Raw genomic sequence first — 72,089 nt, forward strand, 5'->3', positions numbered from 1 at the left:
GGGAGAGACAAAGGCAACAACTCACTCTGCCATGATGCTGACATCACTCCTAAAAATTTTTTATGCCAATATTTTTCCCCACATAAATAAAAAATAATTGTGCTGAAAACTGTTGAAAACATTTGGCATTAAAGTAAACCACTGTTTGTAATGACTATTACAAGGGGAATATCGATATTACTGTAGTTTTCATTTGCACAAAATTCCTTCATGAGAGCCAAAAATGAAAATACATATTATTTATGCTTACTATTTATAGAAGATTTTGGAACACACATGAATGATTTCGTGATAATAGGTATACATCAGTGTGGGTATTTGAATGTTGAGTTAAAACTAGTTCTCATCACTAGCTTCTAGGTAGAATTAACCCAGGGAGCTTTAAATGATACTAATGCCTTGGTTCCATACCTAATCAAATAATTCAGAACTTCTGGGGTTGAGGTTAAGATCAATATTTTTAAACTTCTTTAGTTGATTCTATACATAGCTAGGGTTAAGAACCCCTGAGTTAAAAATAAAGAAAATACTGATGTGAATTCCATAGTTGGGTGCATACACTGAGACTGCCTAGTCCAAATACTTTCCAAACAAGGATGCCATTTTGGTCTGTAGTATTCAAAGACATTTACAGTGAATTTCTCTTATAGAGCTCTTTTGGACTGTTGTTTTTGATGGCTTGTAAAGAGGTGCAACATCAAGTTATCAAATTAATGATGTGTCATCACCTGCTAACATGAAATAGGTGTTATGTTTCTAACAGCAAATGATAGATTAATATCATTTTAGTCACAAGAAGTTAAAAATCAATTTCAATCAGCGGTTGAAAGAATAGATTAGTAATGCAGTGAATACCATTATCCTTTCAAGCATTTCTTTTATGCAATGCTCCCTGATGAAGTGAATAAGATTGTGAGGCTATGTTACCATAAAGCTATGTATCAGATTAAAAGAAAGAAAAAAGATCCTGGAGAAGAAAAAGTTAAATTAAAAAGTCCTCAATGAATTTATTTTTGCCTACGATACACTATCATTTCATCAATAGAGGGAATATATTACTATTTAAAATAAAATAATTCTTCCATATTAAAAACAGAAGTTGACATAAGAATTTAGAAAATTTTTGTGCTAAATCATTTTAATTTTAATATAAAATTCTTAAACTCAAAATCATTCTCACTGCATGATGTTATTTTAGACTGATATTGCTGTATATGCTCTACTATATTATTAAAGTAATCTAATTGATAGAGAGAAGGCAGCATCACAATAATATTCCTAAGAGAAAATATGATCTTACTGCACTAGTTCAATGGTAATATGTAAAGGATCCAATGCACATTTTCTTTTATTACAGATCTCTTATTTATTTCTAGTGTAGGTTTGAATGATATCCTGTAATTATAGTTACTTTGTATATCCAAAAATATTGTTTATAGAGAGAAATGCAGATCAATATAAGGAGATTTTCAGTTGAAAGAAGTTATTTAAAAACTTGTTCCAGAATGATATCTTTTTCCATGGTATTTCTTTACTGTAGGAAGATTTAGCAGAAAAAAGTAAAAATATTTTTAAATTTTCTCATTTTGCTTAGAATTCTAGTATAAAGTCATGAGTTTTATACAGTAAATTCAAATCTAGATTAGAAATTGAACTGAGAAGCAAAATGATTTGTGTTTCTCAAAGTTAAAATATATTGAGGTTATTAGCTGTGTAGATATGCACAGTAGATGAAATGCAGCACATTCCCTCATATTTGCAATATATCCTTACTTATTTTAAACCAGAGCATATATTGCTAGTGTTAGGTTCTTGAGTCATTTCCTATAATGTTTATTCACTTTTGAGCAATGCCTTCTTAATATGATCATTGTCCAGGAATAAGAGCCAAATAAGAGTATAATTGAAAGGCATCGTCTTAATCCATTTCCAGTTTTAAATGTTGGATCACTTGATGGCCAGGACCTTGTTTTATTCTTTGTAGCAAGGCTAGATTTTATTTCATGGCCAACCTTCTTTACTAAAAAGTTCTCATTTTTATCATTCAATTTTTGACCAAGTATCAGTTGTCTTTTCTATCCTAACGCCTGAATTTATTGACTCTCTCTATTCTCTTTCATTCTTGGTTGCAAAATGGCCAATTCTTTGCTTAGCTACAAGTTTCTTATAATGCCTTGTCAAACATAGCTAACAGCGAAAAACACATGCTACCAACAAGCTGTTTTTAACCTCTTATCACCCACCACCTTAGGGTAAATTAGCTATATTATGTCTTCCAACTTATTGTTGGTGTATTGTATCACATATTTTTCCACTACTGCTATGGATACTGTCCCATACTCTGATAACATTTTTTAAAAAATAATTTTGTATAAATACCTCTAATGGTAGCTATATGTAGTACAAGACTGCACCTAGTAAGTTTTAGTATGTCTCTTGGTTTCAAGATTTTATAAAATTAAAGCAGTAAATAAAATAATGGCAAAAAATATTGTCATACTTTTGAATGCTGTGGTGATTATTCAACAAATAATCATGATGCAAGAGCCAACCACTCTAAGCCAAGAATATATCACCTGGGGCAATTATGGCAAATTAATTACACAGTAGAATATAATTTTACAATGAAGAATAATTGTTGTTTTATTCCTGTGGACTGTGACTCAGGATTAGCTCATAAAGTAGGGCTCTATTAAGTGTAAAATGATGTTTTGTTTTCTTTAATAATAATAATTCATTGTACAGTAATATCTCATGTAAATTAAATAAGAGGTATGAAAATGCTTAACTCAGTATCTGTACCTATAATTGTTTAGTGACACTTTATTAGAACACTTTAACTTTTCATTGAAATACGTTCTTTTTTCCCAGATTTTTATGAAAAGTAAAAGAAAATTATATTTCAATTTAAAAAGATAATTTGTTCATTGAGGAAATACCAAACTAATTTAGTGAAAAAAAAAAATTCCCCTGTGAATACTTTGTAGTGATAATGAATATTTAACACCATTTTGAAAGGTAGAAGAAGCTCTCACAATCTACTCTTTGAGAAGCTAATTTTGATTTCCTGAAATAAGGAAAATCTAAGTGAATAGAGTACTTGTGGTTTATCAGTTACATTATTCTTGTTGTTCTTGCCAAATATATCCAGTGTTTGGAACAGCACTCGAGGCCTGGAAATCCCAGGAAAATGTAATACACACTCTATGCATATGGTTTTGAGTTTCTTGCTTCTTTTATTTAGTGTTTATGGCAAAAGAAATACCATTTTTTCTCCAAACATCTTTTGTTTTCCTCCTGGGCACACAGAAACATTATATTATATTATATACATTTTGTTAATTCACTGAGAATTTTGATTTTTTTGATACAACTGCTAGCATAATGTACCCAAAGCCTATATAACCTCGTTTAATTTACATAAGATTTTATATACAATGTAATAGAATGTAATTCATTCAGTGTGTTTAAGAGATATAATTGAAATTGAACTTTAATATTATATTTTAAGGAAAGTTTAGTGAGTATAAAAACGTCTAGTTTTTGTTAAAACATTTTTATTTGATACAATAACACAAATGTTATCTTACATTACAGTGTTACCTATATTTGTTACATAGACTAGCTGTGCAGACATTATACTCTGATTAATAACTCTTCATATGTATGATAACTCAGGGATAAACACGGATTGAGTTTGCTGATCTATTTATATGTTAACTATACGAGAGGTCATTTTAAGGATCATATAATATAAACAGTAAATATAAAACTTCCTCTTATTCCCATAATTTTAATAAATTAATTGAATCACAATATAAAGCCTTGGAAACGCTTTTGATACATTTTTGAAGCTTAACATCTCCAATAGTGAAGAACTAGAATTATTTTGTATACTTGAATGTTATCTTTAGCCTACAAATTTACTTACCATAGATGAATCTTACTAGCAAATCACATGTAATTTATACCTAAGATACTATTAATAGAGCCTCAATCTAAGAAATTATTTATGATTTAGGGTATTATATAATGTGGGTTTTTACCATGAGAAATAATAAGCTTACCACATATTGAATGTGTAGGAATGATTCAGAGATAGGTGAAAACAATGGTTTTAATAGCAGTAAAACACTGGCCATTTTAGTAGGGATTTTCTTTTCAGTAGAGTTTTTAAATGATTTTCAGTCACAGTAATTCCACATGTGTAGTTGTCCTCAATGGAATAAAATATATTTTCAATGTTATAACATTACTTTCTTCATAGAGAAAACACCAATACAGTTGTGTATCTACTCCAGGCCATAATGCTATGAATATTCATTAAGTTGCAGTGTAATCTACTCAGCTACATATAGCATGTCCAATATATATATAATATTACTCAATATAGATTATCAATTATAAATACCATATATACAATTTTCTTTGTAAAGACTTATTATAAGTAGCTCATGAATATATTTCCACAACCAATTTTGTGGTGAGCAGGCCAAATCATATTTGTGTCTTAATTAGATAAGAAAAAGGACAGAATGTACTTTAATTTCAAAACAACACTCCTCATGGAAAAAATAAAAGGATCTTGCACCAGGCAATTAGGCATATTTCCATCACTGGAATGGCTCTAAAAATTGATCTTGGGCACCAGTAAAATGAAAATTCTTCAACATAAACATCAGCCAAAAAGCTTCTGTTACAAGTAATATTGAGAATGAAAGTTATATAATATTCATATTTATCTTCCAAAAAGCTCTGTAGTTTTTCTATAATTTAGAGACGTTGTGTAAAAAAGCTTTTGCTTTCACACTTTACTATGAGTATGAAGCCTAATTATAATATTGTCTCCTTTTCTATTTGAATGTGTCAGTTTTCATATTTTGACTTTCACACCTGTACTAGCTAAGATTAAACAGCCATGTCATCTGAGACCACCAAGCAACTAAACTGTGAAAATTAATTTCAATTTTGCCTAAGCTCAACCTCTTGCTGTTTTCCTATTACTTCCAAACCAGGATTCTGTGACTTTTGCCAGCAAATGGCTTATTTATTATTATAGGCAATGTTCTAAAGAGTTGTGGTGACAAACTGTATCTCATATTTCCATATAACTGTAATAAACACATTTTGTGTTTGATGGAAGGATATTATAAAATTATTTTTCTTGTTTATCATTGACAACTATGTAACTTAAACCTTTCTAATGATAAATATTAAACTCTCAAAAGTATTTAGGTTAGCTGGCAATTTGTGTGGTAATATATAATAAACATATAAATGTCTTATTTAAGTAGTTAGTATTTTTAGAAAAAGTGTTTAAAAATAAATGAAGTAAAAACTACAAAACTAAAAGAAATAGAAAAATCTACAATCACAGTTGGAGATTTAATAATACTCTCTTCATTATCTGATAGAACAAAACCAGGCAATATTACAAGGAAATTATGGCCCAGTACGAGTATGTATGTCTATGTATATACACACACACAGACATGAGCATATCTATGAAATTTTTCATAAAATGTTAGCATTTAGGGCAGGCCCCATGGCTTAGCAGTTAAGTGTGCACGCTCGGCTACTGGCAGCCTGGGTTCGGATCCCGGGCACGCACCGATGCACCGCTTCTCCGGCCGTGCTGAGGCTGCGTCCCACATACAGCAACTAGAAGGATGTGCAACTATGACACACAACTATCTACTGAGGCTTTCGGGAAAAAAAAAGGAGGATAGACGTTAGCTCAGAGCTGGTCTTCCTCAGCAAAAGAGGAGGATTAGCATGGATGTTAGCTCAGGGCTGATCTTCCGCACACAAAAAAATAAATAAATAAAATATTAGCATTTAGAATCCACCAGTGTATAAAAATTATATTACATCATGATGAAGTAGAGTTTATCCCTGGCATTCAAGACTATTTTAACTTTTAAAACAAATCAATGCAATCCACTATATTAATAAAACAAATCAGAAAAAAAGAAGTGGTCATTTCACTAAATGCAGATAAATTGTCTGACGAAATTCAGCAATATAAGTGAAAAAATTCTCAGAAAACTGGGATAAGAAAGGAATTCCCTCAACTTAAAAAAGTGTAGCTTAAAAAAAATAGAGGTAACGTTATACTTAATGATAAATATGAAATGCTTTCCACTGAAGATCAGGAATAACCCAAGGATGAAACCATTTCTAGTCAATGTTGTACTATGATCCTAGACAGTCCAATAAACCAGCAAGGCAGAGAGGGAGAAAGGGAAAGAGAGAAGAAAACAGGAGGGGGTCAGAGGGGGTCGCCAGGGCGGGTGGGGAGAGGAAGGAAGAGAGAATGGGAAAGAGACAAAGGGAGACAGAGAGAGCATGCAGATTGGAACAAAGCAGTAAACCTATTTTATTTGCAGAGGATATGATTACGTATGTAGAAAATGCTAAGGAATCTACAAAAAAAGTTACTGTATCTAATGAACTCTAATATGAGTTTAGCAAGTCATAAAATGATAGGTCAATATACAAGAAGCAATTACATATATGCAAACAATTAGAAATTTAAATAAGTATCACTTTAGATTTTAATGAGGTGTATTATTTAGGAATAAATTTAACTATATATAAGATCTGTAAACTGAAAACTACAAAATAATGTTGAGATAAAGTAAGAAATACCAAAATAAGCCAAGGGATATACCTCGTTATTGGATTGGGAGACTCAGTATGGTTAAGATTTAAATTATCCTCACATCAATCTATAGATTCCTTGCAATGGCAATCAAAATCTCAGCAAAGTTCTGTAGAAATCTACAAAATTATTCCAAAGTGTATATGGAAATTCACATATACATTGACACAGTATAGTCAAAACAATTTTGAAAACAGAGATAGAGATCTAACACCACCTAATTCACTGGCATACTATAAAACTACAGTAATCAAGATAGTGCAGTATTGGTAAAAGGATAGACATATGGATCAATGGAACGGAACAGAGAGTCCAGAAATAGACCCACACTTATACAGTCAATTGATTTTAAACAAATGTGTGGAAGTAATTCAATGAGGGAAAGGTTACACTTTCTAACAAATTGTGCTGGAAAAACTCTACATTTGTATAGACAAGATAAACCTTGAACCATACATCACATCATACACCAAAATTAGCTTGAAAATAGATCACAGATCTAAATATAAAAGCTAAAATTATAACACTTCTAGAAGAAAACATTGAAGAAAATCTTTGAGATACTAGGTTAAGAAAAGATTATTTTTAACCAGATCACAAAAAGCATGAACTACAAAAACATTGTTAAAATTTCGTCATCAAAATTTAAAGCATCTGCTCTTTGAAAAACAGTTCAAATGTATGCATAAAAGGACTTGTATTCAGAATAATTCTTTTTAATCTTACAACTCATTAATAAGAACACAGCTAACCCGGTTATAAATAGACAAATGTTTTTGAACAGACACTTGACAAAAATAGATATACTAATAGCCAATACATTCATGGAAAGAAACTCAATTTCACTAGTTGTGAGATAAATACAAATTAAAACTACAATTGAAATACCACTATAAACTCATTAGAATGGCAAAAATTAAAGAGATGGGCAATATCAAGGGTTGATGAGGATGTGAAGTACCTGGAATACTTTGGAAAACCGTTTGGAAATTTCTTTTAACATTAAATATACACTTACCAGACAACCTAGTAATTCTACTGCTATTCATTCAGAAGAAATGAAAACACATATCCAGTAAAAGGAGAAAATTCTAGGTGAGTTCACTGATATAAAAGTTTAAAACTGGCAAAACTAATCTGTAGTGATAGAAATGAGATCTCTACTTTCCTGGGCCAACGGATTGATGGGGTTAGGGGAGAGAGCAGGATTGTCTTGAAATAAACCAGAGGGAATTAATTATTTGGGTTAATGGAATTCTTTATATGTTGGTTTTGGTGATGGTTACTTGGGTATGTAAATCTGTCACAGCTAAATGTATATATACTTAAAATGGGTTTACATGACTCAGACAATGTGATACAATATGTATGAAATGCCAAAGTGAGATAGACCTCATTGGAGATTTTCAAATGAACTAGTTTCACAACTCTTAAAATGCAAAATTTTCTCACATCAGAAGAGAATAGACCAAAAGAATGACGAGTAAGAGGATTTTATTTGGAAGATTATTTAAAGAAAATTACTCCCATACTGTAAACCCCCCACTACTACCACATCCACACACTAAGGAGAGAATGGGTGGTGGTGCCTGTCTTCAAATGTAAAGTGAGAAGGACCCCTGGGAGAACTTTGTTAGATGTTGTTATGGGTTGAATTATGTCCTCCAATAAGATATATTGAAGTCCTAACCCCGGGTACTTATGAATGTAAACTTATTTGAAATAGGGTCTTGGTAGATGTAGTCAAATTAAGATGAGGTCAAGATGGGCTCTAATTCAGTATGACTGGTGTCCTTATAAGATGAGGAAAATGGGCATGCAGACACAAGAGGAGAATGCTGTGTGATGATAGAGGCAGAGATTGAAGTGCTGCAGTTGTAAGCCTACGGATGCCAAGGATTCCTGGCAAACCACCGGAAGCTAGGAAGCGGTAAGGAAGGATTCTCCCTAAAGGTTTCAGAGGGAGCATTGCCCAGTCAAACCTTGATTTCAGAATTCTAGCCTCCAGAACAGTGAGACAATAAATTTCCATTGTCCTAAGCCACCCAGTTTATGGTACTTGCCTATAACCAGGCTGATGAATATATTAGCCCTAGGAAGCTAATACAGATGTTTTCATTAACCGAGGGAATGACATTCATAGAGGAAATCTAAGAGGATGAGATATTTTGACTGGCTGTTCCAATGATTGGAGTAAGGGACAAGTTGCTTCTGTGTTGGATTTTAGCCTGTACTTTCATGTTTTATCAAGCCAAAGATTGTGTAAATGCTTCCTATGGACCACATGTAGTCCATTTGGGAGATGGCAAGGATGAAGTTAAGTCGTGCCCAAGTCAAGAGGATTGTCTTCAGGGAAGACATAGAAATTGTGTGGAGTGGATTGCTGGAAAGCCAGACTCTGGAAAAGAGTAGGTAGCTGAAGGAACATCAAGGTCAACATCAAGTCAATGGAGTTTTAGTTGATGGGCCCAGAAAGGGTACGTGAGAGGAGTAAGCTTTTTAAATATTTGCCAAGCACAGAATGTGCTAAGCTCTTTTGTGAGAGTAGCCATCAAGTAGGAATTTTTCTATAGTTCTTACCTTTTTGTCTTATTTTTGCTGTGATCCTAGAGGGGTAAGAAACAGCAGCTAGTAAGTGACAAATGAGGAGAGCAAGAAAGAATGAAGACTCCAACTATTTGCTCTTCTTAGAAGGCGGAGGACCTGTCTCTAACCTGCACTAGTTAGGAGAAGAAAAAGAAAAGGCCTATTGTTTAATTTAGATTGAAGTGTCAAATAATACGGAATGTTTATAAGAATATTTCTAAATCAAGGCTGTGTTTTCTGACATAAGTAATTTAGAATTCCCTATCACTTAAGAGGATTCTGGAAAAGCATGAGATTTGCCTAAATTTTTATCCAGAGGCAGAGGAGTTACCTGCAGAATATTTTTAAAGAATGTAGTAGAATGAAAATAAAATTTCTGCTATGATTACGTTGCATGGGTCCTAATTGTGTACAGTTCTTAGAGACAGAGATCAAAACTTGCATGAAGTCAGGCATTCCTTGTCTAATCCTTACTTCATGATGAGACATCTTGTGAAAATAACATACTGGATGGTGATTTTCAACCCAATCAGATAATTTCTCTGGAGAAATTTAAATAAAAGAGGCAAAGAAGGAAACTCGGTGGTGTGGTGCTATCTCAGAGAGAAATAGATAACGCAGAAGTCAAAAGGTATTGCAGTTAGTATGAAAGGAATCTGTGCAGTAGAGAGAGAAGAGTGTTGGTAACAGCATTTAGCATACCTGAAAATGTGGGAACGGCTGTGTGTCTAGATAGAATACATTGCAACAGGTTTTTTAAAGTTTTGAATACCTGATTTCCTTTTGGGACACAGGAGTTGTTCTTGTATTCTGAATAACAAAGAACAGTAATCACTGTCTAGAGACTCAGGGTGTGTTACCAAGGAGAAGATTTTGTGTTTCCTTTACCATGCTGTGTTTTCTTAATATCAGCTCTCATCTCTAGAGATAATCTCCCAAGTTGGCCCAGTTTTTTTATATTTTACATGCAGAGTTTAACTACTTCGTGATAACCAAATATATAATGAAAGTATTTATATTGGTTATTAAAATAATTTTTTCTATCTCTCTCTACACACACTCATAATGAGATTTATAAACACACACATCTTTAGCAATGATGATGACTGTGTAATAGCAGCAGATTTCGATATATCATTATTTAAATGTTCACCAAAACATAAATTGTTAATTATTTTCAACTCCTTTGTTTTTATCAATAATTGTTCATAAATACTTACATGTAAATATTTGTACCTGTCACTTTTTTTATGATATATATCTAGAAACTGTATTACTCCAGCAAAGATTCACACAGAAATGTGGAAACAATTTACTCACACACTAGTAGATTCTTAATCTCTGAGGACATTTGTTTCTTCAGCCTCACTTGAGTAAGGATTCTCTATCCTTTATTTACTAAAATATATTTAACAGACGCTTAGTACAGTAATATTTTCATCAATGTTTTGCTCTCACGGAAGATATTTTATAGAGTTGAGGATAATTTTAAAAATATAAAATATTTAATAATGGCTTCCAGAGAATCAGAGAGTCTTATGTCTTCCAAGTATAGTTACAGCGATACAGGACCAAGGCGAGATATCTAATATTTGTTACTAAGTCTTACAAGTGATAATGTATTAACATAAGGTATTAAAACTATACATAAACAAACTCAAATAAGTCATGTCATCTAAAACTTTAGATGATCTGAATGAAGTGCTTATGAATAGCAAAAATAAAAAATACATTTCTAATAAAAATATTATAATTAAAAAATTTAAAATAATTTAAATCAGTTGCATCTACAGTACAAAAATTATATCAATGATATTCTATAATCAATGTGATGATATTTTTGGCCTGAAAATTCCAACTCAAATACTCTTTTGAGAAAATAAACTATATTTGTGTAAAATTCTCGGTAACTTTCATATTTCATAATAACATTTTAAAAAACTATATAAATGATTAACTCACCTTTAACACGTTTGACAGAAATAATTTCAAAGTAATTATACAGAGACAGGATTATATACTCCTGGGTAATTTGAATGTAATTTCCTTTACCTTTTAGTTAGAAAAACTAAAAATTAAAAAATTTGATGTTGTATTCTTTAAAAGAGTGCCCTTAAATAGTGTGGTGAGTTGAAGAAATGTCACATATATACTCACAAACTGTGCAAGAAATAACCTTCAAACAAAAAATGAAGTAACACACAGATGCAAAGACAAATCTTTAATTTTACTCTTTAGTAACTAAGAAATATATAATATTTGCACATGGGCATTTTAAATATTAACTTTCTATATTTCTTATACAAGTATTTATTAACTTTCATCTTAGGAAAAATTTTTAGATGAGAAAAAAGATGTTAAAAGACTGATTTGGCACATCTTAAAGTTAACTATTAGTAGAAAAGTATATTCCAATATCATTCATAGACACACAGACAGAAGCACACCCAGACATACAGACATATGTATAAAGTAATCTTTTTCCATTTTTTTTAACTTTCGGGGAAAGATGTAGGGATGGTAACTTAGAGAAGAGTTTAAAAGAAGTTATTTAGCTGCGGTAGATAAAGGTTTAATTGTATGTCAAGATATTGCCTAAATAGAAACCCCTTGCATCTTTCTCTACCTAACATAAATGTAAGTAAAGACTCCAATGGTGGGAACTTTCTCAGGATTGTGGAAGAACATCCTTGAAATACTTTTAAAGGATCTTAATAAAGGAAGATCCAGATATTTTTACAAAACTGTTATAGTACACGTCTCTTCTATGACAATAATTTAAACGATTTTCCTCGTAATATATGGGTCAGAGTAACTGAGAAAACTAAAGCCACTCTCCTGGTTTCCTATTTTCTATGAGATCAGGAACTTGCTTCCCTTTTACTAATTCATACAGACTAGAGTTTGTTTCCTAAACTCTGCCCAGTGATTTGGTCTTCTTTCTCGAAGACACAACTCATGCTCTTCAAGTCTGGATCTCTTCTTGGTATTTGCTCCAGGATTCCCTTTAAAAGTCCCCCATTTCCTGGCCTACCTATTGGAACCCTACCCATTATAAATTTTTGTTTCTTCTGGACACTAAAATCTGCTTTGATATCTCTTAAATTACCTGTAAGCACAGTAACTGGATTCTGGGTTCTATCTTTATAAACTTCTTCCCTAACCTGGTGAAGAATTGTTTATAAGCATCTGCCTCATACTCATCAACATATCCAATTTCTAGTTGACCCATCCTATTGCTCACTGAGCTCTAAGCCCCCGTTCTGACAATACCACTCCATGGGGTTTGCGGGAAACCTCTGAGCACACTGTCACCTAACAGTAACATTTAGCATTTGACTCTTTTTACTCATTATAGTGTTTCTGGGATTCATCCATGTTGCTGCTGCATTCATATTTTGTTCCTTTTTATTGGTGAGGAGTTTTCCATAGTATGAATACATCACAGTTTCTTTATCCATCCTCCAGTGGATGTGGCTATTATAAAATAATGCCCCTGTGAACACTGATATATGTTCATGTGTGGGCATATTTCACTTAGAAAAGTACCTAGAAGTGGGATTGCTAGATCCTATAATAACTGTCTGATTAATCTTATAAGATACTGCCAATCTGTTTTCAGAAGTTGGTTTCTGTATCATTTTGCACTTCCATGGCAAGAATTACTGTTGCTCCCCATTCTTGCAAATATTGGTATCAATCAGTCATTTTGTCTTTATTCCAGTGGGTATGTTGTAATATGTGATTGTGATTTTAATTTGAATTTCTCTGATGAACAGTAATATTGCCCATTATTTCATGTGTTTATTTGCCGATCTTATAGCTTTTATTGTGAAGTGTCTATTCAAATCGCTTGACCTTTTTTAATTAGGTTGTTAACTTTCTTATTAATGAGTTTTGAGATTTCTTTATATATTCTGTATGCAAGTCCTTTATCAGGAATGTATTTTTCAAATATTTTTTTTTTTTTGCAAAAGGATTAGAGAGTACACAATTGGAAACAGAAATACTACTTAAGAGGGAAATGCAGTATTCAAGGTAAAATAACTTCTGTTTGTCTAAGAAAATGGTTGAGGAGATAAAGAAACATGAGTTGGTTTGAAGGATAATAGGTAACATCAATAGGATTTGGTGATTGGGAATGTGGGCAAAGAGAAGTAATTGTTGAGTATACTTTTAATGTAACAATTTGAATGGTAGCTCCAGAACACTGCAGGATGACTGTTTTGGGAGTGGCTGATGGATACAATAATTACGATTTTGGACATAGGGAGTGGATATCTTAGTGGAAATGTGAAATGGGCAATTGGCTGTATATGTCTGCAGCTCAGGTGAGAAGTGGTTTTAACATTTTGAGAATTATTGACATAATAAAGGGTAAATAAAGTTTTGTTGCAAAAAATACACATTATTTTTTTCTTTTGAATCTCTTTTTGCCCTAATTGAGATAATGTTTAAAATTTTTATTCTTTTTATCCCTGCTTTATAGGACACACTTACAAAATGGATTAATTTTGTCCTTAGTGTCACTTGGACCCTCTTCCTGAATTTACTTTCCTCGTTCTTGCTTTTCTTTATCCTTCTGTTCCATTCCCTCACTGACACCCTTAGTGCCTTTATTCTTGTAGTAAAGCAGGATTTCGCAAGCTTTTTGTGTAAAAGGCCAAAGAGTAAATATTTTAGACATTTTGGGCCACAGACCATCTCTGTTCTTTGACTTTTTGACAGCATTTAAAAGTGTAAAAGTCATTCTTAGTTCACGGGCCTATGCAAAAACAAGTCACAGACTGGATTGGGCGTCTGGGCCTTAGTTTGCAAACCCTGCTGTAAAAACATTGTACTGCTTGAGGCTGCCTTCTTGGGGGCATGTTATGCTCTGATAGATTCTTGCCTGTTCTTTACTGATTATTTCCAATAATCAGTCCTGAGTACTATTCCCTTCTGACCATAGGTATTTCCTACCTGAGCATGGTTTCCTCTCCTTTACCTCAAATTTGATTTACTCTTTAAAAGTGACCTTTGAAGACTTTCTTATCTCTACCCTCAAACCACATTAATCACTCCCTTCTCTATGCTTCTGCTGTAATTTTGGCATACTCCTTTTATTTAAAAATGTCTGTGGTAAGTTTTGTAAATATGAAATGAACTGAACTGAATTAAATCTATATGAATCTTTCTATTTGCAACGAACGCTAATACATAGAGCTAATTGATGCCATTGAATTTTGAGAGGCAGCATAACATACATATAGCCTACTGGTGCAGACATGGCCATGTTGAATGAAGCTTTATTTCTTAAGTGTTGTGTAAACTTTGGCCTTTGTTTTCCAGTCTATTAAATGCAGATAGTGATGTTTTCATTTGCAAAGTGCCAGTATAAGATTGGTCAAAAGGGTGTTGTTATTATTAAGCCTAAAGTATCCTCTTACCCAAAAGACATTTTCATTTTAACTAGGGTTTTCAATGGCTTAGGTCAAATGAATTATCAAGTTAAGTAGCATGGTTGGTCATTCGGTACCATATTTTTGGTCAGAACTATCTCCTCCCCCTCCCCAATCTTAAAATCTAAATATCTTTGATTTTCCTAGGTAGGAGACAACTCTTACTGTCACATAGATAGTGAACAAACGACAGCTAAGTTTATTGTCAACTTCATAAGGAATTGATAACTGTACAATGAAATTGTGAAAATGAAATATTGCTTGGACTAAAAATACAAGAGTTATTTAATTCAAGGAGTTTTAAAATTTTTAAGAACTATTCAATCTCTGCTGGCCTACAATACACGTATACCTACTCCTTGGGGAAGGGTGGTGGTGAGGAGCTACAAAAAGCCTAATATCTGCAAGGTTAAATTAGATTTAGGAAAGCTACAGGATTCTCAAGTGTTTGGATGATGCAATTATTCCAGAAACAAACTTGATTGTACCTAATAACATAGAGATTTCTTCATATGATGTTTCTGCCATTAGAGATTTTATATCACTATAAAAATTCTTCTTCAAATTCATTCAAATAAATTATGTTAGAAAAAGATTTAGTAGTTTAATTTAACTCATAAAAAACCCATAAGTAAGTATCAGGTTACTTACTGAGGATAAAATGCCCACAACTAATAATAACATTTAATGCATTATGAAATGTAACCCCACGAAAAATGCAGTGTAATTACATTTAGTGACATGCTGCAATTTAATTAGGGTTAATTAAATTGAACTATTGGCAGTTTTTGCTTATTTGCCTTATTTAAAAAAACACTATGATTTAAAGGTTAATTGCAGTATTTATAAGATAATAAAATTGCTTCTCCATCAACTTTTTTTTCATATAAATACAGATGGATAATTTTGTCACTCTGTAAGTAAATTTGTGGATTTATTATTTAATACCAGACGTTGAACATAACTAAAGATCATGAATAACTTAAAAGACTATAAATATAAAATTTTCTTTTAAACTAATGATTGCTATGTTGGTGTTTCCTTTTATTCAGAGAGATGATTCTTTTTAAAGCCCAGAACAGTTGTCTCCTACGTTTAAGGAGCCTTCCTGTGGGACTGTTTTCTTGCTATCACTCATCTTATGATAGCGTTTCACTTTTGGCTGTTTTTACTCAGCCCTAGTATGCTCTCCAGTTCATTGATTTGTTGTATAACTCTTTACCTCATTTTCAGAGATCTCACCAAAATCCTTAAACTTTATCAAGCTCATTGGCTACAGTTTTAATTGCTTTATAATTTTGCTGCTTCTCTTGTGGGAGTACTTATTCTTTACAAATTGTCAGCTCCATGGCTTGCATCTACCACAAGCATTTCATCATCTTTGAGCAGCATGATCCTTTGTTAAATCACCTATTTTTTCCAAAACGTCAGTAAACAGTGATCTGTTCCAACTACCAGTATAGCATAAGGGTAGAAATTGCACACTAGCTCAGGATGTCTAAGTTTGAATTGGAGCTCTACCATTTACCAACTGTATGACATTGAGCAATATAGTTAACAGTTCTAATCCTCAGTTCCTTCAACTGTCAAGTGGGAATAATAGTAACGATATTTAAAGATTCAATGAGATAATGCAACTAGCCCATGCTCTAACTCATATTAGCTAATATTTGTATTATTGGCTTTGTCTTCTACAGTTAGCTTCTTAGTTAATTCTATGTGATCATTATAAGCATGTTAGTTCTATAAGCAGAAACACAGGTCAATAACTGAAAACTATCATAGTGATGTGTCACTTCAAAATCCACTCTAATTAGTGTGTTAAGTGGAGAAGGAGAAAATGTCTCTTTGGCATGAATGGCAAATTAGATGTTAATGAAATTACCAGTTATAAAGATGTATTTGCTTCTTTGCTTTCTCTATATCCTTCCTCCTAAGTTGTGGCCACTTGCTCCCATGCAGCTGCAGCTCAGCCAAATGGTCAGTTATGGATACAAGTCCACAAGATTAGAGCAGGAATGGAAATCAGGTAGATTTGGCACTCAGACCACTGAGTATTGAAGCAGTGCTCCTCTTCAACAAATCCACAATGAAATCAAGTGATTCTATCTGGAGAGACTCTGAGCAAACCATTGTAATATGAGCTGTCTCTGACCAGACAGGAGACTGAGTACCTCAAGGAATGTGGTTTAATGAAATAGCTAAGGATTTTGGAAATAGAGAACCTGTACCTTGATTATGATCAGTCTTTTTTTTTTCCTTTTTAATATGCACCTGATTCTAGATGTTTATCATGTTTCTGCAAGGACAGTCAGTACATTACATAATCCAGACTCATGTTTTCATTTTTTAGCCTATAAACATGTGTCCGTGAATAGAAAACTTAATACTGAAAAATATAGTGCTAAGTGTTAGAATCCATTTTTCAATAATAAGACAAAATCTCATATTCCTTGTCCTAGGATTTTGTTTTATGGTCCTTATAAATTAGAATGTTTTGGAAATACCTTGGAAAGACTTGCAATGTGAAAAGATAATCACTTCATTTTGTATCATCTTTTAATGATGTACTTAAAATTTCTGGCATTATGATATAACCAGTTCTAATTTATCAGTCATTACTCTATGCTTTACAGATTTGAAAATACTATTGAAATAATCATGAACATGTAAAAGATACTAAAATGGATTTTTTTAAAACCACTTTCATTAGAACATATTAGGGTTCTTGAAAATATATCCTCAAATAATAACTTTAATATTAAACACTGAAATAAGTTGTATCTGTTTAAGATTGTCAGCAATTATATTTTTTCTTGTGCTATTTCATTAGAAGATGTGAATAAATTAACACTGAAAAGCAAACAATTGACAGTATTTGAAATAGAATTTATTTCTTCTTAAAAATCCATTTTTTATTTGGGAAAGGACATTATGATTTAGAATTTTCTCAGTGGCTTGTGCATCTACATAATTATCCTAATAAAATTGCAGATTTTAAAGTACATAATTTTTACAATTGAAATAGATACAAAATACTTCATGGGCACATGTGTGTCTGTATTTAGACAAATTGATTTAGAATGATACAAAGCATATAAAAACATGAACTGTTTTGCAACTTGAGTTTTAAATAATGCAAATGTAGAAAATTACAACCTTCCTTTCTAATGTACCATGGATATTTTAGTGCAGCTCCCAATTTTAAAAATGGCATGAAGTGATTAATATTCATCAAAAGGAAGTGGGAAGAGAGGCATCATTTTATTTTCAATTAATAGAAAACATGGCATTGTCTATTTTTAGTCTCCTAGCTATTTATCCTTTCCCTCTAGAAGTGAAAGGGCTGCCACGCTCCTTGTCTGCTTTCTTGCTGAAAGTGCCTCCCTGTGCTGCCAAGCTCGCCATGCAGTTTCTTTCTGGCATTGACACACTATCTTTTTCCTCCATGCAAGTCTGTGTTTTGTGATAAAGTACAGTTATGGGCAGCCTTGCTGACTCTACTCTGCTGCAGAAAGGACTCTTTCTTGTTACAGTATTCCATTTGAAAACTCTCTTCTGATGCTTGACTTTTTTCCAAAATTATACTTGAAATTCTAATGGTTCTCTAATATTTTAACTCATTTTACTTGTTTAAAATGAACTAGATATTTAATTCTAAATTGAACAGCAAGGAAGTTTCTGACTGCTGCAGAAAGCAAATTTCATGAGGAATAAACCACAATTTATATATTTGATTTAACCCAGGGTATATCGCTTAAGTGTGGAGATTTATAGAGCTTCCAGGCTACTATAGAGATAATCTGATTTGTGATATGTTGGTCTATTCATTTCAAATTCTACAAGATCTATAGTGATAATTTCAGTCTATGTGATGGCATAGTGCTCTATCACTGCAATTCCTTATAGCATGAGAAATGGATGTATTGGTTGTACTATCAGCCTTTCATTTAATGTGTGTATAGCATCACCTTGGAACATCTATTTTGGGTATTTTGTGGGCACGTGGATACTCTCCTGCTTCAAATACCTAGAGATGAAGGATAAAATATCAAAAATAAAATTTTAATATACATAATGTACATCTGAACTCAGAGTAAAGTATCAAAGAATACAGGAACCAAAAATAAATTGCAACTTCTCAGTAAATTATTGAGCAGTATTAAATGAAAAAATAACGTTATCAAATGAAACAATTCCTTAGAAGTCCCAGGGATGTCTGTTTTGAGGGATGGATGAGAGTAAGATTTGTGTTTTTATTTTCTATGTAGAGATAGAAAAAATCTTGACAAAGAGTCTGCATATTATGAGAGAATTAGAAAGGGAATCCTCCATATAGCCAGGTTCTTCTAAAGGTTGTAACCTCAAAGATACAGTGGACTAGAAATAAAATTCAATCACCAAAGGAAAGACATGTCAGGAAAAGTTTTATATGTTAGCCTGTCCTTTGACTAAAAAAATTAAAATAAAAAAGAAATTGAATCCCTCATAACAGTGGTCCACGGTTAAGTGGGTTTAGCAATTAGAATTATATATTACGTGTTTATAAATGCAAGTTGAAATATTAATGTAAAAGTCTTCCCTAGCCAGTGATCTACTGGGTGCCCAGCAGAAAAAAAGGTTAAAATCTGGTTGGATATTTGAATTCTAATCCAACATTATACACCATTTCCAAAGATTAAACATAAACTTCAATGTCACTAGAATTATGCTCAGAATCTAATATTAAAAACTATAGGATTGAAGATTCAACCATTAAGGAGATAGAGCAGGAAAAAGTAGAAGGGAGTGTTTGATCTTCAAGAACTCTAAATAGTAAAATTATCAAATAGAATATATAACATAAGCATGTTGAAAAATTATTAAATATGTTTAACAAAAATAAGTAAATATCTTCCTTTGGTTATGAAAACAAGATATTTTACAATTATCTGATGGTAGTAGACTAAAGTTCCTGATGAGATTATCTAGATAAACAAAACAAAATTCTAAAAAAAATAGGTTTTTAAGACATTGGAGAGCCGCTATGGCAGTCAAGACTTAAGGGGCCAAAACCTGCAGTAAGGGAAACTTATTGAAGTGAAAACTTTTCCTTTCTGGATTTTTCCTGGTTTCCTTTCTCACGGAAAAAGCATCTGTTTGGTTGCAGAAGAATCAGTATAGATAATGAAAATTTCACAGGACTCAGGATACAGGATTTAGAATTTTGATCTTCGAAGGCAGCAGAACTTCAGAGCCCAATATTTGGGAGAGAAGAGAAGCTCCGAGAAATGACATGACACTCAGTAAGTAAATACATACTTATCAAGACACGTGCTGATTAAACTGACCAGGGCAGTAGTTTCACAAAGCACAAAGAAAGCCTCTTAAAGCAGAGGCAAGTTTTTAGCAGTTTCATGGAGCTGATAAGCTAAACTTGAGTTGAGAATTTTCGAAGGGGGTAAAGTACTAGAAAATAGCTCAGGGTCTCAAATTGGATAGCAATGCTATGGTTAATGTGAAATATTGAAAGCTTTACTCCTGAAGTTGAGAGAAGAGGGGTGTGCCAGTTAAAACTATTTCCGTTAAAAATTATACCGAAATCCCAAGTCAGTAGAATAAGGCAAGAAAAAAAAGAATAAAGATTGAAACAGAAGAAATAAAACATCATTATTATAAGACTACTTGATTAGGTTCATATGCAATCACACAGTCCATGTTTAAATGATTAAAATTAATAAGAAAATTAGCTAAAGGTCACAGGATACAAGACCAAATGCATAAATCAATTGTTTTTCTACAAGCTACCAACAAACAAATTTAAATGAAATCGCACATTACTATTTAGAATAACACCAACACTGTTAACTCTTTTGGAATGTATATAGCAAGTGATGTGCAAGATCTCTAAACAAAAAGCCACAAAACATTACTGAGAAAAATTAAAACAGGTCTATATCCAAATAGACGTGTGTGTGTGAAACAAAAAATGAAACACCGATATAGAGTTAACGGTAATTAATGCAGTTGGTACTAATGCAAGTTCAAGCCAAGATCAATGAAAGAGTAGAGAACAGCGGTTTCCAAGCTTTATTGTACATCATAATCACCCAGATGGTGATTCAGCAGAAGCAGAGGAGGAGGTTCTGTTTTCGCTAAGTCATCAAATGATATTGGTGCAGCTGGTGTGTGCAGCACACTTTGAGAAGCACTGGAAGGGAAAGTCCAGAAATAGGCCTATTTAATCTACTTACTTATGACAAACGTAAGTGCAAGAAGAACCATTTTAATAAATTTTACTGGGTTAATGAGATATTTATTTGGAAAAAATAGTGACAAGTCAGTAATAAAATTGGCAAAGAAACATGCCCACATACCTCACAGGAGAGGATAACCAAGTGGTCTTTATAAACCTATGAAAAGTTGCTGAACTTCATTCATCACCAGGGAAATGAAAATGAAACCATAATAAGATAACACTACTCACCTAAAAAAAATTGTATAGAATGATAATATCTGACAATGGCTAGTATTGAGGAGGTTGTGTATAAATCCATACCCAGACACAAGATAGTGAGATTGAAGAAGAGTGAAATCATCCTTGAAGACTGTAGAAGACTTCAGACAGAAAGAGCAATTAATTCGGTAGCAGACTTCTTAACAAGAACTGTGGGAGTACAATATAGTCTAAAAGGCTGAGAGAAAATGAGTCAGCCTAAAATGTATTCCTATCTAAACTATCATTCAGGATTGAAATAAGTATATTCTCAGACAATAACTGCTGAAATTAAAATAATAATGAAAATATTCCAACAGAAGAAAATTTGAAACAAAAAGTGAAATATAAAAGGGAATTTGTATACATAGAAGCAAGTAAATGTGTAGGTCAACATGTAGGTGTAAGCAGAGGTTAAAAATATAAAATGCAAACAATGGTAAGTGCTAATTTTTGATCTATAGAAACAAAGTGGGAGACTTAAGAGGCCAATACCTACAGACTGAAGATGTCCATTAAAGTTTTAGGATTCTAAGCATCTTATATTTCTCATGAATGTGGGTAGAGGTCTTGATTTGTTTTAGATTCTATGTCAAACATTCATTAAAAATGTTAAGGCTAATTATTAAAATAATGTAGACTATATCCAAATCAGTATTGTAAAACAAATAAATAAACAGAAGAGGGAAATAAAGGTACCCAGAAATCTCAATCAAGCCAGTATAAGGCAGAACATAAAAATAGCGGAAAACGGTATTAAAAAACAGGATAAATAGAAAACAGAAAACAAATTATTAGAAAGAAATACATCAGTAATTAATAAATGTAAACATACTAAAGGTAGCAGTAAAAGATATTATCTAAAGGTTCGTATTACATTTTCAGACATTAAAAAGATTTTGAGGCACAGCATTATCAGGGATCAAGAGGGCCACTAATGATAAAAGGAAAAAGTGTCTAAGAAGATATTCTAATGCTAAAATTATATGCACTGAATAACACGGGCATAGTTTTGTATATTCAAATATTCAATGCAAAAGAAAATGCATAAAATTAATCCTGTATATCAATATTTTTTCTAAATTTACTCAATCGTATTTGAATGTTTATGGGAAACTATAACACTGTTTTAAATTTGCATTTAGTTTGTTAATTTACAATTATACTGTTGTATGAATCTTTAAGCTCAACTTATAAAATTTGTTTTACAGTTTTTATATGTAGCAAATAACATATACTTCCAACAAAGCCTTTGAATATACGAATTAACTCAAATTGAACAGAATAAAATACCCTAAAAAAAATTCTACTTACAATTTTAACTAACAAAATCCCTTTAAACTTTTTTAACTGTTTTATAAATTAGATATATTTGATTTTCTTTTTAGGTATCCCACCAGCATGACAGAAAACCGTAACAGAAAAATCTTTCCCAAAACCTCTTAAAGAATTTTCACAAATCCAAATTTATAAACTGGTAAATTCAATTTTCTTAACACTCTAACACTGTTAGCAGAAAACCAAATCTTAGAGATTTTAGCTGAAAATAAAGTATCAAATATATCACATTCCCCTAAATATTACAAGTACTTTCATAAAAAAAAGACACTGATTTTTCTAAACATAATAATCAAGTATTAGTGATTTAGACTTGGCTCCCTTCATTATATCTTAACTTAATTATCTCTTAACTTGCTCACCAATGGGCATGCTGAGGTTACTTGGTGGAAAATTAAAAACCATTGTGCTGTTTGCTATGGTAGATTTGCTGTAATTATTGATATATTTGTTTATCATTCATAACTTTTAAATCACTTCACAAGAACTCGGCGTGTGTTCTTCCCAGGGCACTGATTAGACAGGGGGGACCATTTTTAAAGCTGCCTGGTTTGGTAGACAGAATTTCTCACTCCCTTCTATTTACTGCCTAATTGAATTCTACTTTCTTCCTGTGATCTTCTCTGGCTGCAATTCTAAAGACATTCTAATGTCTTCTCTAGCACTGCCACAATTTTAAATATGCTTTAATGTCATCCACTGGATTTCAAAATTCTTCATATACCATTGTCTTCTATAGCGATACTTCTGATGTCAGGCTAATGACATTTCAAAAACAAAAAAGAAAGAAAATTTATGAATAGCAGAAAAGAAGAAGAATTTCTTTTTCCCTCTATTACAGATTGTTTCTTTCCAAACCAGTGTATGTAAGTTGGCTTTCAAGTCCTGTTCTTATTGGATAATAGCAAGTTCAACATGTTATTCACACAGGACTAGCGTGTCAGCTAGTCTTTCTTACTTTAGTCAATATCAGTGTCCAATTTCAACTGAAACTCAGAAGTTGCAACGTAGACTAGTGGAAAGAACTTGGGTTTCAGTGTTAGATCTGAGGACTAATCTGACTATCCGTCACCACCTGTGTGAATTTGAACATGTTACTTAGTTTTCAATATGGTTTCCATATCTTTATATCTGGGGGAACTAAACATACCACACCAATTTGTTGTGAAAATAAAATTACTTCACATCTCTAAAGTACATTTCAAAGTGCCTGACCCATAGATAGTGGTTATTAAATTGTAGTTGCAATTAGTTAATCTATCAAAATAATCTTCTACGTGGTAGGGTGGAGTAGTTTATTACTGATATTAAATATAGCTTCTAAAATATATTTTACTTTTAAGATCACTAGTGCAAAGAATTTAATTTTGTCTGCTATCTTTCATGGAGATGTCAAGATCTGTGACGGGTTTGAGATTTAATCCTATATGAAAGGTAATAAGTTACCCTGACAAAAGTTCATGTACACCGGCAAAAGACACAAGTCTCCCGTGTCAGAGACCAAGGACAGTTGACTACTCACAGCAACAGCCGTAGTCAGCATTACATCATTTGCCCTAGTTCCCCAAGCCCTAATTCCCACGTGGTGACATGACAAGGTCCAGGTCATGCCTGTACACACAGTGGGTTGTGTTAGAGGAAAAAATACTGAGTTTAGGAAACCTCAATCTTTTATAACAAGGCTATGAGCAAACCTACCCAATCTTTGCCCTGGAGAGAGACATTGTCATTATCAATGTGAACAGCAAACCAATACGTCCTCCGTTCTGGAAAACACTAAGTTTCACGGCTGTTTGCTTTATAAGCAATCTTGAAAGATAATATGGGACAAAAATTGTTAATGCCTCTGCTCAGAAAACAGAGGTAAGAAACTTATGGAGAATTGTCTCCCTACAGCAGAATAATGGAAACTTTGGCCCTTCTGGCATAAAAATCAGGAAAAAGTTTCATAGACACAATTCTAGCTCACAGTCATTGTAAAGTATTCAAAGTGTTGAATTCTACCAAAACAATGTGTTTATAGGCATGGTAAAGGAGGTAAATGTCTTAATAGTGTTTCAGAGAGGGGACAGAAAAAAATTGGGATATTTATGAGATTTAGAGGGTATAGTTTAAGGCAGGTATTTCAGCATGAGGGTTTGATTAGGATTGGTTTGTGATATGATAGCTAAGGATTGGTGGACAGGGCAAGGCTAAGGTTCTAACAAAAAGGTCCCAAAGAGGGGGCCAGACCCGTGGTGTAGCAGTTAGGTGTGCACACTCGCTGTTGGCGACCCCGGTTCAGATCCTGGGCACGCACTGACCCACCGCTTGTCAGGCCATGCTGTGGCGGTGTCCCATATAAAATGGAGGACGAGGGGCACGGATGTTAGCCCAGGGCCAGTCTTCGTCAGCGAAAAAATAAAAAAATAAAAAAGGAAGAGGATTGGCATGGATGTTAGCTCAAGGCTGATCTTGGTCACCAAAAAAAAAAAAAAAGTCCCAAAGAGAATGATATTTATTAAAAGCTAGTAGTCTGTTGTTCAACGTAATGAATTTTTCAGATTTTCCTGAAAGGAACAATCATGTTATTTGCATCTTTTATCTTTCTGGGCAAGAGTAAGTATAAGATTAGTGAAGTTATGATAATACGGAGATTAAGCTATGTGAGTATAGGTGATTTTGGTTCTCTAAAGCCAAATGACCTTCAGCCAAAGCCTGCCATTACTGGTATATGAAATTGGACTGGTGGCAGAGAGGGATCTACTCATTTTTAGTAGATTACTTTTACATCTTGAAGATAATGGTGGGGAAAGGGGGAAAACACGGAATATACCAACTGGGGAAATAAAAAATTGACCGTGGTATGGGGAAAAGATTGATTCAAGATAAATAAATATATGTAGAGAGCAATAAACAGAGAAGAAATGTTAAACACATGGAAAAAAATGCTAGCAGATCATTGAGATCTGCTATAAGGGTGAATATAAGAAGGGAGTCACCTTAATATAAAAAAAGGAATTTTTCTCTCATTCAGGATAATGGAGAAAACAATTTCAATCATAATTCCTGATCTTCTAAGTATATATACATATTTAATCTTATCATATAAAATACCTAATTAATAATATTTTTAAGAAGATGGTTACAAGGATTCACAATTTGCAACCAGCTGAGACTTAATTCATGTCTCTCTAGGTATTCTTATTTTTATTTCTTTCCCTATTTTCTCTTTTAGTATAGAGCCGATTTTTTTCAAAGTCAAAAGTTGCATAAATCCCTGTAGACGAGGGGTGATTTATAAGCAAAGAGGGTCGTCAAGATTCGGATGGAGTTCAAGAGAGGCAATAAGCAAGAAACCACTTGAGAAAAGAAAAGTCTTTTTATATTCCAGTAAGAATTCCCCAAGCCTATCAAAGCAGGCTGTCTAAAAAATAAAACAGTTTCTTAAAAATAAACTTTCATATCTGAAAAATACTTTTTGTTGCATATGACTAGAGATCTGTAACCAATTTTTCAGGGATGATTATCAAAGTATGAGAAAACACAGCAGTAATAATAGGTGTAAATTTAAAACATTATTTAGTTTTTCCTGAACTGAGAATTGGCATCTATTCATATAGTTTGGTGGGCTGCTTTTTCTTACATTCTGGTTTATATGTCAGCTTCTCTATTGAAGATTTGCTTGGGTGCATTAATAGGAAACCTATTATTAAAATACACCAAAGCTGATCCTCCAAACTCACTCATATCTGTAATAAAGATGACATTTCATCTCCATCATTCTGACTCTTTTGTCTATCACACTGGTTGGTTTCTGAATTTGGACATTGTACTGTCCAATTTCTTATAAAAGAGGACGCAAAAGTTTAGAGAGCAAAGTAGAATGATTTCTTCAGAGAAAGCTGAGATCCAGTGTGAAATTGAGATGTGACCTCTTAAAGCACCACACCTAGAGCCTTAACAATGGCAACTGAGAACCAACTATTTAAATATTGTGACAGCTGTATTGAATTGTCACAGAAAATCTGGACAGACTTTAGAGTGGATGACTGGATAGATCAATGTGAAAACTTGAAAAATTATAATGTGAATTTTAAGTGAACACTTGTACTACGTAGAGACACACGTGCTTCCTATTTCCTCATGAAATATGCCTGATAGATTAATGCAATTTAGCTTCTAAGGGAAGACACAGCCAAAATGACACATTAAATGTTCCTTAGTTCAAGGTCCACCCTGAAAACAGAACCTGAGTCAATACTTGTTTGAGGCTACTTTATTTCAGAATGTGATCCCTGGTAGGAGGTGGAATGCAGGACAGGGCGAGTGAAATTGGCAAGGAGGAAAAGCCAATGCAAAGATGCGTTATTGAGTCGGATTCCCTCTGGACAACTGTTCCCCATTCCCACTGGGACCTTCTGAGGAGTCTTTTAAAATGGATCGCAGAATTGTCCACCCAAAGACTAAATGGAAATATTTGTCCAACACTCTTTGTCGGCATTGGTCCAGGGTGGCCATGCTGACATGATTCCTTATACCTCCAGACTACCAAGGCGGTCTGACCAGATGACATTCCACACGTGGGTCTCACAGAAGCTCCAGGGCGGGATTCAAACAGCAAGATCAAGCTTGAGACAAGACTCTGTGAGATTGCACCTGCAAATCTGCTTGAGGTTTGCATGGATCTGGTTGCTGTGACCAGAGGATTTTTGAATAGTATCCAAGTTGTGTCCAATATAAAGCGTAGCTAGTTGGAACAATAACACTATATTGAGTCTAGGCTGGGGTTAGACACTGTCTGATGAGAGACAGTTTGGGGGAGATTTAATGATTTTGGTGATTCAAAAGGCAGCAGCATACTAGTGTATTTGACTCTCTTTTCCTTTATATGATATAATTATTTTCAGGAATAATCATGAAATTAAATAAGTAATGATCAAAGAAAAGAAAGCACACAATAAATTTCTCCTTTTATGGAATTTTGTACTTATAATAATGCCAATAAAATAATATAAATATTAATAATACAAAATAAGTATAACAATACAAAAAAGGAAACAAAGGTGATGATTAAAACATTTTAATTTTTTAAAAAGCTATGTTTTTATAAAGATAAAAACCCCCACAATTTTATATCTACATACTGGTTTATCACAGTAATGAATGATAACATTATTTTTTAGTTTTGAGTCTCAAGTTCTGCCAACTTGTCAATGTCTTGTTAAAAATCCATATTCTTCACATATTAATGTTTAATAAATAACATAGCCAGATTGTTCAATTTTTAATTCATGATCGATAAAAATATTTTAATTTTTTAATTTCCAAAAGGTGGTTTCACTTGTGACAATTATCCAACAGAAAAATTCTTAGATATAATAATTAGTTTAGGATATTCATAAAGATAAATTTCACAATAAAAACCCAGACATTCCCATAATGTCTATGTCTTTATTTCTTCAGGATTGATCTTAGTAGATTTCCAGTATTTCTGTAATCCAAAAATATCTTCACTAGAGAATTCATTATACATTTCTATTACATTTGATAAAAATATGTTTGAAATTTTCTTCAGAGAAAAATCACTAAACGTTAGTATACGTTGACTTCATTTGATACACTGATTTAGAGCAAGAGTCCACTTGTTTATAAAAACAATGGAAGCAATCAAACATTATGTGTTTGATTTTTCTGATGACATAACACCACCCTCCTATACCATTTCTTTTGGCATTTTTCTTCTAAATTTGATTTTCTTTCTACACAAATATTCACTTTCTTATATTTTCTTGTCGTAAAGTTAATAGCCTTCTCCATTTTTTGTGTGAGACAATCTTCAAGGATTAGTTTCAAAGCTTCGTGTTTCACTGTAAATGATTCAAGTCTTATTCTGGCTGTTTGAAATATTTGTGTCTTTAATATTTACATCTCAAATTTCACTTTCAAATGAAAGATAACTCAAAAAAGACACATGCAGCAGAAAGTGACCTTTGAGCTGATCCTCCGGTGCCCACATCTTCCTTTGGATCACTCAGTACTTCATACATTGAATTAGCTTTCAAAATTTGTCTTTCCTGTACACACAACTTCATAATGAGCACTCCACATTATAAGAAAGTCTTTAGTGATTATATCCACATTCTGCAGCATTTTCCATTGATGAAGTGAGACTGGAGAGGATGGATTTATTTTTCACAAATTCCAAAATACATCGCACTGAGGAAATCCTTTTATTTATTTTATTTTTTTAACAGTTTTATTCATTTATTTATTTTTTTGTGAGGAAGATCAGCCCTGAGCTAACATCCATGCTAATCCTCCTCTTTTTGCTGAGGAAGACCGGCTCTGAGCTAACATCTATTGCCAATCCTCCTCCTTTTTTTTTCCCCCCCCAAAACCCCAGTAGAGAGTTGTATGTCATAATTGCACATCCTTCTAGTTGCTATATGTGGGACGTGGCCTCAGCATGACCGGAGAAGCGGTGCGTCGGTGCGCGCCCGGGATCCGAACCCAAGGCCGCCAGTAGCGGAGCGCGTGCACTTAACCGCTAAGCCATGGGGCCAGCCCAGGAAATCCTTTTAAAAGAGTGAATTCTGTTAAGCTTTAGAGAATAATGTGCTCAAGGAACAAATGAAAATTTAGGATTAATTTACGTGACATTTTGCCTCAAAACTATCATGCATATTGGCCACAGTGATAGTGTTGTGATATTCTTGATTATTGTGCAGTTGTTTCAGTCAATTTTCTGGGAAATAGAGTGAGAGCTCAAAATTAATTCCTTTATTTCATCTTGACCATCTTCAAGATTGATGTGTCTGATCAATTTGTATAAATGATCAGAGTGCAAAGCTTTGGGAATGCTGTTAAAAATTTCAAACTACTCTGTATTTTTAATATCTGTAACTATCTCTTTATTGAGGTAATTTCCCAGAAGATGAATGTGATTATTTGGATCATTCTCTCTTCAGAAAAAAATAACATACTAATTCTTACAAAATGTTCTTTTAACTTTGGGTCACAGTTTACGAGTAATTCCTTGAACTTCAACACAATGTCCTTTATTTGCTGATGATAAAAAATTCGTGATCAGGGAAAGGAAAATTTTGTTTTGCTGAAAACATAATTAAGTCTAAATATGAAATAAAAAGTCAATTTTTTTCTTTAACAATTTATATACAAATATATATTAGTTTTCAATTCTGTTGCCCAAATCTTCTATTTTTGTAAGAAGATACATATTGCTCAGATATCTGAAGATCAGGAATTTTAGGGTATGCTTTCCATAGGTTTGTAAGTGATTTTTTTATGCTGGACATTCTAGCTTTTGTCTCATTACTGGCAAACATAAAAGAAACGATTCTTTAGTTTCAAACAACTCACGTAAACTCTCAACACTTTTCCGCCATATGGAAAGTATGTAAAGACAAAAAAACCATGAAGTTGACAAGAGTTGACTTCCTTTCTTGTACTTTTCTCATTCTCATTCAACTGCATAACTATGTTTATTATGATGTGGTTCACTTCTTTTAACCAGCTTAGCTCTCAATCACCTGGAACCATTATTGATCAAGTAGTGACATCATAATACATTAAAATTTCATTTTTCATATCTTCTTCATCAAAGTCTTAGTCTTGATCTTTGCAAATATCTCTTTATTCATTATTATTATCACTGTTAGTGTTGAATCTTGCTAATACTTCCTTTCTCTTAAACATTATTAAGGCTTAGAGAAAACGATCCATTGTCATCTTTCACCTGTATGATTTAAATATTATCTTGTTTCTTGTATGGGTACTTTGGTTCTGCAAGCCTGAATTTCCTACAAATTTTCAAGAACTACATGCAATATTTCATGTATTACACTTTACAAAATAGATTCAGACAATGATTCAATTACCTCCTCTATTGCTTTTTTTTTCTTTGTTGTACTCCACTAGAATGGTATCATTTCATGTTGATAAATGTGTACTCTACTTCAAAAGTCTTTACAAAACTTAGAATAATTATGAACCAGTTACTGATTTCACAATAACATTGCAAATGACTTTAGGTTCCTCCAAATTCCTGCAGGAAAAGGAAAATAAAGCACAACTATGGAATCAACAGTTTTATATTAAGCGAACGTCATGAACTTTGATTCTTTGTTTACAGTCTGACATAATAATAATTTAAATTATTTTTTTGTAAGTTAATAAGTACATTTTATTATAACTAAAATGTTCAATTTGGGCAACTACTGAATTGTTCTACTTGTGTGACATTTTATTTTCATAGTTTGTTTTCTGTTTTAAAACAAAAAAATAACAGTTAAATTAGTACATTCCAATGTTATATATATTATTAAAATCCATAAAGCATGATATATGTGAATTAATTTGAACTTATCAAACAAAAAGTATACACCTCAGGGTTCACATATCATTTCACTCTATTAAATTTTAAGATAAAAATCAAAATTTCCAGTAGTCCCATTCAATGAAAGATTTGAAATAACTCAAGTGCCACTTCTTCATCAATGCAACCATTGCGCTATCACCGTTTATTTGTATCTACCTTTGAAAAATAGTAACATTTAGTACCACATTTGTTGTAGACACACACTATACCCTGGGGGAATTCAAATGATCACAAACCATTAGAAACTTTCTTTAGAAAATGATAACTATCTGAATCCACTTGTGTCAGGTGCTTACTCTATAACTAGGAGTTCTCTGAATTCACTTCATATAGTATACATTATTTAATGAAGGACATATAATAAAATTTGTAAATTGGAAGCACACATATATATTTTTTAAACTTGACTGTAACCACAAAATTTTTTTGAACTTAACCAACCAAAAAGTTTCTCAGGGAAGAGTATTTTATTACTGACATAGTTTAAAATTGTTGGATCATGATGATATTAAAAATATAGAAAAAACTTTTGTTTTGATATTTTATTTTCTTATTTTTTTAAATTATGTACAATCGTGCACCCCCTTACTGCCTGCTCCTCCACAGAATGCTACCTCTACACTGCCCATCATATGATAAAATGGAAATAACACAGAATAGGATTTTCTTTAATAATCCGTGCTTTGGCAAACCTACTACTGATTGACCTCACATATCTCACTATAGGAAGCCTTTTAGACTGACTTTAAAGAAAGTTAGAAAAAACAATTATCTGGGTCAGAAGTAATGAGAAAGTAATGAGAAAGAGAAAAGAAAGATAGTATTCAGATCTAGCTAGCATCACCAATTTAAGGAGCAATTTAAGTAGACTAATTTAAGAAGCATGTTTAAGTGTCATGAAATCAGCTGATCTTTTCCCAGGATCAGGAGGAAGTGAAGAAAGAAATAAAACAGTTGGGGAATGTTTCTTGACAGCAGTAAAAAGATACTTGACAGCAGTAAAAAGATACAGAACAAATACCTGCTATTTTATCCCTAGACATTTAAAAATCTACGGAAAGCCAATGCTTTGAGAAAATATGGCAGAGATACTGGTCACAACTACAGCTTCAGGTAAGAATTCTCTAGTGGGAAACAGTGAGCAGAAAGCTGGCTTGTTAGGCCTAAGAAATTTTGTGGGAAGATGTAATGGTGGTAGTCCCCATTTTGCCTAAATTTGAGTAAGTGATTTTGTTTTTCCTCTTGAAATAAATATGTCAAATGACAGTTACCAAGTAGAATGCCTGGCACCTGATAGGTGTTCTAAAATGGTAGTCATTAGTGCCATAATAATAATTATTACTGTAATTAAATTTCAACAGATTCTACATTCTATCAAGACATCCAGTTGATTTAATCAGCTTAAACTCTGATGCCATATAGATGATGATCTATTTTTACTAACAACTCATTCTTTAGTTGTGTTTCTTGCTCTCTCTCTCTTTTTTTTTTTTGGTGAGGAAGATTGGCCCTGGGCTAACGTCCGTGCCAATCTTCCTCTATTTTATTTGTGGGACGCCGCCACAGCATGGCTTGACAAGCAGTACCTAGGTCCGTGCCCAGGATCTGACCCCGTGAACCCCAGGTTGCCGGAGTGGAGCACGCGAACTTAACCACTACGCCACCGGGCCAGCCCTCTATTTCTCATGTTCAAGTGTGTGGATGATTTGAACAGAAGTATCTGATCAGCTCTTTTCCACATTCCCTTTCTGCATATGTCCAGTCCTCATTGAAATGCAGAGACACATATCTGACGTATGTCTGAGGGGAGCCAGCACATTTTTGACTCTGTTCACCGAGCTTAAACAGCTCTCCTTGAAATTGGGTTGCTTTTTTTTGACTGTTGACTCTGTTCTTAACTACTGCGCTGCTTCAAAGCCATCTTACAATCTGTGGCACTGACACAGAAAATGAAAGTTAAGCTACAAATTTGGGAGTTTGCCACCCTTACTTATAAGAAACACAGAAGGACTTCAGACAGTCATCGCTGGGAAAGAATGGTGTGAAAACAGTATACTTTAATAACCTGCTTCAAGATTACAGCTCCTTTATAGATACTATTCAGAGAACAAAATATTCAGAGGATAAATGAATGTCTATTATTTCACAATTTTGGCAAGAATATTATATTAATAAGCCAAGGAATTCTTTGATTTACTGTTTGAATTATTCTTTACTCTTCCATTTTGTTAGGATTTACTCCTGAATCCTAAGAAAATGGAAACACGAAATTGTCCATGATAAACTTCTTCAATTGTAGTGTAAGACAGCATGCTTCTGAATTGTATGAATCCAGAAGAGTATTTTAATATCTCTAGTTGCCTAGGCATAACAGGGGAAAATTTCAATTTTTAGATAAGCTCACAGCTGAGGTTTTCTACACTGTAGACTTAATAAGCTTTTTTAATTTCATGCGTGAACCATGCTCTTTCTCACTTCCAGACTTCAGCCTTTGTGGTCTCTTCAGTTCTGTAGACCTTCTTCCCCACACTTGAAGTTAAAGAACATTAGAAATTACTTCCCACTGAAATTCTTCCAGAGCTCTTAGATTATTATTTCCCCCTTTTCGTGCTTCCTTTTTACCCTGCATCTTTCTTTATTTGTTCAAATGGGTTTTAAATTGTCTGTTTTACTTCTGAGAACTTATAAGCACCATGAAGTCTGTGGTTTTGCCTCCTTGGATCCTCCCTTTTTTCCCCACTACCAAGAACAGCATCTGATAATAATGTGTTGATATTTGTTGAACAAGTATTTAAATGAATGAATAACAAGGGCACGAACATCTTGATTGTGATGACAAGGGCAGCATCATAGGGTCCAGGTGGGTTACAGAAGGAAACAAACCTCGGGCTGGCCCGGTGGCCTAGCGGTTAAGTGCACGCACTCTGCTGCAGAGGCCTGGGGTTCACAGGTTTGGATCCCGAGCGCGGGCACCGATGCACCACTTGTCAAGCCATGCTGTGGCAACGTCCCATATAAAGTAGAGGAAGATGGGCACGGATGTTAGCCCAGGGCCAGTCTTCCTCAGCAAAAAGAGGAGGATTGGCATCGGATGTTAACTCAGGGCTGGGCATCCTCACACACAAAAAAGCCATGATAAGAAACCAAATTTTCTCAATTTTTAGTCCAATTCTAATTCTACCTCATTACTCTGCCTTAATTACTCACAATCCTCTGATTTTGTAAGTTATGGCAAACTAAGAAGAAAAAGAGTGGATTAATAAACCATTGCTTTACAGTCCACTTTGGGGTTAATATCTATGTTCATTTTTACTGACTTTACTAATTCAGGTGCTTAAAACTCGCTCCAGAATTGTAACTCATTTGTTCTCATTTACATCTCCAAAGAGCAAGAATTCTACTATCAATGAATAATGAATCACAACAGCTGGACTTTTATAGCTGAGCACTATATATAGTGCTATAAATAAATCAATATTTTCATTTGTGGGCTATGGCCAAAGTATTTTTTTCTCTCCTAAATTAAGCTTTGATGAATTTTGTAAGCGATCTTGGACTTCAATGAAAAGTTCATCAGCAAACTGCAAAGATATTCCTTTGTGAGGTATTAAAATAGAAAAATAGCAATGCTAGATGGCCTGCTTTGTAGAAAGAAAAGCACAGAGATTTTAGAGACCTAATTTGATCTCACTCTTTGTTTATGCTTCCAGAAAATTTGTGAGAAAACAGTAGAATAACTCATTGTTATGGTAGAGGGACAGTGATGGGTGTGAGAGGAGTAGAGAAATAACACAGCATCCTTCTAAACAGAAAGAAAAGGAAGCATCTTCTCTTATATCACCTTTTGATCATACTTATGCTGGCTAATAAGTGCTTTCTTTAAATCTCCAATTTCTCTCATAAAGAGGAAATAAAAAATAATACAGATCTGGAGAAACAGGTCAGAAAGGATATTTTTTATTTTTCCTTTTCCAAGTTCTTCCTCGCAAAGGAAATATGTGAAAGAATTTCATAAATATTCTTCTTAAAGGCTACCTAGCACACTATTTAAAGATATTTATTTCAGAAAGAATCACTGTCTAAAAGAGAATCAAATAGTGTTTTTCCTCTTTACTCTCTAGTTGGAATTTAATTTGGAGGTGGCACATGTTATTTTATATTATTAGAATATCAAAAAGGAAATGCCAGTGTGGTACTCTTCTGTACCATTTAAATTTTCTTACAAGTCATTTGATTACATACCTAGGTTATGTTCGTTTGATTACTACAAATGTACTATAGATATGTTTTATTTTACAGACAAAATTAATGAAAACTGGATTAATATCTATACACCATTCCTTATTTCCTTTTACTTAAAAATACAGAAAATTTTGTTAAGAGTATCTAGACAGAAAACAGATGTTATTTACAAAGTATCCAATATTAAGCTCATCTTAAGCATTTTTCTGCAACTATTTCAACAAGAGGCAGTGACACAATTTCCATAGAATTTGTGGGAAAATATTTGTTCCTCAAAACTTATACACCCAGTTCTACTCTCACTTAAAAGAATAGAATGGGGGCTGGCCCAGTGGAATAGTGGTTAAGTTCATGCCCTCCGCTTCAGCGGCCTGGGGTTCCCAGGTTCGGATCCCTGGCATGGACCCACACACTGCTTATCAAGCCATGCTGTGGCAGGCATCCCACATATTAAAAAAAAAAGAAGAAAAGTGGAGGAAGATGGGCACAGACCTTAGCCTAAGGCCAACCTTCCTCAGCAAAAAGAGGAGGATTGGCAACAGATGTTAGCTCAGGGCTAGTCTTTCTCACCGAAAAAAAAAAAAAAAAAAGAATAGAATGGACTTACACTAGTAATGACCACAGAACTGATTAAATAGTAATTAAACACTACATATTTTTCAAGTCATTATAGTATTAATTTGATTTCAATTCATTTTAATGGTGATGAGATTTTTATTGAATCATTCAATGTTTTTTTAAAGAAGAAATTCCATTTTAATAATAAAAACTTGGTTTTAATAGTGAAAGCAAAATGACTGTATTAAAATGATTAATTTTTCTTAAAGATAGCATTTCCAAAAGTCAATTGATCAGTCATCTGTTTTTAAAATTGGCTTTAACCTTTGGAACAAACTAAAGCATGATTGAGTTTATGTCTAAGATCTGAATTGCTTCTTACTAGAACCTGGAGAGTCAAGCTTCAGTTTGACAAAGTAATATGTTCCCTGTGTGTCTTAACCACATCCCCATTAACATGAGTAGAAAGTGTTACCTATATTAGTGTGGAGAAAATGCTGGGCTCTCCACGGTGTGCCATCGATGGTGAGAGCAATGCGAGGGTTCTGCTGGTTGTTTGCTCCTTTTATCACTTACGTTCTTCTGAAGCATCACGAGCTTCCGCCAATGCCTAATCATCTAGAACACTTTACTACTCTCCTATATAATCGTTTATAGGTGAATGGAAATATTAAAATAAATTTATTCATTCCTTCAAAGTATGTTTGTGACTATCTACTCTAAATGAAGCATGTTGAAGTATTAATGAGAACTACTTTGCTTTTTTCTACTCGGGGAATCATAGCCAATAAATAATTACATGGAGCAATTGAAAATTTTAATAAGAGCTATCCTATAAAGCATGTAAGAGGGAAATGGAATTGAAAACAGCAAGGTGAAGGGGAGAAAGAATCCATGGCTCCTGTTAATTAAGTAGATGTTCAAAGTTTAACGTGAAGTAGAGCAGAAAAAAAATAGGAAAATGTTCCTCTACTCTCCATTATCTGACAGGAAAATTGAGGAAAACTATATATAACTCTGCATTTGTATTGGAATATTTTTTTAACATTCAAAAGAAAATGGTTCCCAAATTAACATGGCTTTGGATTTAAAATTGAACTCTGACCTCCTCTTACTATATGGGACTTTTGTTACCCTATGATAATATCCTCTTTTTACACTAAAGTCAGATATGTTGTTTTTGTTAAGATCTCTATGAGTTTATGTCAGAGTTTAACACCCCAAAAGAGATTGTTCATCATATAACATGCATTGGATCTTGACCAAAATAGCCTCAAAAGGCCTTTCTAAGTTTGACAAAACTGTTTCGAGTTAAATTCCTAGGTGCAGTAAGGATGCCCAGTAGTTTGTAATTTTTATTTGTGTTTTAAAAAGAAACTCTGCTCTGTATCTTAGTTTGGTAATTGGATATTTTGTCTTTAACATATAGTATTTGGATTCTGTTACACACACACACACTTCTTCACCAAGTTTGCTATAACTCAGCTGAGATTATTTTGGCCATTATGTTGGATTATCTATGAAGTTGTAGTTAGAATCACCAATTTGAATTTTCTTATTAGTTTCAGCAGCAGCAGCACAACGTCACTGTCTTCCAAGCCAATGCCTTGAAGTCATTTTACTTTATGCCTTCTACCTCAGTCTCTTTTTGACTGAAGTATTTCTTGAGTTGGCTATATTATTCTATTAATTTCATGTTATTTTCTGTGATGTTTCCTCACTTTTTCTTTTTAATTGGTGACTTAAAATTTCTGTACTGAAATGAACCATAAATGGTGACTAAATTTGATGGTGAATATGAAGTAAAGAATAAAGTTCCAAATGAACACACGTGGAAGAAGCAGTGGGATGAAGTGGAGAAACCATGGGATGTGTGATGTTATTTTTTGTTCCTGATTCCTTGCTTATTAGCTTTATGACCTTGGACAAGTGATAGTGTATATTGACCCCCACAATATTATGGTGAAAAGAGTGTGATAATCAAGATAATGGTAGACATAAGGGGTTTTATAGTTTAAGGCTATAAAAATGGAAATTAAATACCCATAGCAAAGTTCCTCAGAAAGCATGTTTTTCTCCTCTGGGAATAGGCAGGCCGTGGTTGGCTATGTTTGGTGAGAGTTACTTATATTGCTGTGATGATGGCCCTGATTAATTAGAAGCTGTCCTGACTTCCATGGAAGTATTTGTTTTTAAACATTGAAGATATAGTTTGTGTGAGTTTCTATTTCAAAAGCTGAGAATTGGTTCAGATCTTGTAGAATATGATGGTTAATGCCTAAGACTCCAGGATCAGGTTGCCTGAGTTTGAGTGCTGCTTTACCACTAACAAACTTTGTAACTTAGGCCAAATTACTGCATGTCTCAGATCATGATTTGTAAGAGTGGGATGTGATATGTTTGATAATATATGTAGAGTTTAAACAATGTGTGTCATAGAGAAGTAGTCAATTAGTTTTAACCTTAACTATTAGAGTTGATTTTGTTGGTGGTGGTATTATAAATAAAGTTTTTAAAGAACAAAAAATTGTAGACTTCAAAATGACCTCCTTTGGAACTTTAGGAAGTCATATATCTTAGATCTATAGTGTATCAATTAATAAATCACAGTAAAATTAATTAAATCTTTCCAAGTAACTCCTTATCTCATTGAATTCCAAAGGTAGCTTATAACTTGGTACTATATAACTAAATGTGAAACATTTTCCAACTTTCAAGTGGATAATGGAGAAAGCGAAGATACTTAGAGTGTTTTATAGATCCTTTGGGATTTTATTTGATGAAATAATTAATTCAATATTCACTTAACTATGTCCAGAACTTAAAATACTTTGATCATTCTTGGATTTAATGAGGGCTTATTTGGCTGTACTACCTTCAGCTATATTATGAGGTGGAATATCTTGAAATTTCTAATTAGACAGATAATTACTCCTTAAAAGTTTATATGAATACAGAATATTAATAATTGATTCAAATTCCCAAGTGTTCAAATTTTATTATATGTAGAATGGTCATTTGTAAATAAATTAGACATAGCATTTTTTCCATCTAAATGTTATGTCTTCCTAGTTGCTGTTAATTGCGCTTGAGACTGCTTTCTGGAAATGAGAATACATAACTCTATATCCGAAGGAATGTGTTTTGGATACTATTTTCTCCTTTGTGGAAAGTTCTATATCTATATTTCCTATGCTAGAAAAGTTGATATTAGATAAATGGAATTGAAAATGGTAAGCTCATACATAACTTGAAGTCTAGAATCTTTAATTAAATTTTGAGATTTTTTCGTTTAAAAATAAAGAGATAATATGATTTTTAAAATAATAGTTGTTTCAAAAAAGGCTTTTCTCCCTGAAATATTTTACTTTATACTAGTGTCGTAGAAACTGGTATTAATAGTTTCATATTTGTTAGTGAAAAATTACTGAGTTTCTACTGTATATAGTATTAAGAGAATGAGATTAAATATCATCACGCTACATTAAACCATCAAGATCCAGGCATACAGGGCTTACCTAAGACTGAAGATAGAACAGAATTGAGAATCTCTCTCTGTTCTCAACAGCAGTCAAGTACTGGGGAGGGGGCAAGAACATGGAGAAGTCTCCTCTCCAGACAGGGACTGCTGAAAACAGATCGGAAGCACTGAGAAAAACCTCCCAGCAATCCACTCCCAATTTAAAGCACAGAAGAACCTCAGTCCATTGCTGGACAAATCTGGAGTCTGAGGTGCCCTAAAGGGCCTAAATCAACAATAAAACCCAAATCCAACTCAACTGTTGACTCAACACCCATAAGAACATCCAAACAGAAGAAGGAACATGCCCGTTTTCAGGCATAAAACCCTATTGACTTCATATGATACAATATTATAATAATAGATGGTGATAAGGAATAAATAACCAAAAATGTACAAACCATTATGGATAAAATTTTAAGACTTTATAAAAACATGAAATATATTCCTAAATATAGAGATATGTCATTCAGTTAAATAAAAAAGCTTAATATTATAGCAGAGTTTAATTCTCCCCAAATTGATCTATAGAGTCAATGCAATAGAATTAAAATCACAAATGTATCTTGTAGTATTTGCCATAGCATTTCTAAAATTTTAATACAAATACAAATGTCCAAAAACAGCCAAGTCACACTTAAAAGAGTGCCTTTATAGGTACTCAATAAGACAGAGATGGAATTGAGCAGAGGAACAAAGACCATTTCCTTTTTATTGCTGTTGCTGCAAGTACCTGGTGATGGCATGGGAAAAAAATGAAATTAGATCTTTACCTCACAATATTTTTTGAAAAATTCAAAGAAAATATGTAAATGTAAGTATATTAAATGTTCAAAATAAAATACAAGAAACCATATTCATGATGTTTACAAGGATTTCTTTTACTGGATAAAAAATAAACAGAAGAAAAAATTCATAAATTATCCAACATTAACATTATGAACTTGTATTTAATTAAAAAAAAAAAAGACTCAAAGGAAAGTGAAAAGAAATGCCAAAACTCCCTTGGAACAAATTAGCTGTAGAAGGATTAGTTACTTTACAGAATATAAAAAGAACATTTATGTATCAGCATAAAAAAGAAAGAAACACTAGAAAACAGTAAGAGGAAAAAAATTTTAAGAAGAGAAAGCACAAATTGGCTATCAACTTAGGTAGATATATATACACATATACACATATACACGTATATATACATATATACATACATATATATAGAGAAAGAGAGGTATCAAGATATATGTGTCAATAATCAGGGTAATGTAGAGTAAAACCTGTGTTAAAAGAAGGCACTATTTTCTACTCACCAAATGACCATCTTTAGAAACACAAGTGGTAATGGCTAGATGTGGAGGAGCAAAGCTCTCTCAGTCACTGCAGGTGGAGTGTTAGTTGGTGCAACTATTTTGGAAAACTGAACACACCTTAAAACCTAGGGTTTCCACTCCTAGATATCTGACCCAGAGAACCATCATACCTCTGCACCAGATATAGGTAGACAGATAGAGAGAGAGATGATAGATAGACAGATAGACATGAATGTGAATATTTTTGTGTGTCATAGCTCTAAACTTGAGAGGTTTTTTCTTGACCTGGATACCACCATAAGGCTACCTTCATGAAGCTTTATTTTATTACGTTTCTTTTAACAGTACCATACATTTTCACATATTCTTTGTATGTTTGCAACATATCATTTTTTAAAATTTTAATTATACTTGGTAACTCTTTCATACAATAATATATACTTGCTTATGAACATTTATAGCATAAATATATAAATTTACATAAATTAAATAAATCACTTATTTACATATACATAGTAACATTTTAGCTATAGATTCATATATCAATGTTTTTATAAATTTTCAAATATGTACTTTAAAATAAATATACTTAGTATTAAATAGTACTTAAATATAAAATCTATATCAAATAAAATTAATATAAATATATGAATTTCTATAAATATTCTTACTTTTCTAGTTAATTTATATTTATTGTGTATAATAAGTGCAAGGACTATTGGTATATATTGGTATGTAGGCACATAGACTTTAGTGTAAAATATAATTGCAAATACAAAATGCCTCAAAACTTAAAAATTAAAATAATTAGATGTATTTAATAGCATCTGAACAAAAGACACTTTTAACACTTGTTATCGCCACATAATCATTTTACTAATAGAGATCCATATACCCATTATTTTTCTTAAGACATGGAAAGATGTCACTTTAAGAGATCTTAGAATTTTAATTGTATACCTTTATTCATTGTAACTTTGGAACTGTGTTATTTTTATTATTCACGTATGTTGGTTATAGATATCTATTATAAAATCCTCTAACACATTCCTATATTTTTCTTTAGTGAAATTGTCTGAGAGATGTTGGTTTAGCTAAAAATGTTCTATGAAAATAAATAGATTTGGAGCTAGAAATCTGACATGGGTTGTAAAGACATTACTAGAAATGGAGGCAGGATAAATCAGATAGACTAACACATTGTTAGAGGAAACTGCTATGTGAACTCCCACAAAAAACATGTCATGCTGACTTTCATAAAATAATATTCTGGGCTTTGTGGGTGACAGTTGTGCGGATGGATAGAGGAAACAATTTTCAAAATATTACATGTTCTACCAATAAAATTACTCTAAAAGTGCTAAGGAATCCTTCTGGATATGGTAATGTGACTTGACTATAAAAAATTATTGAGCATGAGAATGAATGCATACACATACCCACACAGTCCTTCAGTGTTACTTCCTTAGACTGATACATGGGTAATAATTGTTAGAATACATGTATGCTATATGTGTGCAGTGTCATGTGAGAATACTTTCAAAATGTAGAACTAACTGCCGTTTCACTAGTGGAGAAAAGAAGACTCTCACTCTGTGCTGGCTCCCTTCTGTGTGGCTGTTCCCTCCCTTAGCAGTAGCAGGATTGTGCTTGCTATAAGCATGCGTGGTATAGTAATAGGATTTGTGTGATTGAATTTAACACTTTGGTATCATTGCCAATGCTTTCTGGTTGTGAAAATTTACCAAATTGCTATAAACCATGATTAATAAGAGTATTTTTATGGAGTGCAACTTGCTTAAAGAAGCTTTTTAGAATAGCATATCTGTATTACTCTGTGAATCCCGTTTTTTAGCACCGCCCTTTTCACCTCATCTTCTTCAGTGTTTCTCTAAGCTGTTAGAAGCCCCGCCAGCAAAAGCAACTCACTGCACTGTGTCTATACAGACAGAGCAGAGAAGGGCAATTTGGCCTTTTCTCCTAAGTAAGGGGCAGAATTTCTCCAAAAGGTGGAATCGAGCACAAAAACAGTGTTTATTAGGGTCCTCCCCACCAACACACACATTGTAAATGGTCTTAATTAAAGTAGTTCTAAGGGAGAGAGCTTTGTAATTTATAAAGTGTGACAATATGGGATGTAAGTATGTGATGCACCTTAATACATCCTTAAAAATCAATGAACCAGATTGTAAAAGAAACCATATTTATTTTTTTTAGCAACAGAGGTATTCTTGGCAAAATGCACAACTGCAAACACACAAACATGCAATAGTAACAATTAGTTTGAAACAAGAGTAATGATTTAAAATATGTTAAATACCGCAAAAAAATTAACATTATATCTGATGGCCAGTTCCTTTCAGATTTGGGGTATAAGTAATAAAAAGTAATTTTTGGTATTTATTTGACATATATGAGAGGTTTTTTTACCCACTTAAGTAAATAGAATCTGTTTAGAATTTTTTTTAATAAACTAGGGATAAACACTGAAGCCATAGCTCAAATTCAATATATTGCATTATTTTATAGATATGTGTAAATGCATCTTCCACATGTACACATATGATATTGGTAGTTACTCTCTTTCATGCAAGTAACATACAGTTCTATAAAACAAGCTTTTTCTTAGTAAAATCTAGTACTCACTAGAAATATAATTATTTCTGGAATGTAATCCTAAGACTTTTCTAGAAGTGTCATATCTTGTGACCTGTGAAAATTCCTTTATATATTTAAAATTATAATTGCATAAAAGCAAAGGATGCAAACTCATATATATTTTATCAAAAATATCTCGTGCAGCACGTTGATTTTTTAATAAAATATCTTTTTTTGAGCAGCAAAATATCGAATTTTGGATGGAGATTCTGATGAAATTGTGAAAAAACACCTAATACACTTTTAAAAATAAATAATGATTTTTTATGTAAATGATAAGCGTTATGCTTAATAGATTATTAAAAAATAGGGCATTCAAATATGATGTGATTTGAAAAGTAGTATGACATATGAGATGAAAAACTTCTAATATTCAACCATGAGTGGTGTGCTAATTAAACTGCATAATCAAGTAATGTCAAGGATTTAAAGATTATTATGCAGCTGCTTCAGAATGAGTGTGGAAAATGAGTGAGGATTAGTTATTGTTTACTCCTTTTTAACTCTTTTAAAACTTACATACCTTCAAGTTGGAGGTGGCAAGCAGGAGAATAAGAAGAAATTACTGCAAGCTAGCCCATCTTCTCCCCACTTGGAAACTCTTCTTTGCATCTTAATCTTCTCATTTTGGTCTATTTGTGGAAATCTACTATTTCACTAAATTTTGTCATTGGCAATTACTCCTCAGTTTCAAACTCCAAAAATATGGCTATTTCAAGGCACTAGGCTCTGCATCCCACTGAAGCCCCAGGAGGCCACCAGCAGACCCATAGCATAAAATTCTTTACATGTACAGAGTGCAACAAGACAAAAACCAGATGCATGGGATGCCAGTTGAGTGTCATCATCTCTTTCCACTTGCTTTAGATGTTATAGTGAATTTTCTTTTTTATTTGGAGTGTGATGATCCTTATTAGCAAAATCATTTTTTTAAATTCGAAGCAGAATTGCATTAGGTGCAACCATAAAAATATTGGTTACATTCTGCTTTAGCCATTCAGGAATTGAACATCTTTGCTCCAAAACCTTTATGTATGTCCATGGAAATGTGGACTGCAGACGAGGTTGACATCACTCTCACATTTCTTCTCCAGGATGACTGGATGCCAGAAATTAATTGTAAACAAAAAGCTTCTGCAATTTGGAGAAGGCCGATATTAGATGAAAAGAGCATTTTGTACACTGGAGTGTAAGCTCTGCATGAGCAGGGACAATTTCTGTCTATTTAATGCTATAACCTCTGTGTATAACCTAATACATGGAACATAATTGTCACTCAACAGATATTTGTCATATTAAATGATGATGTGAGATGGAAATCTTATTTTAGTGATAACACCTTATTTCTTGAGACCTTTTTGGTGTAACATTATTCTCATTGTTGATGATGATGGTAGCAAATAACATCAGTATCTTAGAGTATTTTAACAAATATTATGCACTGACTATATACAGCACACTGTGCTAGTGCCTACTGTTGCTGGCTCATACTGACTATGCCTTTGCATAGACTTCGATTTGAAGTAAAGAGTGTAAAACATACATGTCTGATATTTCCATCTGCATTTCCTTAAATGTCTATGCTTTTTGCATCTTATTTATTTAGCAGATATTTATAGTATATACATAGAATTACATATTAGATTTTTATACAGGTCAATATAAAAAAATGAGTGAACTTCTTTTTGAAATCACTTTCAGTAAAAAACTAATGTCCATTTTACTCTATAGGCTATTGTTTATGTTAACGTGAGAAAATAAGACAGAAATGTGATTTACAATTAAAAGAGTATAAGTTACAATGCATAGAAAAAATTATCAAACATAAGTTTATTGTAAATTCACATCACCTTTTTAGAATTTGTAACCATCCCTTATCTTTTATTATTATTTCACCTCCTATGATCCACTTGTTTTATATTGTCATACTTTTTAAAAAACTCAGCAAAGAAGATTTAATTCTGATGTTGCATTTTAGCAACTAGTCTAAAATCTGAAATGTGAAACATACTTAATAACTGATGATTTAAAGAAAACAGAAATGACTTGCTCTAACATGCAAGAAACTGAAAGTTATCACTCCTTTCCTTACAACAACAACAGCAACCAAAACTGAACAAAATGAAAATGAAGAAATTTTCTTGTACTCATCAGATAAATGAGGTTGCAGGACAGACCACCATCCTGAAATCTGAAGAGAGAGGGAATGCCGAGAATCACAGCCAAGATCTCCTTACCTGGAGCAGAAGCCAGTGGAGCTAGAAGTGGTAGGAACACTTCAATGTCAGTCTGAATGAACTGTTAGAGGCTGAGTGTAGACTAGCCTGAGAGTGAGCAACTCCCGGGGATCAGTCTTGGGAGGCAGCTTTTATGGGTTTTACCTCCAGGAATCCCACCAGGTTCTCATGGTGAAGAGCCTATAAAATCCTCTTGTGGCTTTGGCAGGAGTAGAGAAACATAGAACTTCGTATTAAAGGCCTACTTGTCTCAGTTCCTATTACTCCATATATCATATCTGTATTTCACCAAAATATTACAAGGCATGCTAAAAGGCAAGAAGAAACATTGTCTGAAGAGACAAAGGATATACAGGAGAAAATCTATATGAACTTTGGTTTATTAATAAGTTTTTAGCTACAACACCAAATCATAATCCATGCAAGAAAAAATTGATAAGTTGTTCTTTATCAGTATTAAATGAATATCTGCTCTGAGGAAGATGCTGTTAAGAGAATAAAAACACAAGTCATTTACTAGGAGAAAATATTTGCAAAATACATATCTGATAAAGCATTAGTACTCAAAATAGATAAAGAAGTCTTAAAAATCCACAGTAAGAAAACAAACAGCCTCATTTAAAAATGGACAAAAGATCTGAACAGACACTTTGATAAAGAAGATATACAGATGGTGAACAAGCAATGAGAAGATGCTTATTATCATTTGTCATTAGGGAATTGCAAATTAAAACAACAGTGAGATACTACCACACACCTATTAGAATGGCTAAAATCCAGAAAACTTAGGATACAAATTACTGGTGGGGATGCAAGCCACAGAAACTCTCAATCATTGCTGGCTGGAATGCAGATGATACAGCCACTGTGGAAGAAACTGTTCTGCACTTTCTTACAAAGGTAAACATAATCTTACTATACGATTCAGCAACCTCACTTCTAGGCACTTACCCAACTGATTTGAAAAACTGTCCTCACAAAAACCATCATGTGAATCTTTATAGAAGCTTTCTTCATAGTCAACGCAAACTGGAAGCAGCTAATATGTCCTTCAGTAGGTATTGAATGGATAAACAGACTATGAATGCATCAATACAGTGGAATATTATTCAGAGATAGAAAGGAATAAGATGTCAAACCATGAAAAGATATGGATAAATCTTAAATACATATTGCTAAATGAAAGATGCTAATATAAAGGATACATGTTTTATGATTCTAATTTTATGACGTTTTGGAGAAAGCAAAATGAAAGACTATAGAAACATTAGTAGTTTCTTGGGCTTCAAGGGGAAGGAGAGAGTTGAATAGATGAAACACAGGGGATTATTTTTAGGACAGTGAATCTATTCTTTATAATTATTTAATGGTGAGTACATGTTACTATACATTTGCCAAAGCACATAGAAATTTGCAGCACAGAGTGAACCCTAATATATGCAAATGTAAAATTTTTTTGGAGGTCAGGCATCCCAGAATGGAATGAGAAAGTGACAAACAATATAACTTGATTGCAAATGTATGAAACAACCTCACTGAAAGAGGAGTGGAGGAAAAAGATGCTGACCTAATTAACTTTGGAAATGATTAGAGTCTGTACATGAGCACTGTACTTTAGATGATAAGTTTGTTTCCATAGGGGATACATGTTAACAATTCTGATGCCACTCTACATGTGTAATGGATTTAAACAATTAAGTTAATGGATGGCTGATGGTAGGTGCCAGGATTATCATGATTGGAGTTGGAGTTGACAGATAAGCAGTGATAGGCTTACTTAGAGCAGATGGGAGAGGGATACAATAAGCCGTATGGTAAGGGAGTAGAGTGGAAGTAATCAATATAAACTCATCTGTAGCTTAATGTAGGCAGAGATTGTTGCATTTAGAAATATTTATAGATGTGTATATACATGAATTAATACACACATGTGTATTTCCTTGCTCTGTTAGCTAAGAGGACTAAGAAGCAAGAAGACTTCAGTAACAATGAGCACCCCTAGCACCCAGATCTTGGTTTCTTAATACTATTCTCCAGTAAAAGGAACCAGAAATCCTTGGAAAAATAGCTGATTGTAGAATGGGGTAGGAAATATACAGATTAGCCTAGGGCATTTTATAGTCCCAGATAATAAGGAAGTTCTCAAATTTAAAAAAAAATCTCATAGTGATGGGGATATGTCAAAAAGACACAGGAGCCAACTGAAAATGCCCCCAATGTCCAAAACTGAACAATTTGAAAAACAAAATGAAGTACAATAGGATTATAACCTAAAATTTAAGACAAATATTTATGAGTCCATACTGATATAAATAATTAGCTAAAGAAATAAATTGAAAAGAGACAAAATTTCTATGCATAAAATTTCCAAATAACTTATTTAGATACTCTACCTTCAAAGAGGTGAAGAATAACTCCCCATTCCCTAAATGTGAGCTGTGCATAGCCACTTCATTTCAAAGAGTTCAGTATGACAATTTTTTGAAAAAGAGTAACTTTATAATGAAGAAACCTGACAAACACTACTTCTGCCAGGTGATCAATGTCAACATCAACAGTGATGTCATGTTTATCTTATGTACTCTTGATATGATGGGATGAAAATGACACTTTGACTCTGTGGTCCTTCTTGTGAAACCCATAATCATGAGAAAAACATTAGGCAAATCCCAATTAAGGGATATTGACAATATACCTGACCAGTACTCCTCAAAACTGTCAGGGTCATCAATGACAAGGAAAGTCTGAGAAAGTGTCACAATTAAGAAGAACCTAAGAAGACATGAATAATACCATGTGTAATGTGGTATCCTAGATGGAATCTTAAAACAGGAAAAGACATTAGGTAAAAGCTAAAGAAATCTGAATGAATTATGGAATTTAGTTTATAATATTGCATCAATATTAGTTCCTTAATTGTGATGAGTATACCACACTAATGTAAGATTTTAATAATAAATTAGTTGAGGGGGTATACAGGAACTCTCTGTAAAATCTTTGCAATTTTTCTGTAAATCTAAAACTGTTCTAAAATATGAAGTTTATTTTAAAAAACAAAATCTCCCATCTCTTTAATAAAATTATGAAAACCATTTTGTAGTTTTAATACTATGAGTTTTTTGTATGCATTTGTGACAAATTAAGCAATATACATATACTGTAGATTTCTGCAAGGTGACTTTTGAATGTGGGTTACTTTTCCAATCTTCTTATTATGGCAACATAAGTTATTTACTTTTTGTTTTTTTTAGGATCAAGTATTTATTCTTTGAGAGTTCATTATCAATTAGGATGTTTTGGAAAATTTCAGCTAATGATAGGTTTGGTGTGTTTTTCCAGTAAAATTGATTTTTAAATGGCTGGGATAATAATTAAAACTTTCTATAAGCATATTAAAACATTTAGAATGATGACTTAGTGTTTTCATACTTAAAATGCATAATACTGATGATGTTTAAAGCCTAATTTTAAACTAGTGTCTAAAGCCTTGTTTGCTAATCATTCTTTATTTCATACTTCTTGAAACTGACTTGGTGATTCCAGACTTGGCATATTTCATTAAACCAACCGTATGATTGAAAGCAGATAATATGCAAAATGCAAAATGTTCTCTAGAGTCACTGTCATATCTACTACTACAGCTTCTTAGAGATTAGCTTTTCACATTTGGGAACTTTTGGGTGACTTTCTAAGGGCCTTTTTATATTGTTCATAGCCTGTTGTATTTGGAAAATATGCTAGAGAACTAGAAGCATTTTAATAGTTTCTATGTCCCTTGTGTGTTTTGCATGGCTATTTTCAAGAGGTTGAATGAGACTTTCCCTGATATACAATGCTTCTTCACACCAGTGGTGCTGAAGAATAGGTTTGATCTTGCTCTTTTGAGTAAGGTACAGCCAGCGATCATTATGAAGTAATTTTATTTTCTTATCAAATTCGCTGCTCCACAATAGATTTAGTGACGACCAAATTCCTGCATTGAATTTTTAATTGCATTTTGTTTATAACTCTCTTATGTCATATCATGTTTTGCCCTGTGTACAATTTTTTCTCATTTGATTGATTTTAAGCTTTCCTACTGAATTATTTATAAGATCTTATTGGAATAGTTAGTATTTTTCTTCATTATTTTATCACCTGGAGTGCCTAACACTGTGATATAATATAATTATTAAAATTTTTGTTTGGTTGGATAATACTCATTAAACATATTGACATTTCCAGGCATTTTCCCATAGATGAAGGCATAGTATGACATGGTGAAATGAGCACTAAACAAAAAACGTTGGTTCTGGATCTTCTGTTATTGACTTTGCAGAAGATAATGAAGAAATAAAGAAAAGGGAGTTGAAGTACATAATCTCTAAAGTCCTTTCACAAATTTAAATTTATTTGATTTAAAACACCCCTCAAAAAATATATCACATGTCCTGTATTTCCCTAGTGCCTAAAGATATGCAGGAAAAAAAATTAGAAAATAGTGTGAAATGGTTGTCCAGAAGCTCTCTCCTCAGTAATTTGGCAATAGAGAAGAATGCATTGTTTTCATGATTATCACTTTCAGCTTTTTCACCATTCTAAGAGAAGACCCAATAAAGTTGGCTATTGGTGAATAACTTTAACATTTTTTTCCACTTTCTATAATGAAATAAAACCTCTACACATATAAATAAAACCTAAGAGTTCCTGCCGTGTATAATAACAGGACATTATTCCAAGCGTGACCTTGGCCTCAAGCTCAGCCTTGACATTCTTTTATTTGAAACTGCATTACTTTGCCCACATGAAGCTCACATTTTTCCCTCATACATTTGTATTTTTTTAACTTTGAAAATTGGGTCAAATATTTTTTGATCCATTAAAGAACATGGATCATAAAAATATTAAATTTCGAAGGTTTACTCTAGAGCATTTAGTGTTTTGACAAATTAGATGACATATTTGCTGTAACTGACAGTTTAGAGTTAAAAATATTATATATCTTTCATAACTGACTTAAAAGCTTTCATCTAACATAAGCCTTATTGATATACAAACTATTTAAACTATTTTATTTGTGTCCAGATATGTATCAAAGTGTTCATATGTGACATATATAGCAGATAGCAATTCTTTTTTTTTTTAATTTTTTTAATTTTATTTATTTATTTTTTCCCCCAAAGCCCCAGTAGACAGTTGTATGTCATAGCTGCACATCCTTCTAGTTGCTGTATGTGGGACACGGCCCCAGCATAGCCAGAGAAGCAGTGCGTTGGTGCACGCCCAGGATCCAAACCCGGGCCGCCAGTAGCAGAGCGTGTGCACTTAACCACTAAGCCACGGGGCCGGCCCCGAAGATAGCAATTCTGAAAGCCAGAAGCAACTCAGATCATTTGGATTGGAAATTTTTTGACACAATTTTCTATACATATTTATTTTAATTGAGGAAGTATGTCATTTATTTTCTTATGTACTTCTTTAAAGGCTTGTGTACCTACAAAAGGAGTATTATTCTGGCAATGGAGATCAAGTAATCTTTTAAATTGTGTTTACCTAACTCATCGGCTACTAATATCCATTAGAAAATGCTTTTAAGTAGTTTAAGAATTTTTTTTTTTTTGTGAGGAAGATCAGCCTTGAGCTAACATCCGTGCTAATCCTCCTCTTTTTTGCTGAGGAAGACTGGCTCTGAGCTAACACCTATTGCCAATCCTCCTCCTTTTTTTTCCCCAAAGCCCCAGTAGATAGTTGTGTGTCATAGTTGCACCTCCTTCTAGTTGCTGTATGTGGGACGCGGCCTCAGCATGGCCAGACAGGCGGTGTGTCCGTGCGAGCCTGGGATCTGAACCCGGGCCGCCAGTAGCAGAGCGCGCACATTTAACATCTAAGCCACTGGGCCGGCCCTAAGAATTTTTTAAGTAATACTTTCTAGCAAAATAGTTTCTTGTTTATAGTAAAATCAAGGTCTCTTGAATCAAAGATGTCATTTCTAATAGGATTAGTCTTAAATTTTTCTGAAGCCATTTATAAGTACTCTATTTTCATGGAAATTGGTAATAATTCATGAATAGATAACTGGACCGGAGCTCTTGTCTTTAGTGTTTGAACATAAAGGATAAATAAGAAACTCATTTATTTTGGAAGAGTAAAATACAGTTTGCTAATCCTATTGAATTTTTTTTCAAAGTCAGGGTTCACGTGTTTAAAGAAACTTAAGATATCTCACGTCTTTTGCCTTAAGCTGCTTGTGAAGTTTCTATCATCAGATCTATTGATGGAGTCTTTGAAGTATTAATATTTCAGCTTTCTCGAATACACTAGATACTTGTGTTTATGCTATTTAGTCCAGGTTATGATGTATAATATGAAATGCTGCACATTTTTAAGATAATTATCAAGAATATTTCACCTTGAGTGAAACAAAAAAGCCAATGTAACTATTTTTTACTTGGTAAAATTACTTTGAATTTGCAAATAAATAATAAAAAAAATTTACTTTTAGGAAATAACTGAATAAAATTTCCTTCACATCAACTTTAATTTGTCATATTAATATAAATTCCAAGGCTTATCATTGACTCTTGTTTTTCAAATATATTCTCACATACTTTTTTTTGCTGAGGAAGATTCTCCCTGAGCTAACATCCTGTACCAATCTTCCCCTGTTGTTTAGTGTATGGGTTGCCAGCACAGCACGGCCACTAACAGAGGTGTAGGTCTGCACCCAGGAACCAAAGAACCCGGGCCGCCAAAGCGGAGCGCACTAAACTTAATGACTAGGCCACGGGGGCTGGACCTATTCTCACATACTTTTTCGCAATGATTTTTGAAACTCATCTTCCACTGAAACCATCTTTTAAAATATATTTATTATATGATTTTAAAATTTTAAATTGTGACAGGATACACATAACATAAATTTACCATCTTAATCATTTTCACTGTACAGTTCAGTAGTGTTAAGTACATTCATATTGTTGTGCAAACCAATCTTCAGAACTCTTCATCTTGCACAACTGAAATACTCTCTCAAATACATATACTCCTCATATATGTATAAGGACTTGTATATATATATATGTGAAAGAGAAAAAGAGATTATATGTATAAAATTCCTAATGTGTATATGTATGAGAGAGATTGGAAGGAGTGATATTTCCTTTAAGGTGTTAACAATGGTGGAATTTATGCATTTTATTGTTCTTTTTAACATTTATATTTAGATTTTTCTACAATGAACGTATAACCCTTTTTGTTAAACCAAGCAATAAAACTTACATTTGTGTTTAGGCATCTACATACTGAACCAGAGAAACTTAATGTTTTTATCCCATTATTTTAAGATGAAATGGTAATATCAAATAACAGCAGTAACTCCCTGTAACTCAAAAACAAGGCACATGTTTTTTCGGATCATTTACTATGTCATACAGAGAACTGCATATATGTTCAATGCTTTGATTTTAACAATAACTTGCCTTACACTTAGGAAAATGCTTAGAATTTTTCACCTCTGATTTTTTTCATCAGAGATCAGAAATGATTTAATATTTACTTTTGGACTTTTTTTATTGTGGCAAAATATACATAACATAAAATTTACCATTTTAACCGTTTTTAAGTGTACAGTTCAGAGGAATTAGTACAATCACATTACTGTGCAATCATCACCATTACTAATCTCCAGAACTTTTTTCCTCTTCCCAAACTGAAACTCCATACTTTTTAAACAATAACTCCTCGTTCTTCCCTCCCTCAGTCCCAGACAGCCACCATTCTACTTTCTGTTTCTATGAATTTGACTAAGTACCTTATATAAGTAGAATCATACACAATGCGTCCTTTTGTGCCTGGCTTATTTCACTTAGTATAACGTCTTCAAGGTTCATCTATGTTGTAGAATGGGTCAGAATTCCCTTCCTTTTTAAAAGTCTGAATAAAATCCTGTTGTATCTATATTTCACATTTTCTTCATCCATTCATCCTTTGATGGGTACTTAGGTTGCTTCCACCTTTGGGCTATTGTGAATAATGCTGCTATGAACATGGGTACACACATATCTGTATGAGTCCCTTTCAATTCTTTTGGGTATATACCCAAAAGTGAAATTGCTAAATCATATGGTAATTCTACTTTTAATTTTTGGAGGGGTTGCCATATTGTTTTTCACAGAAGGTGCAGCATTTTACATTCCTACTAACAATGCACAAAAGTTCGAATTTCTCCACAGCCTTATCAACACTTGTTATTTTCTGTTTTTTTGATGGCAGCCATGCTAATGAGTGTGAGATGCTAATGAGTGTGAGATGCTATCTCATTGTGGTTTTGATTTGCATTTCCCTAATGATTAGTGATGTTGAGCAGCTTATCAATCATTTGTATATCTTCTTTAGAGAAATGTCTATTCAAGGTCCTTGCCTATTTTTTGAGTTGTTTACTTTTTTGTTGTTGAGTTGTAGGAGTTCTTTATATATTCTAGATATTAACATCTTATCAGATATATGATTTGCAAATATTTTCTTCCATTCTGTGTGTTGCCTTTACATTCTGCTGATTGAGTCCTTTGCACAGAATGTTTAATTTGATGTAGTCCAGTCCAGTCTATTTTTTTTTTATTTCCCTGCAGATGTTTTTGGTGTCATGTCCAAGAAATCATTGCCTAATCCAATATCACAAAGCCTCTCCCTATGTTTTCTTCTAAGTTTTACCATTGTACCTCTTACTTTTAGATCTTTGATCCATTTTGAGTTTGTATGTGGTATAAGATAAATGTTCAACTTGATTCTTTTGTATATGGATATCTAGTTCTCCCAACACCTTCTGTTGAAAAGACAGTCCTTTCTCTATTGAAAGGTCTTGGTACTCTTGTCAAAAACCAAAAACCATTTGACCATATATAAAGGGTTTATTTCTGTACTCTCTATGCTATTCTTCCGTTCTATATGTCTGTCTTTATGCCAGTACCATCCTGTTTTGATGACTGTGGCATTGTAGTAAGTTTTAAAATCCGAAGCATGAGAACTCCAATTTTGATTTTTGTTTTCAAGATTGTTTTGGTTATTTGAGGTACCTTGAGTTTTGATATGAATTTTAGGATATATTCTTCTATTTCTGCAAAAATGCCATTGAGATTTTGATAGAGATTGCACTGAATCTGTAGATCACTATGAGTAGTATTGACACCTTAACAATATTAAGTATTCTAATTCATGTACATGAGATGTCTTTCCATTGATTCGTGTCTTCTTTAATTTCTTTCAGAAGCATTTTGTAGTTTTTAGTGTACAAGTCTTTTACTTAAGTTTATTTCTAAGTTAAATATTTATTGTATGTTTTTAATTTAAGTCTATATTTCTCTTCATACAATGCTGTCAATTTAGAAATTTTATATAAATTGTTTTTTATTAAACTTATAAATATTTCCTATCGCCTAGACTTATGTCTCTTTTATTTGTAAGGAAAATGCTGTGTTTATGTTTATTTATTTCTTAATTACATCATATTGCAACCATCCCCCATGTTGTAAAGTCGGTCATCTTAACAACTTTTTAAGGATAAATAAGTTATTAAAATTTAAAAGTTTATAAATGTTAAGCTGATTTTGTTATAAAATAAGCTACATTTTGGGACTGCTATGACTGTTATCAAATCAAACTAAAATAAAATGAATTATTTAAAAAATTATATGTAGTGGCAAAAAGTGAATCTCCTTTCTGATTATTGCTGTTAAAAATAAGTTTTGGATGATAAAATTTTGCTGTACATTTAGACTCTTTAATATTTTAATTGGAATTGCAACAGGAAAAAATAATTTTATAAAAGAGCTTGCAGAGAATCATGAGTTTAACAACAAAAAAGGTTAAAAAGTCAGTTTTTGAGGGGCTGGCCCAGTGGTGTAGTGGTTAAGTTCATAGGCTCTGCTTTGGCGGCCCAGAGTTAACAGGTTCGGAATTTGGGTGTGGATTTATACACCACTTATCAAGTCATGTTGTGGCAAGTGTCTCATATATAAAAGTAGAGGAAGATGGGCATGGATGTTAGCCCAAGGCCAATCTTCCTCAGCAAAAAGAGGAGAATTGACAACACATATTAGCTGAGGGCTACTCTTCCTCACCAAAAAAAAAAAAAAAAGTCAATTTTTGTGTAGATCTATATCAAAACTATGCAATGCAAATCAAATGCAGCCCCTTTCCACAACTTAGTTTTTGCATCATGTTAATTGAAGAGAATATGAAAATGAGCATGTCTATCAGTTGGAGAAATTTCTGGGTTGTTTCTCCAAAAGTTAGTAAGATAGTTTCAAGGTCTTTTTTTCAAAAAGTAACAACGATTAGAGAGAAAGAGGATGGGGGAAAATGGAGAAAGGCTGGAGAACAAAAAGAAGCAAGAGAATAGAAAAATATAAAAGAATCAATGGGAAGGGGAAGGAAAAATAGAGAAAGAAACAGTACAAGAGAAGTAGACGGATATAAATGAAAGTGTCAGGGAAAAGATGACAAAAGAAGAACTGAGACATACAATATCCACAACAAACTCCAAAGATGTAGATATACACAAACATATGGACAGTGAGAAGCAGGAGTAGATTGTTAAGAAAGGGAAGGAAGGAGAAATGGAGAGGGGGAGAGGAGGGAAGCGAAGGGCAGCTTCCAAAAGGGAATATGTATTTTACCTGAGAATTAACTTCATTCAGATGGCCACGAAACCATCACATAAGAGAAAAGCATTAACTCATAGGACAAAATTGACTCTAAATGAGGGAATCAGGATGGTTTCAAAGAGAAAATAATATTTAACAAAAATATTTCCTGATCTAGAGTTCTCCAGTCACATAGAACTGATGAAAAACTCTAGGTAGAAGGGGCAGCTTGTACAGAGGTTCTTAGAGGTAAAACCCAATAATGTGGTTTATTAGTTTTGTTTTCTTAAGGTTGTAATCTGGTCAGGGTAGGTGTCAATTGAGAAAGCGATGCAATCAGATCTTGCTGTTGGTGGAGGTCATCGAGAGGACGTGACCCCCGTTTGACCCGTGAGCTGAACTGGGGCAATCAGAGTCTCCTCACCCTCTCCATTCCATGGAATATAAGTTCTGCCCACAGTTCCCCCAGTGGGAGCTCTTTTCAAGGAGGCAGCCTTGAGAAGGTAATGTGGTGTTGAGACAATCTGGATGGTATATGTAATTGAACATAGTTAGAGCCTCTGTGTAAACTTTTAAGCTTCAGGCTGGTCTGGAGATCTACTCATCTTGCAGCCACTCAAGACAAGACTCCTGTGTAAGTTCCCTTGCTTATTAAACCTGCCACCTACCACTCTGGAGTGGTCTGCCTCCTTCTTCAGTCTCTCCTTGTCCTCTGTGTACAGGGGCAGGTTTCCAATTTCACCAGGGAAGCTCCCAAGGTTTTGAACCAACCCTTGCAGATCATTTTAAGGATATGGGACAGTATTCTCCAGGTAATGAGTAAATAAATTGTAAGCAGGATAGTGATATAATTATGCATACTTTAGAAAGAGAACTGGCAGCTATGTAAGAGGTATTGAAGGAGGAAATTACTTGAAACAGGGAGATTAAATAAAAGATTCTTGCCATTACATAGGTAAGAGATGATGAAAGCTAGAAATAACTTCTTGAAAACCAGAAATAACAAAAGATTTTTAAAGTAGGTAGAATCAATAGATAACGAACTAGATGTCAGAAGTAAAGGAAGAAGGCATGAATACTATGACCACTAAGTGTCTGGCTTGGCTAACTAGGTATGTGGTGATGCTTTTTACCTGCCTAGCATGACAGGAAGAGTGATCTTTCTAAAGTGAAAATCTGATTATTTCTCTTCCCTATTTAAGAGCCCTCAATGATTCCTCATTCAAAGATGAAGTCCCCACTCCTTTATACAGCATAAACGACGATTCTCTCTCCAGCCACATCTCTGTCCATGCTCTTCGTACCTCACTCTACCCTCCAACCACACTGAACTACTTTCAAATGTAATATGCATATTTCCCTTAGTGCTTTGCTCCCAGTGCCTGGAAATATTCCTTATCCTTTTAACCAAAGCTTACTTGGCCTTTTCTTAAATGTTGCTTCCTACAAGAAACAATTCCTAATACTCCAAGAATAGTTTAGGTAACACTCACAAATAATTGCATACGGTCCTGAATTTATCACTTTAGTATAGTGTTAGTAAAAATAGCAGTTTCTAAGTGAAGATAGACATCTGAAATTCTTAAAGTATGTGCCTTGTTCACTGCTGTAATTATCTATTACGTTAACTGGGATGCTCAATGCACATTTGTGCAATGCAGTTGGATATTCAATCAACTGCCAGTTATTAGGTATATTAACTTTCATCTTTTTTCATTTGCTTTATATATCTTTCACACTAAATACCATGGTCATTTTAAAAATGGCAGTTAAAAGTGATAAATAGTCTCCCTTCCTTCCTTCCTTTTTCTTTCATGGTCTTTGAAAATCTACTTGATAACTACAGTTCCCAGCTGGGCTGCTGAAGCTGCCTCTCTCCAACTCATTTGTGTCTTTTGCCCCACAATAGCTATAGCATTGCCACTTCAAGAGACAGAGAGAGGCTGGAAGCATGTGCCATGGCGCTCCCTCTTGCCTCTCCTGTTTCTTCTCTCCTCCACCTCCCCGAGTCAAGTGATCAGCTATAGCCACAGGGTGCATAGAGGAAAAATGGAAATTTTGATTTACTTTTTCTGTTGGCTCCTAGGTGATTGTATTGTCTTTGCTCCCCTCAAGATGTGTACAACCCATCTTTGCTGTGGAAGCAACAATTTGTTTACACATCAAATACTCAGGCATAGAGCATTACAGAATGCCATGTGGAAAGTTATCGAAGGATCAGATTGGGATTTTTTTCTAGCCAGCATTTTTTAAAAAATATACATATGCTCATGTACTATGATGCTTTTAAATGTCCTTTCTAATAATGTAAAAATTGTTTCATATAGAAAATCCAAGTAAAGAAATGGAAGTGAAAATTTTGATAACCTGTCTGTGTTTTGTGTGTTGCCAGTATACCATGTGGAGTGTACTAAGTCTCAACTCCAGAATATTATTAAAATTCTAAAAGAATTTTCTAATTTAGGGGAAAAATTATCATATCCTAACATATCATTCAACTGAAATAAACAGAATTTAGAAGTGGCTTGTTTTTATTTAGAAGGGGAATAATTTATAAAGCCTGATTGTATTTGGAACATGTTATTTTCTTGAAGAGGATATTCAGAGAGTCAATATTTACTTCTGGGGTCACATATTGGGATTCTACATCTCCCTTTTCTATTTTTATATAACTTCTGAATTTTAACTGATGTTTAAAAATGATGCATTTCTATGTGGAACTGCATTAACATGTGTTAATAAAAAATACAATTATTCGTATTGAGGTACTGCAATTTAAAACAAAACCTTCTGCATATTATGAAATGCAATGAAATGGCTTTAGGACCTAAAAAGGAAATTTCCTATTCATAAATAGTCATTAAAACTGCAAAAATGGATATGATTTAATATGTTAGCTGAAAACTTTAAATGTTTCTCTTAGAAAGAAATATATATATACAGCATGATAGTATGGATTCCACACTGTAGTTTGAAAAAAAGCAATGGTGAAAATGAATTTCATGTCAGTAGACACTTTAGAAACTAGATTTAGCAGCAGTCACATTAGCTTAGATAATGGGAGAATTTTTCTTCATTGAAAATGCTCTGTGTCGCTTAAGAAGAACTTACTGAGGCAGCCCGCCATCTAGCTTTTCCACAGAAAAACAAGCTTACAGACTGCAGATGAGAGAGTCTGGAGCAGAGACAATTTTAACTTAGCCATTCCTAATTTATCTCAAGCATTTTCAATTCATCTTCACTGCTCTATGCACACAGGAACACCAGATTGCCATCCCTGGGGAACAGAACGCAACCTGGGATCTAGAGAGCTGTCACATTCCAAGAAATATTTAAATTGTGCTGATTTTCTTCTGGAGAACTGAGCCCAGGGAATGAAACTCTCCATCAAGTCATAGCTTTGCAGGCAATAGATCAGAGGATATTGCCAGTTTTCTAATGGATTATTGTTATCGGGCAGGTTTTCTCTGAAGGTACGTAGTTATTTTCTCCATTCATTACCCTCTCCTATTTATCAGGAAATGATCTAATGAGCTGGGGATGCAAACCTGTAAAAGAGAGAAACACGTTAAGTAGTCGGTATTGACTAAAGAATGACACTTTATTGCTGCATGTTTATAGGTGAATAATCTGATTCCTTTACTAAAGATTAGTAGAGTATAGTTTGAACTGCCTTGTCAGCAAATACGGCCGAAACCAAAACAAAACCGTGCTGCAGGGTGCATTATCCTAAGTTCATATTAATTCTCTTGAGGATTTTCTTTTGTAGCTGCAACGTATAATGAAGGGAAATATATACTTTGGAAACTCACTTAACCTTATATATTTTGAATCTTTTTACATAATCATGATATTTTTTCCATATATTCTCAAACACAAACTTTGTCTCAAATGCTGTTAATTTTGGTGTCATTGATGTTTATGATACATAACTATGCGAATGATAAAAGTGTTTCATTTAAAGAAACTCCAGTAGGAATCTTCATGGGAATACTATGTTTGTCTACCTTGTTGGCTTTACAGATATTTATTTTTGAGTTCGAAAGAATCTTGCTAAAATTAATTGCTACAGTTTTAGTTAAATATACATACTATAAAAATTTATTATTCAGCTTTCTTCCGTGAAGCGAAAACCTTAAAGCATCTACAGAAGTGCACAAAAGTGTTTAACAAAATAAAGTGTTAAAAGTTGACAAACTTCTGAATACTAACTGAACCAATGAACATGGAGAAAACTTTACCTTAAACTGCAATTTATCTGTTTATATCTATGATATATTAGGAAAGGAAGGGGTGGCTTCTGTGCCTGCTTCCTAAAAGTTAAAGGTGTGTATGTGTAGGGGGTGTTCAGGGTCACAGAGTGAGTGAGGGTGTAGGATAGAAAGCAAGCACCCAGAAATCACAGTGAGTTTACGAAAATGAAGAAATATTTTAGAATATGATATTAGGACTTTTGATGCTTTTTGGTGTTTTATTATTGTGTGAATAGACAGTGCAACCTACCATGGCGTTGATATTTTTCCTCGTGAAAAATGACTGTTAGAGTAGCAAGTATATTGAGCTGCAGCATGGTGTACCTGCTGCTGTATTTGGACTGGAACAGAGTGTGTGGACCCATTAGTGGGTTAATAACAGGCTCGGGAGAGGAAATGGTGGCTGAGCTTCACGAGAGCACTTGTTAAATGTGTTCTAATTTCTTTGGAGCTTTTGAGAGACTACTGGAAGGATAAAGGAGAGAGAGGATTGAGTCGCCCAAATAGTAGCTTTAAGTGCATTCTCTCTTATCCTCAGAGGGATTGTAAAAGGCAAAAAATGGGAAAGAGGAAGGAGAATAGAGTCCTCAAAGAGGACTTTTAAGTGCTTCTTTTTTCGTGAATCTTACAACAATTGAGGAACAGGGGCTTAAATTAAAGTTTCCCTATGGATCCCTCCATTTGGCAAGCTTTTTCTCTCCTTTATGGAACATATTCCCTTCACTCATGTAAGAAAAAAAAGTGATTTTGCTCCCAGCCTGGTTTCTCCTCCAGTAACGTACAGCTCTTATTTAAATCTACAGAAGTGTGCTCTCTGAAACTGCACACACTCCTGTGTGTCTCACAGTTTTACAGTTATGAATGACTTATGAATGCCAAAGGATAATGTGATTTAACATCCAATTTTTTTATTGTTATTATCACACTGGCTCTTCCAAAAATCTCAGACTATGTACAAAAGAGGGCACAGTAGAAAAAAAAAAATGACTTCAGGGAACATATTTTATATTCTTTCAAAATAAGATAATACCAATAGATAATGAAATATAGTCACTTCGTGTTTGGGCATGGGGAAGATATGATAGCAGCTTAGCAATATATCTTTTCATTTACATTTTGGATGTTAGATGAATTGAATAAACATGTAAATCAGGAGGGACAGTTTCAGTTATCAAATTGCAATAAAAATTTTTATCACTCTGGCCTCCTATTAGCCTTTTCGACTACAATCATGTTAGTGTCTCTTGCCTCCCCATAGGGTTTATTCACTTACCCAACTATCTAAATCTGCTCAGATTCCAGGTCTCGTACTAAAACTTGTTCACTTCATCTTATGGTGAGTTCATTGCAAAATATGTTGCTATAATTGCATTTTATTAGTTGTTAAATATTTAATATTTATTGAGTGCTTATGATATGTTTGGTGCTACAAAACAATATGTAGGAAGAAAACACATCATAGTATTTCCTCCTAAATCAGCCAGTTTATTGATATTTCAGGACTTCTAATTGGTGCCCACAGAGGAAAGCAATTAAGGTTGACTTTTTAATGGCTACTTATGTGTATGTAAGGCATGAAATGGCCTATATTCAGTCAATGATTTGCATTCAACTGTACTGAAAATCCCCTACTGATTATCCAGTTGTTTTCAAATTCTCCCTTAACTCTGCTCCATATGTCAAAGTGTCATTGCAGACAGAACATTGGATTGGGAGTAAGACAAACTAGGTTTAAATCTGGTAAGCAAATTTGTGTAAGTTAATTGATCGCCTACATACCTCTATCCCATCAGATGCATAATGGTGATAATAGTACCTACTTTTTAGGTTCTTGTGGGTAGCAGAGATCATGCACATTAAGTAACAAACACCTAGTTTGTGTACAACATATGCTGGATAAACAGTACCTATTTTTGAATGCATTTTATCATAGTTTCACATACAGAATGTTCCAATTGAAACCACCTTGACTCTTATCTTTCTTCAACAATGCGTGTGTGTGTGTACATGCGTATTATCATAGATCCATTTGTTTAGCAGTTTTAGTATAAAAATAATGTATTGAGCGTGTAGTTATTGCTTAGCACTAAAGTACTCCACAGAAGTACTAAAGCATTACCCTTGCATAGATAAAGTTGGAAATTAATATTAGCTTGAGAAATTAGTGGGCATACTCTCCATGTCTATCAAATAGCTAAATTTTCAACCATAACTTACCAGGAAAAACAAGTAGAACTATATCTCATTTTTCAACTTTTCCCTTCTCCCAAAAGATATGGAAATGGAAGACAAGACAGTAAATCCTCTTGCTCATTATACTGTGCCCTTTGCCCCTTTCATTTGCATTTTATTTTGCTACAGTGGCTTGTCTAGGGAGACGGCCTCAAATTCCAACTGAACAGAGTAGTTCAACCATACAAATCCACCCCTCAAGAACAAAGAAAATATATGAAAACTTTTATTAAAATAAAAGACAAGCTTCTGCTTTGAAAAAATGCTAAACATTTTTTAATGAGAGTGAAACTGTCAAAGGTGAACGTTAAATCCACCAGATGTTGACCTTAACTGTGAGTTTGAATCTTTATAAAAAGAGTATGCAAATGAAAGCTAGAAGCTGCTTTCTCGAGGTCACAAGACTGCTGAAAAATTCTGAGTTTGAATTTCTCAGATACATTTCATGTTGTGTTAAGCATATACAGAAAACCTTCTTTAATATTCTGAGTTATATGGGAAGGTAAATTAAGCACAACATAAGGCTGTCTTAAATATCTTTAGATTGGAATTTGGAAACAGATGTACAAAAGCCCTCTATAAAAGGGAACCACCAAGCAATTATTTTGAAAGTGCGTTACAGGACAGTACCTAGTGCATTCTAACTGGATCCAAATGTGGACGCAAAAGCAAGTACCTGCCGCAAAGCCATTCTATTTATTTCTTTATTTATTTATTTTGGAGTCAGTCTCTGTTGTCAGTGCCAATCCTATCTTTAAGCCTGTGAATCTACCTAATCACCAATAAAAAGGTTTAGGCACCTGACTTCATTTTCCAAAAGATCCTTGAAGTTCTTTTTCTATTGCTTTTTGATTCCCAACTTTGGATATTTTGACCCAGTACTTTAGGAGATTGGAACCTATGTTCTAATTCCAACTCAGTTTTCTAATCTGTAAAAGTGAGGGGGGGTAATAATAATATTCATGTGGTGCTGAGAAACGGATGACAAAATGTAATCAAATACTATACCGGGGCTTTTTCATATAAGTATTCGAAAATGGCAGTGGGTGTTGTTTCTATTGTGACGCTGCCATCTTCAGGCCCACCCCGATGTTGGGTTTCCTGTTATTCACTTGGATTATCAGACCTCCTTTGGGGGTTCCAGATTTGTGTTCACCTAGTTTCTTCTGCCTTTGGCTGCCTCCAGGTAAATGTTTTCATCTGTTAAGTCTTGCCCTTTTGACCTAACCTGGGAGTTAAACAGTTCAGCCACTAATCCCTTGAGGTGTTTTTCCCTCAGCAAATTCTCAATGGGAAAGCAGATATCTCTAAGCTTAGTGATTCTCTCCTTATTTCTGAATTTGTCTACATCGACAAACAAATAGTAAAATAGACACAAAGAAAATACTGGCTCACGTGTCAGATATAACATCCTCAGGCTTCTAGAACAGAGTCTGGTTATTTTTTTCTGTGAAAGGCAAGCTAGTAAAAGTTATGGACTGGATGGTCTCCCCCTAGAATTTATGCTGAAGTCATAAGTCCTAGTACCTCAGAATGTAACTATATTTGGAGATAGAGTTTTTAGAGATAATTAAGTTGGAATGAGCTCATTAGGGTGAGTCCTAATTCAGTATGACTGGTGTCCTTATAAGAAGAGGAAATTTGAATACAGACATGTACAGAGGGAAGACCATGTAAAGACACCAGAAGAAGGCCATCTATAAGCCAAGGAGAAAGGCCCCAGAAGAAACCAATGCTCCTGTCAACTTGATCTTGACTTCCAGCCTCCAGAATTGTCAGAAAAAAACTTCTGTTTTTTAAGCCACCCAGTCTGTGGTACTTTGTTATGGCAGCCCTAGCAAACTAATACAGTAAACATTTTAGACTTTGTGACCACGTAAGTTTGTGACCACATATGTTCTTTGTGATCACTTTGTGACCACATATATTCTTCCTTCTCTTCTTTCTCCCCTTCTCCTTATTCACTGTTTAAAAATGTAAAAACAGAACAAAAAATACCAAGAAAACAAACGTTCTTGGGGGCCATATTTGGCCACTAGCATAGTTTGCCAACACTTGTTCCAGAACATGAAAAATCTTCCAAAGCCATTCAAAGTTTGACCAAAATTTAGTCCTAAACTTCCATGTTCTTGCACAAGATAGTCTACTTTGGGGATGGTGCCACTGATTTTTAGCCTAAAAATATAACTTGACCCTTTTCTTTAGCCAAAATCCTTCCAAATACCTCAATTTGGCATGGATATCTATCAGAGTATTTTACCTTCACTCTTAATTGTCCCTTTAAAGTCCTGATGTGATAATAGCATCTGAAAAAATATATAATAATGCTAGCAGTTTGCATTTATTGAGTACATTCAGCAGGCTACAGACTATTCTGAAGACTTAACATGCATTTTCTCATGTTAATCCTACTAAAAACCTTGCAAGGTAGTTGCTATTATAATCATATCACTGATATGGAGATTGAGGCATAGAGAGAGGAAGCAACTGCCCATGGCTATTCAGCATAAGTAGCTTAGGTGATTAGCCAAGGTTTGGATACAGAATCTTTGCCCCAGAATCTGGGATTTAACCACTATACTATAGTGGCTCTCAAATCATGGCAGAGTTTTATGTTTACTGTAAGAACAGATGTGAAAATGTTGAAAAATACATATCAAGTAGCAACTCAGGTGAAAGAGAGGGGAAATGATAGAGTGCTTACTTTAATCCCACATTTTTATACGAATGTAGTAGGTATGACAGTTTTCTAGTTAATGATGTAATTTCTGTCTGTCTTTTGGTATAGAGGATGTGATTTACCTTTCTAGGACTTTTTTTCTCTTTAAAATATCATATAGTGCATGAGTATGGATAAAGAAGTTAGGTTTATCACAGACAAACTAAAGAAAAAAATGGTATAACTTTGAAACTCACAGGAATTTCATATTTAATTTTGTGCGTAAATAAGTTAATGCTTACTTTAATAATTCACGTTATGTGGGGAAATAATAAATAACCAAACTGACAACTGGGTATAAATACTGTATTATTTCTAGTCATTTTAAAGGTAACAACAGGTAGTAGATTTGAATGTGTTTGCAGATGGACCTTTTGAGTAAAAACTTTGCCAGGTGGCAACTCTACTTTAATTCTAAGAAACATATGCTGTGTGTTGTATGAATTCCTGGGTTGTCCTTTTTAATTTCATCAATACATCTGATGTGCCTTCAGTATTTTTGTAGAACTGAATCATATTTTCTAGCCAAATTTGAATTTGGTAGAACATCTTTTGAAAAGAAAAATAGGCCAGCACTCTCATGTGTGTAAGTACGGTTGACCTACTTCACAAATTATTCTTCTGTCAGCTCATTTGCACAATAAAATCCTTGTAATACTGTCAGATGTCCATATCTAATATAAGAAATCAAATCATCATAAAGTGGAAGGTTGTCAATCAACTGCCAAAATCAATCAATGTAAATAACCAGTCTTAATAGTTCTAGCTTTTTATTATAAGTTTTAGCAATTAAAGTACATGCTTGTGTATGTAGAACCTTAACAAAACACTATTGTTTAGGAAATTGTTGTAATGAGCCCTGTTATTTTATGCTCTAGTAGACATCTGGACATTGTAGAGCAAAACCAAAGTATAGTTTTTTTTTGGCTATTTTCATTGGGACAGGTAGATAACTATGGGTATTCCATTGTTCTGGAATTATTTTTCTTTAATATGAATTTAAGTTTACTCCCTCTAAAACTGGTTCTATTTATCTTTAAGAAGTATGTGAGTAGGCATGTGAATGTGTGTGAAGGTTTTTTTGTGCATGTCTGTGAGTGTCATGTGTGTTTGTGATTTTTTCCAAGGATTACTCACAGATTTGAAAAGCAGACCTCTAGTTCACAGGCAGAATAGTGAAAAGCATCTTCTCATTTTACCAGCAAATGGACCATGAAATATGCAGTAATTAGAGCATTAAATCCCACCCTGGGTTATCTTCCAGTTCTCTCCCACCACATTTTACTTAGTGTTACTCCTTACAAAATAATTAAGATTTAGACTATGTTCTACCTGAGATTTTTTTTTTTTCTATTTTGGATTATCCTTGTGGGGTCAAAATTGGGAATAATGTAGAAAAAGAAGAATCTGTACGAGTATTGGAAAAATTTACATGACCGAATGAAGATTAGCATTGCAAAAGAACATCATTATTTCTAGGCTGTCAGTGGGAGAGAGATGGGTTGGATCTTGAGAATAATGCTGAGAACTGGGTTGCGCCCATAAAAAGAATTCTTTGAAATGTTTAAGTTATACATTCTCCTTTGACTGTGAGAACAGTTGTATTTGACATTAATTTCAAGTGTTGTTTTCATTTTGTGAAATCATTTCTACACTAAAGGAAAAATCTTAATCTGCATGTATGTACACATAGACAGAATCGTGGATAGACACATACCTACAGACCAATACATACAGTCTAATCAATATACAAACAGAGACAGGCTGTCAAACACATGTGGAGGCAGATTGACAAATAGGAACTGACAATAGGACAAAGATGGTCAGACCATTATACAGGGACAGGCAAACTGACAGCCAGCCAGAAACGTACCACAGAGAGATAAGGATGAATAGACAAGCAGATAAGCACAGACAAGGTGATACAGACACAGAGATATTGATGAACAGACAAGGAGAGACAGTGAGGCTCAGACTCACGCTCTAACATGGCCAGGCAGGTCTGGCCACTGATCGGCAGCCCAGCATAGGTATAGACATATGTACATGTACATACACTATACACTAGAATTTTATCTTACACATTTATGAAGCAAAATTCAGTAATAAACCACCTTTATTGTTTATTAAAGGGTCATTTCTAAGGTATTTTCATATATGCATTTTTTCCTTACATAGGTGCAGTAAAAAGAACCGTGGATATGTATGTAAACATACTCTGTCATTCCCTTTAGTTTTATCTGGTGCTTCTGTCTTTGGGTAAGAGAAACAAATAAAAATATTCAAGGTAGTTTGAGGTTGCCGTTGAAATGCTATCTTAAGGTCTTGTCAAGCTCTGTAATGTAAGAGACAAGTCAGAATTCAGACAAGAAAATGATCAATTTTCTTTCTCCAGGGGAAGCAACAACAATTATAAAATAAAGAAAAGAACAAAACACATGTGCCTCAAATGTTGTTAATGTCAAAACAATTATTGCAGCCCTTAGTCTTTTGCTGTGGGTCACTTAAATCACTTCTGAGTTATAAATGCACTTGATATTTTTTGCTGCAATAAAATGAGAAAAGCAGGGGAAAATATATTGCTCCTGTGATTGAACGGAATTTTAACAGCTTAGATGGACATATATCAAACTTTTAAAATCTTGTAGAAAGTTTTGACTATTGCATTATATTTAACTGTTGATTTATTTGAATAGTTACTCAATCCTTCAAAATGTTTTAAAATTGTAAGAATGTTTAAAGAATGGCAAAGTCTAGTAGTTACTTAGGAGCTGTTTTTAGAGATTTGGAAGGATAGATAGATTATATAATTAAATGCATGTGTTAAAGTATTATCATTAGATAAATACTTTATATGTGGTTTCTTGCTGGTACTTGCAACTATCCTTTATTTTCAGTAGTAGGTGGGCATAATCAACCAGTTCGAAACTTGAAACAATCTTTCATATTTTTTTAAAACTAGTGTTGTGCATCACCTCTAGTACTTTTATAAATTAACACAAACTGAGAATTGAGATTTGTGTTTTACTATGAGGATACTTTTTTGGGTGTAGAGTATTTTCCTTTTTATTTTAATTTCTGAAAAGGATACATGTTTATAGGATGTACCTTCTTTTTAAAGGCTTTACTGAGGTATAATTTACTTACCACAAAATTCATCATTTCTAAGTGTACAGTTCAATGACTTTTAGCACTTTTACTGTTTGCGCAAATATCACTACAATCCAATTTGAGAACATTTCCATCACCACAAAGAGAAATCCTGTGTCTACTTAAATTCACTCTTATTTCTCACCCTGACCCAAAGCAACCACTAGTCTACTTTCTGTCTTTATATTTTGCCTTTTCTGGGCATTTCATATAAATGACATCATACAATATGTAGTCGTCTGTGTCTGGCTTCTTTCACGTAGCATACTGTTTTTGAGGTTCATCCATGTCGTAGCACTTTTCATTGTCAATAGTATCTCATTCTTTGGACATGTCCAATTTTGTTTATCCATTACCAGTCAATGTACATGCAGATTGTTTCTGAGTTTCCTTTTTACAGTTGTTCACTCTCAAAGAGTGAAGATTGTGTTTATTTTTTTTAGATTCTCTCTGTTCACAGCATGAATGTGTATTTGGAAACTAATGTTCAAATCTCTATGTTGAGGTTTGCAAGACTCATTTTTTAGAGCTAAGAATGAAGCAAGCTAACGAATCATAAAAAGGTTTGCATATGGAAGTACATTAGCGTGATGCATGATGATACATTCTAGCCTCACAAGCTTAGATTACTTGTTTTAAATATGAATAATCTTACTTGCTTTACATATAAAACATATCTCAAAATAGAAATATAAACGACAAAAACACAGACTAATTAAAATCCTTTATTATTTTGCTTGTTGGATTCCTGTTTAAGATAGAAAAAAGAAGTTCTTATAAAATGTTTGACGTTTTCTGATTGAATAAACCATTATAGAAATGTAAAATCTGCAGATAATTAGCTTTATTGAACCCCTTTGTAACAGATTTTCCACTTAAAATGCATTTTTTCTATTTCTAGAAATTTTCTATGCTTAATCTTACCTGCTATCATGAATTACTGTTTTGATATTCAAAATTTGCTAACTTAATGAGACTAGCTTAGGTATCAATTTCCAAATCATCTGGAAGACTGAGGCCACCTAGGAGATAGCCTGCTTGTCTCTGTGGTTCCTATCATTCGCTAAATTTACTGATATCCCAGAGAGCTTGCAAACCGTTTTACAAGGTTTAGATTTCATGATAATCTTTCTACTTGGTTTGTGATTGACGTGGGACCCTGTCTTTACTCATATTTTTATTTTGAAATATGTAACTTGGATATGAAGGAAAATTTATTTGACTTTCAAATGGAAGTTTTTTTCTGCCACACAGTGTATCAGAAAATCAAACATGATTTACTGCAACTCTTTCTTTCTAATAGTTTGTGTGAGAAATGCACATCTTTCCGAGATACTTTTCTTTTGTTCATTTCATAAGTACACATTCCTCTACATTTTATTGTTTGCTTTCTTTTCTATTTTTGTTCTATATTTGCTCACCTTGGGTGGTTTCATCCATTGCTATATCTTCAATTCCGTCTATGTCTACAACTCTAGCCATGACTTCCTTCCTTTGATTCTGACATGGTGGTTTAATGTTCAATATCCAATAGAAATTTCTGTTTACAAAAAACACCATAAAAACTTTATTCAAAAAAAGGTAAAGAAAAAAAATAGTGCCTACGTTTTTTAAGAGATTACAAATATTTTCCCATTTTATAAAGTTTTGGACCATGTCCGTAGTTGCACCAGAAACACAGGGATTTTGGATTTAATTAAATGCTCTGTCTTCCATCATTCTTCTCACAGATGCTATAAAACCAACCTAGTCTGTTTCTGCTACTAACACGGTCCAGTCTTTACTCGGTTCAAGTGAAATTATTTTGGTAAGGGATGTGATATTAAAGCACTTTTCCAATAAACAGAAATAAATGTCTTGTATCTTTTAATTTACTACAGTGAAATATTTTTGTTTTAATTCTGTAAATGATATCATTCACTTTTGCTGTCTATGACAATTTGAACTGCTTTTCTTAAAAAAATTAAGTAGCATAGTCTCTCTGTTATCTTAGAAATATAGGGGAATAGTAATAGAAACAACTAAAGAATGTCTTTATTTGGCTTTGGCATTTTTTCTTTTGAATTGAAATAGTAATTTTATTGTGCTTTATATTTTAGAAAAAATACATTAGCTAAAGTAATAAAACCACAAGGTTATCATTTGTCAGAACATCCCCCATCCCCACTCTGTTTCAATTTATCTCAGTTGCTGATTGCCAGAGGCAATCTAGAAGTGCTATAATACATCAGCCTAAGGAGGACCACACACTCTCTCTCACGTGAACTCTATCCCATTCCAACACATGCCCACCACCCACCAGCTCTATTTCTGTGGGATCCTTTCCATTATGATTTTTATATATCCATGGGTGAAAAATTTGATGTGCAGTTTTGGGTAAAAAGACATTTTCTCTTATATGTTCATTTTACAGATGAAGAAACTGGAGACAGAGAGGTTGAGTACTGCTTATATGTGATGGAGAATGATTTAATTCAGTACTGTGGCTCTTAATGGTTTGATATATATATCTGTGTATCTATCTCTCTATATATGAATTATTTAAGCATAACTTGCCCTTTTCTACTTTTACCTCTTTGCTCAAACTATTGGATCCACCTAGAATGGTGGGATTTTTAAATCACGTTTCTGCAAAGATTCTACTATTTTTCAAAGTGTAAGTCATTGATACTTCTTCAATAAGCCATGTCAGATTCTTCTCTGTCACAAAATTATTTTCTTTTCCTCTGATGCCAATATAGCTTCTTTTATGCATTTATTTTGACTGGTCTTCTTCTAAACTGTATCACAAAAGCTGTATCATGATGTACCGGGTTTTTAGCAATCTGCTTTAGACCTATCCAAGATTTCATTATTCCTCTACATGAATGACATTTCAACTGCATGAAGTCTTTTAAATTTATCTCACATTTTTCCAATTAAGTTATTTTGTCTGTGCAGACTCATTCTGTTAGATGTTCTTCCATCCTTACCAAAATTATATGCATACTTCAAGATTCTTGTCAAACGTGACAATTTCCATCAAATTTACACAAATGTCTCTCTACAGCACAAAAACCTCACTAAATTTAATATTTCCCTCTTTTAAAATGGTATCACACTTTTTGTACCTCTCCTTTGTTACCTAAAACTAATCTATTCATGTTATTCTTATCATCATCAGAAGCTCTCTTCTTGACTTCTCAATTTATATTAGACCCAATCTGTCCATTATACTTTTTCTTAATCACACTTTTCACAATTTATAATTATAGATTGCTTTTGTAATTAAGTCTGTCTTATTAAATTCTAAGATCTAATCGGCTGGGGAATATGTTTAGCATAGGGCCTATATGTACTAAATGCTTAATAAACATTTTTATTGGTTGAATGAGAAAAAATGTATCACATTTAACTTACAGTATTTAAATCTCTTTATTTTAGGTAAGTGTGTTTTATAGGTATCTCTTTGTAACTCCTATAGTATCTGGCATACATTGGTTCTCTATAAATATTTATGGAATGAAAAATTGGATGAAAATGTCATGAAAAATCAAATATCACTAATTTTCTCCTGGAATAGAGATTCCATATCCTGGGTATTCACTTTTTTTTTTTAATTGAGATATAATTGACATATAACATTGTGTAAGTTTAAGATGTACAACATGTTGTTTTGATAGTTTTACGTATTACAATGTGATTCCACCATAGAGTTAGTTAACACCTCG

This window comes from Diceros bicornis, chromosome 25, assembly GCF_020826845.1.
Source record: "Diceros bicornis minor isolate mBicDic1 chromosome 25, mDicBic1.mat.cur, whole genome shotgun sequence".
Classification (NCBI taxonomy): domain Eukaryota; kingdom Metazoa; phylum Chordata; class Mammalia; order Perissodactyla; family Rhinocerotidae; genus Diceros; species Diceros bicornis.